Source organism: Crinia signifera, chromosome 6, assembly GCF_055691185.1.
Source record: "Crinia signifera chromosome 6, ASM5569118v1, whole genome shotgun sequence".
In the NCBI taxonomy this organism is placed as follows: domain Eukaryota; kingdom Metazoa; phylum Chordata; class Amphibia; order Anura; family Myobatrachidae; genus Crinia; species Crinia signifera.
The window spans coordinates 41,997,068-42,062,544 of record NC_139222.1 but is presented as its reverse complement, the minus strand read 5'-3'; the positions used below and the strand labels follow the sequence as shown (position 1 = coordinate 42,062,544).

The 65,477-nt window shown below is 48.9% G+C and overlaps 1 protein-coding gene across 8 annotated transcripts; it reads right to left on the bottom strand.

Moving 5' to 3' along the window:
- Window positions 1-4,767: 4,767 nt before the first annotated feature.
- Window positions 4,768-39,289, bottom strand: LOC146007591 (uncharacterized). Of its 8 annotated transcripts, XM_083146064.1 has the most exons (13): window positions 37,293-38,044; window positions 25,424-25,471; window positions 24,648-24,764; window positions 18,589-18,636; window positions 17,813-17,929; window positions 16,720-16,905; window positions 14,509-14,767; window positions 13,229-13,450; window positions 12,143-12,319; window positions 11,606-11,750; window positions 11,282-11,450; window positions 10,724-10,839; window positions 4,768-5,180 (listed from the first exon to the last, which is right to left on the bottom strand). In XM_083146064.1, exons 1-6 carry the CDS (start codon window positions 37,564-37,566, stop codon window positions 16,805-16,807), a joined length of 705 nt encoding a protein of 234 aa, XP_083002190.1. In that variant the 5' UTR covers window positions 37,567-38,044; the 3' UTR covers window positions 4,768-5,180; window positions 10,724-10,839; window positions 11,282-11,450; window positions 11,606-11,750; window positions 12,143-12,319; window positions 13,229-13,450; window positions 14,509-14,767; window positions 16,720-16,804. The 8 variants fall into 8 exon arrangements, 7 of the variants coding, with proteins under 7 accessions (XP_083002190.1, XP_083002195.1, XP_083002189.1 ...); XM_083146069.1 differs by lacking the exon at window positions 37,293-38,044 and adding an exon at window positions 38,886-39,289 and having other exon boundaries at window positions 14,509-16,905; XM_083146063.1 differs by having other exon boundaries at window positions 14,509-16,905.
- Window positions 39,290-65,477: the final 26,188 nt, after the last annotated feature.

Here is a 65,477-nt window from a genome sequence, read left to right as displayed (position 1 = left end):
AAGGCTGTGTGATGCACATCACTGTTTATGTGCTGATTACGGCAGCGTGGTGACATGTGGACGTAGGTGCAGTTGCGCTGTGATGGTGCAACGCTCAGATGACGCTGGTAACGCTGTGTGCTTGATATGTATAAATATGTTCAATATTGTACTGTTTTTTTTATGTCCTGATGAAGAAGCTAATAAATGTTGCCTTTCAAAATAGCTGGGTGCACGCATAGGTTATATGACTAGCTACAGCGGCGCCTGGCAGCTCCTTCTTCTGCTGTGCCCAGGGACAATGGGTGAGGGTGATCCAGCACATTTTACCAGGCAGCACGGCATGGGTCTGGATGGCTGCTGGCTGTACACACTGAACTCAGTGACCACAAACAAGTAACTTGCTGGGATGCCAGCGACCCCCTCCCCCCCAGTCAAGTGTCAGCCTGCAGGCCCTTCCTTGTCCCTGCAGGGGACAGCCTGTCTGCCCACCCAGCCTGACATCTGCTCCCTCCTGTGACTGCGGACCCCTCCCCCATAGCCCTGCAGGTGACAGCCTGCTCCCTCCTGTACCACCCCCTCCTTGAAGGTGACATCATGCCCCATACTTCCTCCTCTGCCTGCGAACCCCCCCACCCTTTACAGGTGACAGCACCCCCCCCCCCCCTTTGCCCCTGCAGGTGACCGCATGCTCGCTCCTATATACAACAAATGGTGTCTGTAAATGGCGCTGCAGTCCCTCCTTCAAGAGATGATAAGTTTCTATCACGAAAAGGAAACAATCCACCAATCTTCCGTCCAGTCGTATAATAAGGATATAGGACTGACCTGGGAAAAGTTCCCTATGTGCATGTAGCAGTTTCTTTATACTTCTCCCGACCTCTGCATACACAATATTCAGACAAAATCCCACCAACAGGAAACCCTTAGAGATGTGCACTCACCAGGATCAAGTGCCCTATGTGCACTGAAAGGTTTCTTTATGGGCGACCCTTCCTCTCACGGGACACAGGGGGACAGCTGACTTCCAAAGTGCTTGTAAAAATCCAAATTTATTTCCAAAAAACAATAGATAAAAACAGGTAAAAAAAGTGGGAAGGGAATCCCAGGGTAAGTGGTGGTCTGGGTACCTTCCAATCCGGATAGAAGGCCACCCAGTTGCTGAAGATCACACACAGCACCTACCAACAAACCTTTTGGGATATTCACTTACTCCTCCAACCACCAACGCGTTTCGGGCTCTTTTGAATAAGCCCTTTTTCAAGGTGTGGAGGACACAACCACCTAGCCGGTATATATACCGGTTACAAGTATCACATGTACAGGGCTGTTACCAAAACATGGAAAAACAATAAAATTTGACAAAGTTAAAATCATTTAACAATCCAATCAAAAAACATATACCTTACATATACATATAATAAGGTTATACATCCAGCGGAAAGACAGATAAAACACAGACTTACAGGTTCCCCAAACACTGATATTACATATGTAATATGATCACAGTCCATTTGCGGTTTTACCGCTAGCTCAAAGGGTCACAGCTGACTCGTTTACTAGTACGCTGTTACCCGCGCTTCCGGGTATGTGAGACGCATATCGCGTCATAATGCGTCACTTCCGGTGACGTTTGGAACGCATCGCGCTGTTGTAAGATGCTTCCTGGTTGATAATACGTATCTCACGCTGGATGGGGATGATTGGTGGGCTTCATGGAACGCACAGGGCTTTCAGGTCGGAAGTGAGAGCTTCCTTTGTGCTCATCTCTGAAGCATATTTTACTGCCAACTTGGTTCCGCTCAATTTTCATCGTGCATATGTATAATACAAGACGTACAAACAAATAGATAAAAAACAGTTTTAGTATTATGCCCATTTCATATTAGTTGGTATCAACAAGTTTTTAAGCATGAAACCATCATGATTACACGAAGATTAAAAAATTGATATATATAAAAAACATTGAATATATGTGATAAAACTGTGTGGATAAAAACAAATTATTTCATAACGAAACATATCATGAGGCAATGGAAATAATGAATTAATATGGGGAAGAATTCATAAGAAGCATTTTAGTTCGAATCCCACATTTAAACCATCTGGTTCTATGGTTTTTAATGCATATATGGTGCGCATTTCTTCTTGTGACAATTTTTTATCTCTATCATTGACTCTCCAATGATCTGACACAAGTTTGATGCCACAAAAATTCACCAGATGTTTAATGTCACTGCCATGTACCTTCTTAAAATGCAGAGACACATTGTGGGACTCAACCCCCTTGGCAATATTCCGAACATGCTCGGCCCATCTTACTTTTAATTGCCGTGTGGTCTTACCAATATATACCTTTTTACATGAGCATTCTAACAGGTAAACGCAGAACTTGGTGTTGCATGTAATGAAATCTACAATGTCGTGCATCTTGTTAGTGTGCGGTGCACGATATTGTTGAACAGCCTTTATTGTACCTTTACATGCACGACACATGCTGCACGTACCGCAGCGGAAAAAACCCTTAGTCTTAATATAATTAAGTGGGGTAGGGGTATTAATTGCACTCCTCACCAACTTATTCTTGAGGTTCTGTGCCTTACGATAAATAAAGGTTGGTCTTTCTTTAACCACTTTTTTGAGAATGGGGTCATTTCTCAAAATCCCCCAATGTTTTCTGAAAATTTGTTCAATTTGTCTGGACTGACTGGTGAACTTGGTGATGAAGCATACTCCTAAATCCTTTTGTTTCTTAGTAGGAGCCATAATAGTTGCATCACCCCTTTGTAGAATGGCTTCCGAACCTTTAATCATGGCCTCTTCAACCATATCATTACGGTAACCCTTTTGTTTAAATTGATGGCTAAGTTTTTTTGCATGTACCTGATAGATTTCCAAATCAGTGCAATTTCTACTGATACGGTTGAATTGGCCATTCGGAATGCTTCGTAACCAGTTACCATGATGGTTGCTACTAAAGTCTATGTAGGAATTACTATCTGTTGGTTTTTCGTAATTCCTGGTTTTCAAACAACCGTTATCTACATAGATCAGGAGGTCCAAAAAACTCATGCTCGCTCCTGTTCCTGCAACACCTCCCCCATTGCCCACCAGCCACTGCAGGTGACAGCCCTATACTGCCTCTTAAGGGGCATTGTAGTGACAACAGTGTGTGTGTGTGTGTGTGTGTGTGTGTGTGTGGGGGGGCCCTATGGAGATTTTGCTGTGGGGCCCACAAGGTTCGAGTTACGCCCCTGCCTAAAACCTTTTCGATCTACTTCTGAACAAGTGCTAATTTTACTGATTTAATGCTTTGAAAATGCAATGAAATTGCCTCGTGTAGGCCCCTTAAAGACCTGTACACACAATGCAATTTCAGCCTTTATCGCAGAAGCTATGGTCGCTGTCAAGCAGCTTCCCCCGGCAATCGGCTCTTTCCCCGTGAGACTTCCCCTGGCAGTGTTTTCTTTCATCAGTGACCATCTCTGGTCGCTGATGAAATCAGGACACTGAGCAATATATTGCTCACTAATATATTGCTCCGTGTGTACAATCTGTACAAACCCCATGATGTTAGACAAACCCCATGATTGCAGTTATGAGTGGCTTCATGGGGAAGGGGTGTGGCCACAAAATACCAATTTATATTATGGAGCACAATTGTCTCCAATATTCAAATTACGGCAACAGAGTTCCACATGCATAAAATGCCCCCACAGTGCAGGTACTCTGCGGACAGAATACACTCTTCCCGGCATACTGTTTCCTACGTGGCAGGTACGGCGATGTGGGTGCTGCAGCCGCAAATTAGCAAGTTAATATGGCGGCCCAGCAGCGGGACTCAGGCCCGTGGGTGCTCATCATTTTCCGTGGCTGCTCGGGCCCTTGTGCACCCACAGAATCGGCACCTACAGTATGCACCTGAGCAGCATTTAATTGCAAAGCATGGCCTGTTACTAATCCAAATTTAACCTTTGATTTAAAGAAAAAGAACTTAAGCACACAAAAATAAATCCATTTTGCAAGTTTGCTTAACACTTAATGTTTAAGATATTTGTAAAAAAATGTTTTGAATATATTTGAATAGCAATATCACAGCAAAAGTACATATGAAGTACTACTTTGACAAACTATGACAAATCACATATATCAATATAGAGCTATTACATAATTATAAACGTTTTTATTGAATATGCCTCAATATGTGTATGATTAAGGTACAGATGGAGCCGGTCGCAGCTTTGCAGGGTATGGCGGAAGAATTGCCAGCCGCCAGCCGATCTGCGAAAGGGGATGCGCGCGCGTCCTCTTCCGACGGCGCTTCCCCCGGTATAGCTAGTTTCAACTATACATTCTACAGTATATAAGACAAAATGGTGTATTCAATGTGCAGACACACGGGCGGAGAGGATGGAATTTTTTGGCGAGGAAATGCCATCCTCACGTCCAGCCACCTCACCGCTTTCTACGTTCCAGGAATCTTCGCCGTCAGAGGACGGCGAGGCTTCCCCTAAATGGTGAGGTTCGCTGCAAATGCAGTGAGCCCACCGCATTTTGTGGCAAACCTCACTGTTTTGACAGCCACACTCGCCATTTCCACCTCATCTCAAGGAACAGGCAAGGTGGAGACGGTGAGTGAGGGGGAAGCGTTAAATACTGATGGCAGGCTATCAGCGCTGCTCACCGTATAGCTCCCCCTCTCCCGTATTGAGTACACCCCTTAGTTTCCAGCTAAGAAACTGTTGGAGTTGTAACTAGGTAATAAAAAAAGAGACAACGTACACAATGTGTAGCTATGTAAAGCTTTAATAACTGTCGTTAGCATAACACTTATGGGAGCTATTGAAATGTCTGTATTCCACTTCCTCTTGCATTAATACTCAGTCTAAATAAAGGCTCAGTGGGATTGCGTTGACCTGGCTGGGGATGAGGGTGTTATACCATAGGATGGATATTTCCTCTGTTGGGAAGTAGTATTCATTTGTAGGTATTGAAGAATGCAAATACACTTCAACAGGTGCGATTGCATGTATAGAAGAATCTGTCCTAGGATCAGGAATTTCTAATCTCTGGTTTCCGAGATTTTCAACTTGAGTCGGCCTTCCACTATCCAAAATTTGTCCAAGACTGTAGGTTTTGACAGCAAAGCATGTACAGTATGATGTCACACAGTGACTTTTTATGATTTTTCATTTTTGTTCCTGTAAATGAAACAAAAACATTGTGATTAAAAAGTACTCCAATTATCTAATAATATTGGGGTTGATTATATTCTTCGCGCTGTGTATACTGCCGGGAGAGAGGTCACAGAGCTATTCTAATCAGCGTAATGCTATATTGGAGAATGCCGGTACTCGTGTGTTTGATCGCTTAAAAGTGCATCGCCACTCTAGTTTTGTCATATTTCTGCTCACAAACTGGGAGGAGTGCAAGCAGAAATCTACTTGTCATCATTGGCAGTCCCCTGGAGACTAACCCCCCCCCACAGCAAACCAAAGCCCGACCCTCCACCACCAACGCCCCACCGGACTCACCCCATGCCACATCACACCCACACCCCTACCGTCACCCACGCACACCCCCAACTCCTACACCCCCTGCACACACACACACCTAAACCACCATTGCACCCATCCCTCCATCACCAAAACAAGAGCACACACACAGCCCCCCCCCCCCCCCGCACCTCTACTACCTGCAGCACACCCACACCTGCCCCTCACACACCACCACCAAACACTCTCCCCCACCTGCCGCAACCCCACACCTGCCAATAACCCCCACCCATGGGTACTATTGGTCCCTCCCACGGCAACCCCCCAACCCAGACCTCCACAACATGCAGTACCCCTGCACCCAGCCGCACCAACACCGCACACCCCCATTCCCCACGTGCAGTACCCATGCATCCATTCCTCCCCCATACACACCTCCCCCGCTCCCACAGCACACCCCCTCTCAGTCCACCCGTGCACCCCTGCTCCTAACCAACCCACATGGCCCACCCCTGCACCTGCTATTCCACACACAGTATCCCCACACCACCCCCCAAGCACTCTTGCACCCGACCCTCACCCACCGCACCCCCACAGACACCACCACACCTACCCCTCTGCCACCCGCAGCACCCCCATATCCACCACAGGCAACATCGCACCCGCCCCCCTCTCCATCCTGCAGTACACCCACCCCTACATAAAGGGGCTCACAGGTTAAGGGGGCGCAGCCCCTTACGATGGTGTGAAGAGCGCCCGTAGCCAGAGCCGTCTTAACAGCAGTGTGGGCCCCTGGGCAAAGCAATGCACTGGGGCCCTTACCCATTCTCCCCTCCTAGGAGTGGGGGTGCTATCAGCAGCAGCTTTAATGTCCCACGGGTGGCATGGGCTATCTTCCACTCAACATGTAGGACCAGGAGCAGTAACTTCTGCTAATTACTCCTTTACTGTACAGGTGGTGGGGAGGGTGAACACTAACGTGTGGAAGGGGGCACTGAGCTGAATGAAGGGTCCCTTGTAAATGACTTCCAGGGGAGGTAGGGGGTGTTTTATACACAGGGGAGGGTTGGATAATGGAGTGGGCTTAATATTCGTCATTTTCCGGTGGAAGGGCAGCTTGCTTGACTGCAGATATCACCATTATCTGGAAATAGATTTCTTAGCCTTCAATAGTATAAAAACCTAGAGTCCCAACTTTCAGGAGGTGCTGGGAACTGGGGATCAGAGATCAGAAGCCAGAGCAATCCATTGACAAAAATATAAAACTGTACACCAGACGTTTGGAGCTGGAGCAGGGTCCGGCTGCTGGAAGGCTGATATCTCTGGTTCCGGGTATGAGACAAGCCATTAGTGTTTGACAGAAAGGGGAGAGTCCCAGCTTTTGGAATATATTCTCAGAAAAACTCTAAATCAGAGAGAACCTGAGAAATATGACTGGGAAGTGCAATTAACAGGTCGGATGTGGACTGCTGCTTTGAAGTTGGATATCTCCACTTCCCCAGGGCCGATTTTCAAAATTCTGGTATCCCTGGAAAAAGGGGATTCTCAGCTATCAGTATAGGGCCCCTATACACCTGGGGCCCCTGGGCAAGTGCCCATTAAGCCCATATGAAAAGACGGCCCTGCCCGTAGCGCGCGATGAATCACCTAGTATATAATATTCACCTTGTGCATTTTTTAAACACACAAATGACAGAAGGTCGATACAAGCCTAAGGTTGACATGGGCGTGGTTCGACAAGTTATTCAGGTAAGACCAAATGCAAGATTTGTAGAGGGGCGTTTCCAGGATAGATTATATATTACAATACTAGGTGATTCATCGCAACCTACGGGCGCTCTTCACACCGTCGTAAGGGGCTGCGCCCCCTTAATTTGTGAACATTTTTTTATGAGAAAGATGGTTAGAATTGTATGAAAGATGGCCTGTATTGCAACTTGAGTTATAGGTGAAATGTGTTAAATAGAGAGCATATGATGTGGAAGGGGGTGTGTATTGTTTTGTTTAATTAAAAAGCGGTTACAGAGTAAGATGTACATTGATAGTGTGGATGTTACAGTGACATTTGTGGGTGTGTGGGGGGGCTGTGTGTGCATGTTGTTTAGGTGTGTGTGTGCAATAGTATAATAGGGTGTTTCTGAGTCAGCGGCTCCCCACTGGCGGAGGTCCACGACACAGGAAAACAGGAGGCTGGGTAGTGATAGGGGAGTGTGGGCATAAGGGGGACTAAAGAGGAGGGTGGGAGATACTGTGCAGCTTCTGCCAGTGGGTGAGGGTACAGCATGGCAGTACAGGAGTACAGGATGGTGGCCCTTAGTCAGTGTCTCCTCCTACTGGGTGGGAGTTTGGTGCATGAGAGCAGGAGGCTGGGCTATGAGGCATGATAGGGGCATGTGGGCAAAACAGCATCAGCGACTCCCCAGTGGTGGAAGTTACGGTTCAGGAGATCAGGAAGCTGGGTAGTGATAGGGGTGTGTTAGTATACGGGGTACTAAAGAGGGGCTTAGGGGTGCCGTGAATTGTGGGAGGGGCGCTGGGGTGCTGTGAATCGCGGGAGAGGGTCCGCAAAGCGTGGGAGGGGGCGTGAATTGCGCGAGGGGGGGTTCGAATCGAGGGAGGGGGGTGCGCGGGGGTACGTGAATTGCAGGAGGGGGGGCACGGGGCGCGATGAATCACCTAGTTGGTTATATATTCTTGTAGAAGGATGGTAGGATGTTGCTGTCATTCAGAATGCGGGAGGAGGGGCGCGGAGGGTTGCAGTGAATCGCGGGAGGGTGGGTCGCGGGGGCGGGGGGTTGCCGCAATGACAGGAGGGGGGTCAGGGGTGGGGAATCGCGTAGGGGGGTCGTGGGGGGCACCGTGAACCGCGGGAGGGGGGGCCCGGGGGGTTGGCGCGAATCGTGGGAGGGGGGGTCGCGGGGTGCCGCGAATCGCAGGAGGGGTGGTGTCACGGGGTGGGGCCGCGAATTGCGGGAGGTGTGCTGCAAATCGCGGGAGGGGGGTCGCGGGGGGTGCCGCGAATCGCCACAAGAAAAAATCAACACAGAACGTTCACACATGTAAATGTTGACATAAGTGTGGCACTTCATCGGTGTCCATGTCGACACATGAGAATGAATATGAAAATATTCAAAAAAAGAAAAATAAATCTCAAAAACTCATGTCAACCTTTTTCATTGTCGACCATAGCCGTGCCAGTGTTTTGCATGTGCCATTTAATCCTGGGGTTGCCGTGAATCGCGCGTGGGGGTTGGGGGGGGGGGGAGGGAGGAGGTGAGGGGTGTCCACGAATCACGGGAGGAGGAGGGGTCGTGGGTGGGGGGGTGTCACGGGGTGGGGCCGCGAATCGCAGGAGTCACCGGGGTGCCGCGAATTGCGGGGGGTGTGCTGCAAATCGCGGGAGGGGGGTCGCGGGGGTGCCGCGAATCGCCACAAGAAAAATCAACACAGAAAGGTCAACACATGTAAATGTTGACATAAGTGTGGCACTTCATTGGTGTCCAGGTCGACACATGAGAATGAATATGAAAACATTGAAAAAGTGAAAAATAAATCTTGTCAACCTTTTTCATTGTCGACCATAGCCATGTCAGTGTTTTGCATGTGCCATTTAATCGTGGGGATGCCGTGAATGGGGGGGGGGGGGGGGGGGGGAGCATACCTCCCAACATGACCCTCTCCAGGAGGGACACATTGCTCTGTTTCTGGACTTTCTTCTTAATTTATGGATTACCATCACCTGTGCTTAAACACCTTTCTTATCAATTACCCTGTTTAAAACAGGTGATGACAATCATAAATTAAGATGGAAGTCCACAACCCAGCGTTACAGCTCCAGACACACTTTGAGTGACAGATGTAGCCAAATATATAAGAGATGGGTGGGGGTAGATCCCTTAATAGGGAGAACGCTCACCACACAGCACTCCATGGTCTTTCAGAGTCAGTGATGACGTTTTGGAGCACACATATACACACATATGGGGGTATGGTAAATGTTGGCTATGGTGCTACAGAGAATGAGCCAAAATTCACATTATGCGACAGTAAGAATGAAGGGACAGCGATTATGACAGCGAGGATGCAGGGACAGAGATCATGACATCAGGGGACACAGGGTCAGAGAGCTTGACAGTGGGGATGCAAGGCAGAGAAAATGCACTATAGGGCAGAAAAGAAGCACTATAGCAGGCTATTTACTTTGCCAGCCTACCATGGGTCCAGCAGCGGTGGGGATAAAAGCCGGGCATAGCCTACATGGGTGAGGGTGTCATTCAGAGATACGGAGAGAGACAGGGAGAAAGAATTATAGAGAGAGAATGTCAGGGGAGAGAAGGGGTATCAGGGAGAGACATGGAGTAAGAGGGTGTCAGGTAGATAAAAGGGGAGAAACGGAGTAAGAGAGGGTGTCAGGGAAAGAGATGGAGAAAGAAAGAGAGAGAATGATAGGGTGTCAGAAAAGAGAAAGGGGGAGAGAGAATAAGTGAGAGATAGAGAGAATCAGGGAGAGACAGGGAGTAAGACAGAGAGAGTGTGTTTCAGGGTGAAAGACAACGTCAGGTAGAGACTGAGAGAAAGGAGAAATGTGGGGAAGGTGGTGGGGTGGAGAGCTTTAAAGGGGAAGAGAGAGCAGGGGAGAGGGAGAGAGGGGGAGAGCGGAGGAGGGGAAGCAGAGGAGAGGAGGAATAAAGGGGAGCAGAAGAGGGAGAGCGGAGGAGAGGAGGGGGTAGCGGTGGAGGATAGTAGGAAGGGGAGCAGATGAGAGGATAAAGCAGACATAGGAAAGCAGGAGAGGGGGTGAGGAGGGGAAGTGAAGGAGTGGAGGAGAGGTAGTGAACAGAGGAGAGGAGAAGGGAAAGCAGTGGAGGGGTTGAGGAGTAGCGGGGGAGGAGAGGAAGCAGAGGATAGGTGGTGGGAAAGGAGAGGAGGAGGGGGAGCGGAGACGGTGGTGGGGGAGCTGAGGAGCGTTGGAGAACGGAGAGTAGGAGCAGACAAGAGGAGGAGGAGGAGAGGAGGCGTGGAGGATGAGTGAAGAATGGAGAGAAGGGGAGGGGGTGCGGAGGAGAGGAGGTAAGCAGGAGGGAAGCAAAGGAGAGGGGGAGTGGAGGTGTTGGGGGAGCTGAGGAGGAGGGGAGAATGGAGAGCAGGAGCAGACAAGAGGAGCAGAGGGGGAGAGGAGTAGATAGGGGAAGGAGGAGGTGTGGAGGAGGAGTGAGGAAGGGAGCGCAGTGCAAGCCAGCGCTGTGTACCTCCTCTCAGGATCAGCAGCGATGGTAGCGATGGTTTTTCTGCCCCTGCTCCCAGGTCTGCAGCACTCTCTCTCCTCGGTGCTAGTCATCTCCTCCTGGACAAGGTCACCGGCAGTCTGAGAGAGAGAAGTGTGGGGAAATTGGTGAGGAGGAGAAAGATAGAGGGGAAAGAGAGAGCAGGGGAGAGGAGGATGGGAAGTGGAAGAAAGAGTGGGATAAGTGAAGAAGGAGCAGAAGAGTGGAGGCAGAGGACAAGGAGCAGAATAGAGGAAACGTACGAGGAGGGGAAGGAGAGGAGGGAGCGGAGGATGGAGAGTAAATGAGGAGGAGGTGGGGGAGATGAGGGAAGGAGAAGGAGGAGTGGAAGGGAAGGAGAGGAGAAGGGAGAGCAAGAACGGAGGAGGGAAAGTGAAGGAGAGGAGGAGGGGAGCATAGGAGAGGGGGAGAGGTGAAGCAGAGAAGGTAGAGCAGGAGAGGTGGTGAGGAGAAGGGGGAGGGGGTGAGGAGGTGTGGAGAAAGAGTGGAGAAGGGAGAGCAGTATACGCAGGCGCAGTGTACCTCTTGTCATCGGCGCTGAATGCTACATGATCAGCAATGGAATGCCGGGTTTTCTACCCCTGCTCATGGGTCTGCTGCATTCTCTTTCCCAAGTGCTAGTCATCTCATGCTTCATCTTCCCGGCGCTGGGTCTTCTTTTCCTGCACCCCACAGCTGGGTCCCTGGCAGTCTGAGAGAGAGAGGAAAGTGGTGGGGAGGAGAGAGAGAGAAGAGGGAGAGGAGGGGGAGAGGGGGAGGGGGAGAGAGAGAGGGGTTGAGAAGGAGAGGGAGAGGCAGGGGAGAGGCAGGGGAGAAGGGAGTGCAGTGCAAGCTGGCACTGTGTACCTCTTGTCACTATCAGCAGCAATGGTAGCAGGTATTTTTCTGCCCCTGCTCCCGGGTCTGCTGCATGCTCTCTCCTGTGGTGCTAGTCATCTCTTCCTGCTCCATCTCCCCGTCGCTGGGTCTTCTTTTCCTTCACCCCAGCAGTCTAAGAGAGAGAGCAGTGTGGGGAAATTGGTGAGGAGGAGATAGAGGGGAAAGAGAGAGCAGGGGAATAAGGGAAGAAGGAGCGGAGGAGTGGAAGAGGAGAGGGGGCAGAGGAGCGGAAGAGGAGAGGGAGCAGAATAGAGGAAGCGGAGGAGGAGGGGAAGCAGAGGAGAGGAGGGGGGATCGGAGGATGGAGAGAAGATGAGAAGATGGTGGGGGAGCTGAGGAAAGGAGGAGAGGGAAAGGAGGAGAGAAGAAGGGAGAGCAGGAGCAGAGGAGGGAAAGTGAAGGAGAGGAGGAGGGGGAGCAGAGGAGAGGGGGTGAGGAGGATGGGAAGTGGAGGTGTGGAGAAGGAGCGGAGAAGGGAGAGCAGTATACACAGGTGCTATGTACCTCTTGTCATCGATGCTTCATTCTACATGATCAGCAGTGATGGAAACACCATGTTTTCGGCCCCTGCTCATGGGTCTTCTGCACTCTTTTTTCCCCAGTGCTAGTCATCTCCTCCTGCTCCAACTCCATGGCGCCGAGTCTTCTCTTCCTGCACCCCAGCACGGGGTCACCGGCAGTCTGAAAGAGAGATAGAGAAGTGTGGGGAAATCGTGAGGAGGAGAGAGATAGAGGGGAAAGAGAGAGCAGGGGAGAGGAAGATAGGGGTTGTGGAGGAGGGGGAAGTGGAGGAGAGGAGGGGGATCAGAGAAGAAGGAGGTGAGGAGGAGGGGGGGCAGAGGAGGATGGGGAGCAGAGTAGAGGAAGAGTTAGAAGGGAGAGCAGAAGAGCAGTGGAGGGGGAGAGGGGGTGCGGAGGAGGGAAGCATAGGAAAGGAGGAGGGGAAGCAGAGGAGGGGAATCAGAAGAGAAGGAGGTGGTAAGGGAGCGAGGATTCAGTATGAAATCCCGGCGGTCGGGATCCCGGCGTTCAAAATCCCGACGCCGGAATCCCGACCGCCAAAATCCCGACAAGGGGGGGACGTGGATCGCTTGCCACGGTGGTGAGGGAGCGAATATATACACACATATACATATATACACACACACACACAGATGGCGCCATCAATTTTATTTTAAACAAACAAAATAACAGAAGGGGGGACATTATGGTGTTACCGTGTACCTAAAACATATTTAAAAGGTATGCCTTAACCCAGTGGTGTCAAAGTCACGGCCCTCCAGCTGTTGTGGAAGTACACATCCCTAGATGCCCTGCCACAGATTTTATATAATGGATCGCTAAAATCTGTGGCAGGGCATGCTGGGAAGTGTAGTTCCACAACAGCTGGAGGGCCATGAGTTTGACACCACTGCTAAACCCCTTAATGCCCATTACATGTAATCACAACCCACCACCTAGCATCATGCCACACCTCTTCCCTTAGCCCAAAGCAGATTAATCTTGCACCTCCTCTCCCCTCCCTCGCCCCCCCCCCCCCCCCCCCCCAAGACATACTCTTCGCCAGTCGTGACCGAAGAGTGCACTCACATAGAATCGGTCGCAGGTGGGGGTACTGCAGCATCTGTCGGATAGGGCACCTCTCCTCCTCAGCGTCGTTCCCAGCAGCGTTGGGCTGTGTTCTCTGCCGCAGCGCCCTGGGGGCGGAGTTGGGGCAGCTGTCTCCCCGCCTGTATCCTTCCCGTCTATGTTGGGCGGTGTCCTGAGCAACGTCCTGGGGGTCCTCAGTGGCAGCAAGGTTTTAGTAGCATCCTGAAGGGGAGGGAAGAGGAGGAAAACATCCATATTTAAAAAAAAAAAAAAAATGCTGGTCTACAACAGTATGTAAAAATAGCGGCATAGTGAGTTTAGGAGAATCCTGTTCAAAAACTTGCAAAGAGATGGTGCCAGTGTGCACGCTCAGAGAGCAAATAAAGGGCGGGAATGGGATTAAAAATAGGTCCTGGCATTTAAAGTACACAGGCCCACCTTGGTGTCAATAGTGTCAACACATTTGTGCGAGAGCGCTCAGGAAAAGAGGGTGTGGACACTCAAAATTGGCCTTGTGTAGTGTTCCACACCATATACCACTTCTACACATTCTGCAACAAAATAATAGACCCCATTATACTTGCCCCTTACACATTATGCCAAACGTATTGAGCCAAAATTCACATAATGCCACGCGGATTGAGCCAAAATTCACATAATGCCACGCGGATTATTCTTTATTCCCAGCGGTGGCAGGCGGCATTTCAAGGAAAAAAAACCTAACCCCATTGCACCTACCCCACACTGTCCCCCATCGCAGCAGCCCCACACTGTCCCCCATCGCACCAGCCCCACACTGTCCCCCATCGCACCAGCCCCACACTGTCCCCATCGCACCAGCCCCACACTGTAGTCTCCCATCACACCAGCCCCACACTGTAGTCTCCCATCACACCAGCCCCACACTGTAGTCTCCCATCACACCAGCCCCACACTGTCCCCATCACACCAGCCCCACACTGTAGTCTCCCCATTGCACCTGCTCCACACTGTAGTCTCCCCATTGCTCCAGCCCGCACTGTAGTCTCCCCATTGAAACAGCCCCACACTGTCACCATCGCACCAGCCCCACACTGTCTTTCATCACAACAGCCCCTTAAATTGTAAGCCATCAAAATGTCACCCTTATACTGTATGTAGAAATGGAGGAGGGCGGCTGGTGCAGCAGTAAACGGGAGGCCGAGGCAGCAGCGTGGGAGGGTGGAGGAAGGAGACGCAGTCAGGACATGGTGGCAGCGGGGGTAGCCGGCGACATCATGCAGCAGTCTGACTGTACTCACCACCAGACGGTCCACACCAGGGCAGCGCTGCAGGGCTGACCAGTCTCCTCCTGTGGTCCAGGCGGCGCAGCTCCCAGAAGTACGCGTCCACTGTCCTGTGATCTGGAAGACGGGGCAGCTGGGAGGCGGCACACGCGTATCGGCTCCTCTGTCAATCACAGGTCATGTGTACATGTGTCCAATCCTCACAGACAAGGGCGGGCATACAGCTTATCTAGCAGGCAGCCCAGCCCTATTAGTATATACAGTGTCCGGGCCTCTTAAAAAATAAATAAATAAAACGCAATCGTCATATTCAGCTCGTTATTGGGGGGATTTTTACAAGCTACATATACGTTTCTCTCTCTCTCAGCTTGTCATATTCATACTTAGCCAACTCGTTATACACCATATCCAGCTCGTCATACATTATATCCAACTCGTTATATGTCATACTCAGCTCGTTATATGTCATATTCAGCTCGCCATACACTATATTCAGCTCGCCATACACTATATTCAGATCGTGATATGTCATAGTCAGGAAGTTGTAATTTTGACTTGAACGGCCCCTCATAGCCTAGTCTCTTCCTCCAGCTCTTGGCGCCTGATATCTGCAGCAGCAACGCGGGGTCCCCAGCTCCCTCTCTCCAGTGGCGGGTCTGCCCCTCTTCCTCTGCGGGTACCTGGTCTCTTCCGCCTGCTCATGGCTCCGGATCTGTGCTGCTGCAGCAGCGCAGGGTCCCAGCTCCCGCTGTCCAGTCTGCTCCTCGATCTACCTGCGTGCCTGGTCTCCACCACCTCCAGTTTGCATGGCCCCTCACAGTCACCCTCATGGTTCCCGCAATATGGCACACATTATTAACAATAAAAAAAATATATTCTAAACGACCCCCCCCCCTAAAACCAGCCACAGGCTCTGCTTATACCTCTGACCCTATGGAGACAGCAGGCCGGGGGCGAGATGCGGTGGTGTCCTCGGCTCCTGCAGCAGGAGGTGCTGGGTCGTCCTCTGCTCCGCCTGTCGTGCTGTTCTGGGTCGGCCTCTGCTTCCACCCCCGGCTTCTATCAGGCTGGGGATCTTCCTCTATCCTCTCCTCCGCTGGGCTGTCACCTGTCCTCTGCGCAGCTCCTGTCCTTGATGTTACATCGTGTTCTTAACTTACTTTCGGGCAGGCATCTCTAGGGGCAGCTCCGCACCACTGAGGGGGCTTCTACAGGTCTCCAGCTAGGGGTCCTTTGCATGTCCTCCAGTCCTGGTTCCTCGAGAGCGGGTGTCCTCCGCGGTGCCTGCGCACCTTGGTCTCCACTTGCTGCATCCTCTATCTTCTTCGGAGCATTTTCAGGAGAATCCTCCGGCTGGGTGTGCTCCCAGGTAATTTACCCCCTCAGCACCTTCTTCCATGAGGTTCTAGTCTTCACCCTCTCGGCTCCTCCACGTGCAGGCACTATGTAGGACACCTCGGCAGCACACATCATTCTGTTCTCTCTGGCTCCTCCTGTGGTTGGCAGCTAGTGGGGGCAGCGCGGTTCCCTTCCCTCTGGCAGGTGGCAGCAGTAGGGGACTTGGAGGAGCCTGGCTCTCCTGGCGCCATTCCTGGTCACACAGCTGCGCAGCCCCCGCTCCTTACAGGTCAGCAGCTCACAGCACTGCACAGGTCCTTGTCCTCTCCAGGGATCACCCTTCCCGGTGCCGGCTCTCTCTGCTGTGGGTTATGCATCGCTGCAGGACCGCCTCTGCTCCCCCTGCCCTACCTCTCTATAGTCCCTGTCACTGGCTCACCCGCCATATCCTGTACTGGCTGTATCATATATTTTTATATTTCTTTATACTCAAAGGCTATACAGTATATCCCCCTTCCCACACAGATTTAAGTTGCGACTATTTGACACAGTGGCTGCCTTGATAAAGGTACCAGCGGGGACCGAAACGTCAGAAGATCTCACTTGCAGAAAATAAACTTTGGATTACCTCCTGGTTGTACCTCCATTGAACTACAGACTGGTGAGTGCTGTTTATTCCCCCAGTGGGCGTTCTTTCTGGTATCTATCTATCTATCTATCTATCTATCTAAGGAATTATCCAAGCAGGCAGCGGCACTCCGTGGGCTTAACAATGTGTTTATTGGAGGTGACCGACGTTTCGGGGACTGGATACCCCTTCGTCAAGGTGTACAACGCGTGCGGGTGACACAGCAAACATTTAAATACATACAGCATGTGCATACTCACCATTCCCGTACGTGGAGCGTCCCGGTTGCGTCCAGTGCGGCTTCCGGTGCAGGCGGATGTCAGTGGGCGGAGCCTCACTGCATCATCACGCTCCCCTCTGTTGTAGATGGGTTGCTATGATGACCCCACCGTATCGCTCACTTCTGTATGACAACCTCCGCTCCAGGATCCGGGTTTGGCTTCTGCCTATAACAACACATAAATGGCACGTAAATAACCTACATTAAAACAGTAAAACAATGTTAAAAAATGGTGCAAGTTTGAAGTGTAAATTTCAGATGCCACGGGACTACTGCCCGAGCAATGTTTAAGAAGTGATGTGAAGAGATGTCACCGCATCTAGCGTGACAATTGTATGGTGTTGACACAGGGATCTGGACGGGTGTGTTACATATGGATCTCTGTATACAATAATAACATGGTCAAACTGATCGCTAATGATCATGTTTGTAAATCGGAGATGTCAGGCTCTAACACATGGGGGAGATGTGCTGTGGGATCTCTATGAATGTGAGAATTACAGGGGCGTGTTGTACCATAAATATCGGCTCCACAAGTGATATATATGCTTCATGTTGTCTTTGAGAACAGAACAGCAGTATAGCGTGTATATATATACTATGTATACATCGGGGGAAATGTACCAAAATGGATTCGTAAAAAATAGGTGTATTCATAGGCAGAAATACACCTATTTTTTACACATTTGTATTTTCGGGATTTATGTGACATCCTGCTATAGTCACAGTTATGTTATTAGAAAGCCATAGTGATGTTATTAGAAATAAGAGACATTTAAGGGAAGGGGAATTTATGCACTGGTTATAAAGTACTGTGTCTAGACTGGAGAACAATAAGCGAATTGGTACTGCTCCTAGCTACATAACAATTCAGTGGAGTGTTCATCACGGCGCAGAGCTAATAAAGTTGATTTGAGTGTGATGCAGGGGCTGAACGGCAGTTTGGCACAGGGGCAAGGAGTTGAGAGCTGGCCGTTAACAGCTGTGGGCAGTTCGTTTGGAGCAGTGTTACAGAGCAGAGCTGCGCATTAGACAGACGGAGTGGCAGCTAAAGTACAGGGTGCCGTACTTACCCAAAAGTCCTGGTGCAAGTGACGGAGCAGAGACACCGGTGTTTGCGGAGCCATCTGTTAGAGCTGCAGCAACAAAGAGTCCGGTGGCTTCCTCGGGTGTGGAGGAAGATGAGAGACCTGAAAGAGACATAAGCACTGCGTCATGGTGGAGGCCGGATCCGGCAGCATCGCTGACATATGAAACGCCCTGGGGAGTGGTGAGTGTAAATCCCGCCCCGGACAGTCAGTGTTCCCTGATATCGTTCCCCAATATCCCTGGCACTCATAGTGACTGCGCTAGGGGAAGGGCGAAACCCGACCAATCGGGTCAGGGGAGGCCTTAGGGGAGGTATCATACAAGTTGCAGTGTAAACGCTGTCGTAGCTTTGGAAAGGCAGAAAATCCAGTCAGAAGCAAAGGGCTAAACCCGATGGGAAATGTCAGGGGACGCCCACAAAGTGTCAGTACCAAATCCAAGGAGCTGCTAGATATATAAATACACCAAGCAGGAGCCTCACTAGTGGCTCAGTGAAGAAGGAGAAGAGGGTTAAACCCGGCTCAGAGCCAGGGGAAGCCTATAGCAATCTATCCTTCACTACAGAGTCAATGGCCCAAAGTGTAGCCAAGGAAACGGATCTGGAGAACATTGAACTTAGCTGGGAATTACTATATCAGTGACTGCTAGAAAGGATTATATATTCAGGGACAGAGCCACTAACGCTAAGCAGAGTTACATTGACCAGCGGGGCTGAAAGGTATATCGTGATAGACTCTGTGGTTACATTGTGTATACTTACTATGCCAAGTTCTGTAGTTACAGTACATGTGTAGATTATAGAAGGAATCTGTAATAGGATTAGACATAGAGTTTAGTTATTAGTAAGAATTTATATACATTATTGCGCAATAATATTGTAGCAGTTTTAAGTAACAGTAGTGAAAGGCCTATCACTTATTTATAACATTTAGTTAAGCAAATGTATTGTTCAGGTTTGTTTGTAAACAACTGAGGTAAGGTTAAGAGCTGGTGAATCCTGATCGGCTGGGAGACAGCGGAGGCTTGGAGAAGCAGATCATCCAGTATAATAAAATTTTGTTAGTCTTTGTGTGCACATTTGATGTAGAGATACTATTGTTCATGGAGTATCATTGTTATGCCTAAATTTATTGTTATTCCACTGTTATATTCTGGTTAAATAAAACTTACAAAGAACGAATCCTGTGTGGATATCTGAAAGAAAGAAAACCTGAATACTTACCGGTTTGGAGAGGGTGACATTTGGCGTCAATTGAACAGGATCAGAACAACATTGGAACATGTCGTCGGACGAGCAAAATGATGTGCTGGGGAACCAGGGGAATGGTGTGTCGTCCAGCGTGCAGACTGAGCCCATGAATATGGGCACTAATCCAATTACGCTGCCTTATTATTTCGGGGCCCCATGGCTGCCCATGTATTCCGGAGAAGAAACGGATGGCGATGGAAGTGTATTCAAAGCATTCCAAAAAAGGATTAGGTCTATGTTTAAGTTGTATCGGCCAGGAGAGGATCAGCAGATAGAGATACTGTTGGGTCAGCTGAAAGGGGCAGCCGCAAGAGAGGTGGCCTCATGGCCGTCGAGCCAGAAACGGACGGCAGAGCAAATATTGAAAAAATTGGCGAAAACCTTCGATACCAGCACGATGCCGGAGCGTAAGAGTCGTTTTTACAGTAGAAAACAGAAGTCGGGAGAAACCCTTAGAGACTTTGCGCTGGGGTTACAAGAGGCCCTACGTGATGTAAAAGGAGAAAGTCATGTGGAAGGGAATGAAGAAGATGACGAGACACTGATTACCCAGTTTATTGAAGGAGTCAATAACGAGGGAATTAAAATACAATTAAAGATGTTGAGGTTGCAGAACAGCTTGAAAACCTTCGAAGAGTTCAAGGGAACTGCTATAAAGGTGATGGGAACGGTAGTAGTAGTAGTAGTAGTACGTTTATTTATATGGCGCCGCAAAGTGTCCGCAGCGCCGTACATAGCAAACAAAAAAAAAATGACGAGGTAACGTACAGGGTGTGTTGAAAAATACAGTATAAATGGGGGTATAGCTGGTAGAACTAAAATCAGCATCAGTTCAGAAGTAGGTGTCGAAATTGTCAAGGAGACTAAAGATGAAGTAGAGGAAGGGAAGAACAGGACAGGAGCACAGGTGAGGTAAAGAGGTAGGGTGAGTACGTGAGGAAGGAGGGCCCTACTCATAAGAGTTAACATACTAAAAATAGGTGGGTGGACGAACGAAAAACAATAGGATAAGTAGGAACGGAGGGGAACGGAGGCAGGATAAGAGGATCAAAAGAGGTTAGGAGGAGGGATAGGCTAGTCGAAAAAAGTGGGTTTTGAGGGAGCGCTTGAAGGAGGTAAGGGAATCAGAAAGCCTGATGGGTGGCGGGAGGTTGTTCCAGTGCAGGGGGGCAGCGCGAGAGAAGTCTTGGACACGGGAGTGGGAGGAGGTGATTAGGTGAGAGGTCAGTCGGCGGTCAGTGATGGAGCGAAGAGGACGGGAGGGAGTGTGGATAGAGATCAGTGAAGAGAGGTAAGGAGCGGTGGAGGAGGAGAGAGCTTTGTAGGTGGTGGTGAGGAGTTTAAAGAGAACTCGGAAAGGAATGGGGAGCCAGTGAAGAGATAGACAGAGGGGGGAGGCGGAGGTAGAGCGGCGGGAGAGGAAGATGAGCCTAGCAGCAGCGTTAAGAATGGATTGGAGAGGTGCGAGGCGGGTGAGAGGTAGCCCGGAGAGAAGGATGTTGCAGTAGTCAAGGCGGGAGATGACAAGAGAGTGAATGAGAATTTTGGTCGCGTCAGTGGAGAGGAATGGTCTGATGCGTGAGATGTTGCGTAGGTGAAAGCGGCAAGACTGTGAGAGAGCACGAATGTGGGGGGTGAAAGAGAGGGAGGAGTCAATGATGACACCAAGGCAGCGCGTTTGGTCGGTGGAGGTGATCTCGGTTTCACCAATACTGATGGAGATAGTGGGAGAAGAGGGGATGTTCGGGGGATGGAAGATTAGAAGTTCAGTTTTAGCCATGTTTAGCTTCAGGAAGCGTTGGGTCATCCAGGCTGAGATGGCTGTGAGGCATTCAGAGACCTTGGACAGGAGTGATGGGGATAGATCGGGGGAAGAGAGATAGATTAGGGTATCATCAGCATAAAGGTGGTAATGAAAACCATAGGAGCTGATGAGAGTGCCCAGAGAGGTGGTGTAGAGAGAGAAGAGGAGAGGGCCAAGGACAGACCCTTGGGGAACACCGACTGGCTGCGGGGTAGTAGGAGAGGAGGAGCTCGGAGTGGAGACGGAGAAGGAGCGATCGGAGAGGTATGAGGTGAACCAGGAGAATACCGTGCCAGTGATGCCAAAGGAGCGGAGTGTGTTGAGCAGGAGAGGGTGGTCAACAGTGTCAAAGGCAGCTGACAGATCAAGCTGGATGAGGATAGAGAAGAGGCCTTTGGATTTAGCCGATATTAGATCGTTAGTGACTTTGGTCAGGGCAGTTTCAGTGGAATGTAAAGGGCGGAACCCGGATTGGAGGGGGTCGAGAATGGAGTTAGCAGTAAGGTGGTTTAGGAGACGATTATAGGTCAGACGTTCTAGGAGTTTGGAGGCAAAAGGGAGGAGGGAGATGGGCCTGTAGTTGGATGGGGAGTTGGGGTCCAGATTTGTTTTTTTGAGAATTGGGGAGACAAGAGCGTGTTTGAAGGAGGAAGGGAAGATCCCAGAGGATAGGGAAAGATTAAACAGGTGAGCCAGGTGAGAGCAGACTGACGGACTGAGACGACGGATAATATTGGAGGGGATAGGATCAAGCGGGCAGGTGGAGGGAGAAGCGGATTGAAGGATAGAGTGGACTTCAGCAGCAGTGGTGGGGTAAAATGAGGACAGGGGTTGGAAGGAGGGGAGTGGGGATGTAGGAGGGGAGGAGGGAGAGGGTGGGGTCATGGCAGCAGTGATGGCAGTCCTGAGAGAGGAGATTTTGGTTGAAAAGTAGGTAGCAAAATCAGCGGCTACGATGGAGGACGGAAGAGCTGGAGGAGGGGGGGAGAGCAAGGAGTTGAAGGTGCGACCGAAAGAGGTGGACTTCCCCGAACTGCCAGGATTTCAGGAAGGGGTGAGTGAAGATGGTACCGTGGTAGTGGTGGAGGAAGTGAGGAACAGACCTGCTTTATCACAGAATGTGCAAGCTCCCACAACGGATCTGGCATTCACGCTAAAAGGACAGGTAGAAGATTTAACAGCGGAAATAAATGAAATCCAAAGAGAAGTACAAAAGTTAGCCCAAGTACACAATCCCCCGTTCACTGAAACTGGGTGGTGCCCAAATGATAGACAAGGTCTGAACGAGTGGCGAGAATTCATGCCCACAAGAGGACGTCGGGCAACTGATCGCTTTGACTCTCAGGGTCGCCCTATTTGTCGGAGGTGTGGGCAGTGTGGCCATATAGAGAGAATGTGCAGGAGTGAGAAAGCGTTAAACCAGCAACCCTCGCGGAAGGAGACCGATCCTCGGGGGAACTAGCAGCTCAAGGTCTATCTTCGGAGGAGTGGTGTTCCCAATATATTGGACATTGCCCTGTGATACCTATCAAAATTGAAGGAAAGGAAGTGCTCGCTCTTTTGGATACAGGATCACCGGTTACTACTATACAACAGGGATTCTTTAACCGGCATTGGGAATTGACAGAGACTTTACCCTCGCCCCCGTCCTGGTTGAGGTTGTTGGCTAGCAACGGTCAGTACATCTCTTGTGGGGGATACTGTGAAGTAAATATACAAATAGGACAAGCTGTTATGTCCAATCAAGGATGCTTGATCACAAACGTAAATGACCCGTTGGTTCCTGCCATCATCGTGGGCATGAATGTCTTAAGAAATTGCCCTGCGGAACTAACCTCAATACTGACACAGAAATTGTACAGCCAACCTCAGATTCTGACCCAAATTATACAGCACTCTATCTATGGCCGGAGAAGCCCGGCAGGGAAGAGAGTGCTGGCTACTCAGGTGCAAGGAACTGTTACGTGGTTTAATGTCCGCAAGAGGTATGGTTTCATCAACCGGAATGACACTAAAGCTGATGTCTTCGTTCATCAGACGGCTATAACAAGAAATAACCCCCGGAAGTTGCTGCGCAGTGTCGGAGATGGCGAGGTGGTGGAGTTTGATGTGGTAGAAGGAGAGAAGGGTGCTGAGGCAGCCAATGTGACTGGCCCTGGCGGTCTACCGGTTAAAGGAAGCCGATTTGCTCCCAACAGGCGCCGGTACCGCCGGCGGTCTTACCTGCCAAAAGTAGAGGATGCTGCAGAAGCTAGAGAAGAAGGAATCAGCCTGTACCAAGCGAGAGGAGAGGAAAGAGTGGAAGAAACATTCCCTCCGCAGAGACCTGTTCAATGTGAAAGTCCACCACCATTCCTCCACCGACGATGTTTTGTCAAAAGAAACCGATCCGCGAGACAGAAACTTAACACCATTCCCGAGGGGACCGAAGTTATACAGCCTGACGGGGTGAACGAACATGAGCATCGGCTTAAACTGGCTGAGAATGTAGTGAAAGAAAAGACGGAGACAGCCCACCCTCAATCTCAATCAGGGCTTGATTATGGTCCAGCTACAAATGTTGCATCAGACCAAGGCCCTTATTCTAATCGGATCGGTACGGCCCGCGTGCGGCCGTACCGCCGATGTTTTTACTCTGCACATGCGCAGAGGTCAATCTGCGCATGTGCAGCCCCCTTCGCCGCAGACGGATTTCGTCCGCCGCAAAGGGGGCGTATAGGGGCGTGAGAGGCATCATGCCCTCATTTCCCTATGTGTACGCCCCGCGTTTCATGGGCGTTCCCATGCAAACGCGGGGCGTACGCATGGTAATGAGGCCATGACGCAACTCATGGGGGCGGAAAGCTGACGTCGCCGGATGTCAGCTTTCAGCCCCCATACAAGCTACCACACGGACGATTGTCCGTGTGGTCTCAGCTTGCGGGAGCTGCCGCGGCGTGCGGACCTGCCTTCGATGGTCGACGACCATCGAATGCAGGGGGCAGCTCCCACCATGGTGGAGGCGTAGCCTCCACCATTTTTATGCGGATCGCCAGCCGTCCGTGTACGGACGGCCGTGGCGATCCGTAGGGTGGGCGGGGATTCGTCTGGTGCGGTCGCAGCCGCATATGCGGCTCGACCGCACCAACCAGAATAAGGGCCCAAGTTTGGAAGATGGATGGTCAACGGAGTAATGAGTTAGCTCCCTTCCGGGAATCGGAATCAGGTGCGATTGTCCATCTTCCAGCTACAGCCACTGGGGTGTATGGAATAAAAAGGGATGTGGATAACCACCAAGTTCTTAGAATGGTAATTAGTACCTATGTTCTGTGTATTTAATTTGTGATGTTTATTACTGCTGTAATCCAGGGATGGTTTTAAGATGCATGAGGACATGCAATTAATTAGAGGGGTAGAATGTGACATCCTGCTATAGTCACAGTTATGTTATTAGAAAGCCATAGTGATGTTATTAGAAATAAGAGACATTTAAGGGAAGGGGAATTTATGCACTGGTTATAAAGTACTGTGTCTAGACTGGAGAACAATAAGCGAATTGGTACTGCTCCTAGCTACATAACAATTCAGTGGAGTGTTCATCACGGCGCAGAGCTAATAAAGTTGATTTGAGTGTGATGCAGGGGCTGAACGGCAGTTTGGCACAGGGGCAAGGAGTTGAGAGCTGGCCGTTAACAGCTGTGGGCAGTTCGTTTGGAGCAGTGTTACAGAGCAGAGCTGCGCATTAGACAGACGGAGTGGCAGCTAAAGTACAGGGTGCCGTACTTACCCAAAAGTCCTGGTGCAAGTGACGGAGCAGAGACACCGGTGTTTGCGGAGCCATCTGTTAGAGCTGCAGCAACAAAGAGTCCGGTGGCTTCCTCGGGTGTGGAGGAAGATGAGAGACCTGAAAGAGACATAAGCACTGCGTCATGGTGGAGGCCGGATCCGGCAGCATCGCTGACATATGAAACGCCCTGGGGAGTGGTGAGTGTAAATCCCGCCCCGGACAGTCAGTGTTCCCTGATATCGTTCCCCAATATCCCTGGCACTCATAGTGACTGCGCTAGGGGAAGGGCGAAACCCGACCAATCGGGTCAGGGGAGGCCTTAGGGGAGGTATCATACAAGTTGCAGTGTAAACGCTGTCGTAGCTTTGGAAAGGCAGAAAATCCAGTCAGAAGCAAAGGGCTAAACCCGATGGGAAATGTCAGGGGACGCCCACAAAGTGTCAGTACCAAATCCAAGGAGCTGCTAGATATATAAATACACCAAGCAGGAGCCTCACTAGTGGCTCAGTGAAGAAGGAGAAGAGGGTTAAACCCGGCTCAGAGCCAGGGGAAGCCTATAGCAATCTATCCTTCACTACAGAGTCAATGGCCCAAAGTGTAGCCAAGGAAACGGATCTGGAGAACATTGAACTTAGCTGGGAATTACTATATCAGTGACTGCTAGAAAGGATTATATATTCAGGGACAGAGCCACTAACTCTAAGCAGAGTTACATTGACCAGCGGGGCTGAAAGGTATATCGTGATAGACTCTGTGGTTACATTGTGTATACTTACTATGCCAAGTTCTGTAGTTACAGTACATGTGTAGATTATAGAAGGAATCTGTAATAGGATTAGACATAGAGTTTAGTTATTAGTAAGAATTTATATACATTATTGCGCAATAATATTGTAGCAGTTTTAAGTAACAGTAGTGAAAGGCCTATCACTTATTTATAACATTTAGTTAAGCAAATGTATTGTTCAGGTTTGTTTGTAAACAACTGAGGTAAGGTTAAGAGCTGGTGAATCCTGATCGGCTGGGAGACAGCGGAGGCTTGGAGAAGCAGATCATCCAGTATAATAAAATTTTGTTAGTCTTTGTGTGCACATTTGATGTAGAGATACTATTGTTCATGGAGTATCATTGTTATGCCTACATTTATTGTTATTCCACTGTTATATTCTGGTTAAATAAAACTTACAAAGAACGAATCCTGTGTGGATATCTGAAAGAAAGAAAACCTGAATACTTACCGGTTTGGAGAGGGTGACATTTACACACACCTCTTCGTATGTCAAACCGACAGATCGCAATACTATACTTAGACACAACAGCTCGCACCCACGCAACACGGTGGAGAGTCTCCCATACTGTTTTTGAGAGTATGCAGGATCACTGATACCGACTCTGAAACCCATCACCAACTGGACATCATGCAGCAGAAGTTCGAGGACAGAGGCTACGCCAGACAGGGCCTACTTAAAGCCAAGGCCAGGGCTCTGGCGTGTGAGTGCACCACTCTTATCACAGGTGCAACACCTAAAGTCAGAAAGCCATGTATTCCATGGGTTAATGACTTTAGCTCTGCCAGCCGAGAAACCACCAGCAGAGTAAAAAACTGGTGGGAAATTGTGCGTTCGGATCCCGAGCTACCGGTGTTCAAAGACACCAAGCTGATGCCGAGCTACAAGCGCGGCCCAAACTTGAAGGACCTATTGGTCAAGACAGAGATTACAAATGTTGACACCCCTTCTAGACAAATCAGACCCACCAGAATGGGCTGTTACCGGTGCCTAGGCTGCACAACATGCAGCTTCATGACAGCTTGCACCGAAGTTGCACATCCCTATACGGGTAAAAAATTTAAAATCAGATGGCCCCTCACGTGCACGACTATATTTGTTATCTACGTCATTTATTGTCCATGTGGATTACATTACATCGGCAAGACCGATTGTGCCTTCAAGGTACGTATGGCACAGCATCGCTGTGCCATACGGGCAGCCCTTCAATCTGGCTCAGGGGAGCAACCAGTGGCCAGGCATTTTGCCAAGGCCAAACATAACATGGCAATGATCAAATATAAGATCATAGACCACGTGCCGGCACACATACGTGGTGGCAACCGTTCCAAACAGCTTTTGCAGCTTGGGTCCAAGTGGATTTACAAAATGGACACACTACACCCTAAAGGCCTTAATGAAACACTTGGCCTACATAATTTTTTGTAACCATTTTGGTCCACTAACACACAATCATGTCTTCCTTCTTCCTTTTCTCTCCCCCTTGTTAAAGGTACTTGTCATCCCACTGTGTGACACCAGTCCCCCAGCCTTATCGGTGTCCAGGTGACACACCAGGATAACATATAATATACAAGATGCTGGCATTCTGTTGTTGCAATTTCTGGCTTCTGGTGCTATGCGCATACAGTGATGCTGGCTGCATCACCCCACACAGGGCTGTTTTTGCTTATTATAGATACCCAGCAGGGACTCAGTATTTCTCCCTGCATTTAAACCACTCACGCCATAGGGTTTGCACCTCACCCAGCATATGCACTTTGACTTTTGCCCAGTACGGCTCCAATTCGGGGCCGCACGCAGTTATCTTTTTATACGTATACCCTTTTTAAATGTTTGTTTTTTATTATATATGTCTTCTCATTTTTAGCCACTAGATGTCACTATGTAGTCATAATATGGTCATGTCCATTTGTTTTTTTGCATTTTTTATTCACTTGCATCCTCTGAAGTTTTGTGTCTGTATGGATGCCTTTGTTGCTTTATGACTTCTGTAGCACGATACTTGTATTTATGCTAATGTGAGCTGCGATCTCTTTCCCAGCCCAGCCACGTCACCGCGGGATGACGGCCGTGATGACGCGCGGTCAGCTGGACGCCGCCGAACGTGGTGACGTCACTGCTGTGCGCAGGACTCCGGAAACCGGCCCGTGGATGCTCGTGGGGGACGGCTACAGGGAGGGGGTAAGTTAGCGCCTATTTGTTAACATGTCTTATAAATACCCATGCACTTGCACTTTATTCTGTACTTCACCCTGTCTGCATTTTGTCCTGACGACGGGGGTCCGGCCCCCGAAACGTTGACGCCTGTAAGACCACTTATGGAATAAACACAGTCTTTTGATTTCACCAGCATTTGTGAGTCCTCGAGTGCCCATTCATTTTGTCATTGTATTCTGTGGGCAGTTCATTGTGGCTGCCCTCTGCAAGCTGACACCGGGGCAAGCTACACATCTCAGCTCACTTCAGTCCAGAGTGACGGCCCTTCCGGATATATATATATATATATATATATATATATATATATATATATATATATATATATATATATATATATATATATATATATATATATATATATATATATATATATATATATATATATAACAACTCCAAGTCTGCCGGCACTCAATGTGAATTTGCAGGTACAGCGGGCCCCGGTGCCCAATAGTAAAATAATACAATGTCCAAAATCAATGGCACTCCGGAGGCAGGTATAAGCAAAAGAAAAGCGTGTATTAGGAAACAAGCTTTCGGGGTTTGATCCCCTTCATCAGCTGTAGTGTATCCTGATGAAGGGGATCAAACCCCGAAAGCTTGTTTCCTAATACACGCTTTTCTTTTGCTTATACCTGCCTCCGGAGTGCCATTGATTTTGGACATTATATATATATATATATATGGAACAAAGAGTGGGGCACCCTTTCAATGCGCTAGATAAAGTAGATTGGGCAGCACTCTGTCAGTCCCCCCTGTTAGCGGGGGAAGTGGGGAATAGAAGAAAAAAGATAGAAGACAGAGCGCGCCACTATTTTATGGAGATCCACCACTAGAAGGATCAAGAAAATATATCGACAGGTCACTGTACAACAGTATTTAATACAATTAATTTAAAAACAAAGTAAAAACATTTTTGCTTGTATGCAGTCAGTTGGTCGAATCGATATAATCAGGAAAAAACACCCAACGCGTTTCGTCAAAAAAAAATGACTTCCTCAGGGGTAACTTTCTAGGTCAGTGGTTCCCAACCTGGGGTACTAGTACCCCTGGGGGTACTCTGCAGACCAGTTGGGGGTACTTGAAAATAATATTGGTAATGGCGGAAAATGAAAAAGTCTTTCGATGGCAGAAGACCCATTGCCATGGAGAAGAACCATGTTGCGTCACTTACGGTTCTGTCTTCAGCGTCATTAGCATCTCCTTCTGCTTTTGCCTGCCCAGCAATCCACTGGTAGCTTCCCATGCTGCCCTCAGACATCAGCAATCATCCACCTTGCGCTGACACAGGTGGAGGAAGCAGCTGTATTAATCCTACAGGTGTTAGTGGAAACCCCGGAGACATTACACAACCAGCAGCCAGACAGGGAAGGGCACAATTCCTGGCCGCATACTACTCCTCCGCTACTCATTAATATAAGGACTTGCATAAGAATACGCATACCACTCACTTCCACTCCACTCATAAATACTGTCTATATTTCAAATTGAGAGGGTACTCATCATTGAAAAGCATAATCAAGGGGTACAGGAGAGAGAAAAGGTTGGGAACCACTGTTCTAGGTGGTGGAGAAAGGCCATATTACTAATTTAGTATATACACAATTAAGTAGTTACTTTTTCAATACTGAGAATGTACATACCCTTAGGTAAATGGATAGTGAATGTAAGTTTTCACTCCGGATAGCGGTCTTACTGACAAACTGTACAAAAGTGTGCAAATGGATCCCTTGGAGATCTTAATGCTGGTATCCAGCTGCAACTATAGCATACTGTATTATTATGCTATAGTTGCAGCTGGATAAACCGCCAATGCATCTACCTGGCTACCCCGCTAGTGGGGAGCCAGGGTATACGTATCCCTGACATGCTTGTGGCTGAAGGAAGTCCGCGAGGCACGCTGCATGCAGCGGCGACCGGATTCTCTGGGACAGTGGTCCCCTTGCAGGCAGGTAGGGCAGGGTGCTACCTGCCTGTCTGACCGCGCTGTACTCTCACAGAACTGAGCCGCGCTGTACTCTCAAAGTACTGAGACGCGCTTTTAGAGCAATCCCACCTGGTTCCCTGCTAACAGGGACCCGGGGGCATACTTACCCCTGTCTTGTAGCTGCTGTACGCGCCGAGGCTTGCGGTCCGCGAGGCGCGCTGCATGCAGTGGCGACGGGGACCCCGAAACGGTGGTTCTGTCAGCCAGGTTCCGGAGGCAAGCTGCAAGCAGCTGCAACCGGTCCCTCAACAGCGCCCTCGTCGCAGGCAGATAGGGACAGGGACTATCTGCCTGTGTAGATCTTAAAAATCCGAAAAAATTAGAAAAGCCCAAGAGTGAGCTAACAATGCGCCCAGCTCCCGCAGGGCACATGCTAAGACTGCCTAGGAGAGGAAGTAGAAGGGGAGGAGTTAGTCACTGTTAATTTATTCTAAAGTGCCCAAGCTCCCTGTGGTCGCCCTTCTATTCCCCACTGTAACTCTCCAGTGTCACCTAGTGGAGGAAAGAGAAATAATGATGCAGCTGATAAACCTCCCATTCTCGGGTTACATACATGAGGATAAGATTGAATTAAGCACAAAGATGATAACAAGAGCCGGATGCCCCCCGACAGTCACTATACCGACATTGGAATCCCGACTGCTAAATGCCCGATGAGCCACCGAACCTGCACGGGGCTTCTTTGCGCTCGCTCCCTTGTCGGAGTACCGGTAGTCAGTAAATGTTAGGTAAAACCACAATTAGAAGCCAAATTACAGTATAAGTTGGCTGGGGGCGGGGTCTAATGTTGAGTCTGTTCCGCCACACCCCCTGAAAGCGGCCTGCGGTTGCTTCTCCCAGAGAGGATATTGACACAGATCCAACCAATCATCTCCCGGCATTATGCTAGCGCAGCTGTAAAACAACAGAAACTGCTCTAAATGCTTCTTAATCTTCTTCTTTTATCTCTGTCCAAGACGATGGATCCCTAGATCATGCACATGACATTCTAGGGCAGTGGTTCCCAACCGTGGTCCTCAAGTACCCCCAACAGTGCACGTTTTCCAGGTCACCCAGCAGGTGCACTCATTATTCAGACACATTTTAAAAGATCCACAGGTGGAGCTAATTATATCACTTGTGATTCTGTGTGGAGACCTGGAAAATGTGCACTGTTGGGAGTACTTAAGGACCAGGGTTGGGAACCACTGTTCTAGGGCAGTCATGTCCAGGGCCGGACTGGGACCAAAAATAGGCCCTGGCATTTTGAGCACACAGGCCCACCAGACGTGGGCGGGACCTTGCGCGGCTTAGCCGCGCCGCAGAAAGGGGGCATGGCCTCATGAAAAGGGGGAGTGGCATCACAAAAAGGAGGCATTACACATTATTGAACACACCGTAATGCCCATCATACATTGCCAGATACACATGCCCCACAGTGCCAGATACACATGCCCAACAGTGCCAGATACACATGCCCAACAGTGCCAGATACATATGCCCCACAGTGCCAGGTACATATGTCCCACAGTGCCAGATACATATGCCCCACAGTGCCAGATACATATGCCCCACAGTGCCAGATACATATGCCCCACAGTGCCAGATACATATGCCCCACAGTGCCAGATACATATGCCCCACAGTGCCAGGTAAATATGCCCCACAGTGCCAGGTAAATATGCCCCACATTGCCAGGTAAATATGCCCCACAGTGCCAGATACACACAGTATGCCCCACAGTGCCAGGTAAATATGCCCCACAGTGCCAGGTAAATATGCCCCACAGTGCCAGATACATATGCCCCACAGTGCCAGATACATATGCCCCACAGTGCCAGGTACATATGCCCCACAGTGCCAGGTACATATGCCCCACAGTGCCAGATACATATGCCCCACAGTGCCAGATACATATGCCCCACAGTGCCAGGTAAATATGCCCCACAGTGCCAGGTAAATATGCCCCACATTGCCAGGTAAATATGCCCCACAGTGCCAGATACATACAGTATGCCCCACAGTGCCAGATACATATGTCCCACAGTGCCAGATACATATGCCCCACAGTGCCAGATACATATGCCCCACAGTGCCAGATACATATGCCCCACAGTGCCAGATACATATGCCCCACAGTGCCAGATACATTTGCCCCACAGTGCCAGGTAAATATGCCCCACAGTGCCAGGTAAATATGCCCCACATTGCCAGGTAAATATGCCCCACAGTGCCAGATACACACAGTATGCCCCACAGTGCCAGGTAAATATGCCCCACAGTGCCAGATACATATGCCCCACAGTGCCAGATACATATGCCCCACAGTGCCAGGTACATATGCCCCACAGTGCCAGGTAAATATGCCCCACAGTGCCAGATACATATGCCCCACAGTGCCAGGTACATATGCCCCACAGTGCCAGGTAAATATGCCCCACAGTGCCAGATACATATGCCCCACAGTGCCAGATACATATGCCCCACAGTGCCAGATACATATGCCCCACAGTGCCAGGTAAATATGCCCCACAGTGCCAGGTAAATATGCCCCACATTGCCAGGTAAATATGCCCCACAGTGCCAGATACATACAGTATGCCCCACAGTGCCAGATACATATGTCCCACAGTGCCAGATACATATGCCCCACAGTGCCAAGGAAAGGGAATAGTTACACTGACCTGGGAGCTGATCACCACTGGGGGGGTACTGCAGTAGTGCTCCCCCTGCACCAAGTGACTGCCTGCTGAGGGAGACTGCCTGGAGAGGGTGCCGGGAACACATGCTGTATGCAGGCGGCTTCCTGCTTGTATCTGCCGCCGGTGCGTCGGCAGCTGACGTCATGACGCTGCAGCGTCACATGACGTGAATATGCTAATGACGCCGGGGGTGGGGGACGCGGCGGTGCAGTGCACAATGAAGGCATCAGCGGTGCTACTGCACCGCTGCAGTCTTTACAAGAAATCGGCCCACAAGGCATTTGCCAGAAGTGCCAGATGGCCAGTCCGGCCCTGGTCATGTCCAACCTGCGGCCCTCCGGCTGTTGCGAAACTACAAGTCCCATCATGCCTTGCCATAGTTTTGCTATTAGCGAGTGCTAAAACTATGGCAAGGCATGCTGGGATGTGTAGTTTCACAGGAGCTAGAAGGCCGCAGGTTGTACATGCCTGCTCTAGAGCGTAAGCCAGTTTTGGCAGTCACATACAGTAGCTGGGGTCTAATGAACGATACGACCATATTGCTAACACTATCAGTTCTTATACTACTACTCCCAGCATCCGCCGCCATACACTACTTTACTATATACAGTTTCCCAGAGTGTTTGTGCCACAATAAATATAACAAAAGGCATTGTAACCCCTACGCATCATCTCAGCCGAGTCGGGTGCGGTCCGAAAGGGCCACCCCGAGGGGGGGCGCGGTGCAGTGTCCGCAGGGGGGGGGGGCACAGACAGCCTGCGCTGCTGTCTGCTACACCCTGCAGACAGCAGTAGCAGAGGAGGTGAATGGATGCCTGTGAGCGGCATCCATTCACCTCCCGGACAAGGGGTGGACGGGGGCTGGGGGCAGCCCAGCAGATTACCTTAGTGCTGGGCTTGCCCCCAGCGCAGCATTCCGGGTCCTGGCGGCGGCGATCGGAGATGACATAATCTCCAAGCGGCAGGGGGGATGAAGCAGGGATCAAAAACCTGGATGCGACCTAAATGTAGAGGGTGATTCAGACCTGCTTGATTGGCTGCAAGTAACTTTTTCGGTACATCTTTCTAGTATGGTGTAGGACAGTGGTTCCCAAACTTTTTTTTAAATCCCAACACCCAAGAGCAGTGGTTCTCAACCTCGGTCCTCAGGACCCCCCAACAGTGTACATTTTCCAGGCCTCCATGCAGGATCACAGGTGAAATACTTTGCTCCACCTGTGATCTTTTAAAATGTGTCAGTGAATAATGAGTGCACCTGCCGGGTGACCTGGAAAACGCAGACTGTTGGGGGGTCCTGAGGACCGAGGTTGGGACCCACAGACCTAGAGAGAGTATCAGAATTTTTTTCACAGCAGCGCTAGGCTAAAAGTTTCTTTATTGAAAAATGCCAAAAAAATATATATTTAGTTGATTGTTTATATCGTACTTAAAAGTAATTATGTGGTGAGGCAAGTGATTCACTTCTGTTATCACATATTTTACGATTGGCAGCCACCAGCACTGATTTTGCCTATTATTTTGACCATAATTATAATTACATGACCAGATTAATGTTTTATTCTCAAGACACTTATAAATACTCGCAGAGGTTTTTTAAATGCCACAAATCCTTTTCCAGGATGAGCTGAATTAAAACAGTAATAAAACCCACAATAAATATGACTGTTTGTTTTAGAGCAGTATTGGAGTTTAGGGGATTTACTAGTATCAGGGTAGAACAGAAAGCAGTTTATTAACCCCTGGGGTCAGTGTGATACTGACAGGTGTCACAACTGAAGATGTACTGTAACAAGAGACTGTTTAGAATTGGTAACGGTGAGCTGCGGTTATACAGTAGTGAAGAGTTTTCATAAAAGTGTAGAAAGAGGTGTTTATATATAAAGAAGGGGCAACATGCATGGGTAGAAATATTTGTGAACTGAACGTAGCAGCTGCCAGGTGAGTTGGCGGCAGTGGCGTAACTCCCGGAGGCAATGGAGACATTTGCCGCCGGGCGTTAGCCATCAGGGGGGGGCACAGAGAGCAGCTGCAGGCACAAGCAAGACACCCCAGCCACTGACCCATACTTGCCAATGCTCCCGCATTCTGCGCCTCCCGTAAAGCCAGTATGTGTCCCGCTGCCCACTTAATCCCCTGGAATCCCCAGCCATGTCTGCGAATCCTACGCACCGCAGGCAGCATAGCTGCACAACAGAGGCAGCAAGCGGTGATCTCCCGCCCACGAGTGCAGGGCAGGCAGGAGAGGAGACCACAGCATCAGAGGCAGCAAGCGGTGATCTCCAGGCTACGAGTGCAGGGCAGGCAGGAGAGGAGACCACAGCATCAGAGGCAGCAAGCGGCGATCTCCCACCCACGAGTGCAGGGCAGGCAGGAGAGGAGACCACAGCATCAGAGGCAGCAAGCGGCGATCTCTCGCCCACGAGTGCAGGGCAGGCAGGAGAGGAGACCACAGCATCAGAGGCAGCAAGCGGCGATCTCCCGCCCACGAGTGCAGGGCAGGAAGGAGAGGAGAAAAAGAGGGGGGGGGGGTAGCCGCGCTGGTTAAAATGAAAATATTAATAATAAATTATAATAGCATAAAAATGATGCAGATTGGACTGATTGTACAGTTAAAAGGAAATACAATTTATTATGATAAGACCAAATTGGGCTGATAAAACACAGGGAATAATCCTGGGGGGGTAAATCACACTGAGGGACTGTCCGTTCCTATTTCGCCTGGAATTAAAAAGTCATATGATGCAAAGTTGCAATGAGTAAAATGGGGTTACCGTCCACCTGTAGACATGCTGGAGGGGTGTGATGAATCTCTCCCTGGGACTCAAGGCCCGAATGGTGATGAGGGCCGAGTCACCGTCCAGAGTAGGGGAGACACCCAAGATGGAAACTCCCAGAGATGGTATTGGGGTCTTTCAAGATCCAGTTGGATGTCCACGGTTAGGTATTTCCCAAATGAGGTCCACGGCTGGTCCGGAACAGTCCAATAAAAAGTGGGGGGGGGGGGTTTGAAGAACACCTGACGCGTTTCGCCGTCTCAACGGCTTTATCAAAGGAGACCACAGCATCAGAGGCAGCAAGCGGCGATCTCCCGCCCACGAGTGCAGGGCAGGCAGGAGAGGAGACCACAGCATCAGAGGCAGCAAGCGGTGACCTCCAGGCTACGAGTGCAGGGCAGGCAGGAGAGGAGACCACAACATCAGAGGCAGCAAGCGGTGATCTCCAGGCTACGAGTGCAGGGCAGGCAGGAGAGGAGACCACAACATCAGAGGCAGCAAGCGGTGATCTCCAGGCTACGAGTGCAGGGCAGGCAGAAGAGGAGACCACAGCATCAGAGGCAGCAAGCGGCGATCTCCCGCCCACGAGTGCAGGGCAGGCAGGAGAGGAGACCACAACATCAGAGGCAGCAAGCGGTGATCTCCAGGCTACGAGTGCAGGGCAGGCAGGAGAGGAGACCACAGCATCAGAGGCAGCAAGCGGTGCTCTCCAGGCTACGAGTGCAGGGCAGGCAGGAGAGGAGACCACAGCATCAGACGCAGCAGCGGATCCCTCCTGCTGTCAGATCCGCACTGACACTCAGGGGCGGATTGGCCATTATATTTACCGGGAAGTTTCCCGGGAGGCCGATGTCAGTGAGGCCGAATAACAGTAACAGATACAGTGACTCCTAGAATAGAAGGGGACTTATTTATGTATAAGCACTTCACATTGAAATCATTACCCCCACACACATACCGGAAACAGAGACAGTGCGCGGCGAAGGCGCACTGCAAAAATTTACACTGTAATGTCCATTACACATAACGCCACACATAGTAATGCCCATCACACAAAATGCCATGCACCATGGGGCTCACACAGGAGGCCATATTTAGACATATTCTGGGGCTGGTGCAAGTTTCAATTGGTCAGCTGAAATTGTGTCTATAGATGCACCAATTAGTACTTCAGCTCCTGTAGTCAATGCAAGTGGGTGTCTCAGCCCTTACATATAAACATACAGGTACAGTATGTATGTGTGTGTGTGTGTGTGATATCTATCTATAGATCACACACACACACATTGATAAGTCAACACACTCTCTTCACTGTAATTGCTGCAGCGTACACCATATATTGTATACAGAAACACAAACTTATGGTACTCAGCGGACTGTCACTAATGAATCAAAGCACAACTTGCTGCGTGTAGACATGCATATCTATAAGCAGCATGTTGTGATTTGATTCATTTGTGACAGTATGCTGGGTGCCACACGTTTGTCATATATATCCCATATAAACACACATGGGTACTTATGAGTTATCCGGGCGTCCGATTTTTAAATCGGGTCGGATCGGGCACATCGCATCGCATCGCATGCGACCATCGGATGCGATGCGATGCGATGACCCGATTTTTCCATAGGAATCAATGTTAAAATGGACTGAGTCCATTTTAACATGGAATTCAATGGGAAAAAGGGGTCCTTTTCATACCCCTACTATCCAAGTGGGCATGGAGTTGGATATAAACCTGTGGCGAGCGTAGCGAGCCACCGTGCCCGAAGCGTGGCGAGCGTAGCGAGCCCCGCGAGGGGACACGGAATACCGTTCGCTCGCCACGCTTCGGGCTCGGTGGCTCGCTACGCTCGCCACAGGTTTATGTCCAACTCCATGCCCACTTGGATAGTAGGGGTATGAAAAGGACCCCTTTTTCCCATTGAATTCCATGTTAAAATGGACTCAGTCCATTTTAACATTGATTCCTATGGAAAAATCGGGTCATCGCATCCGATGGTCGCATGCGATGCGATGCGATATCGCATCGCATCGCATCTGATTGTATGCCTTAACTTAAGGCATACAATCAAAAAATCGGCAGCCCAGATAACTCACAAGTACCCACACATGTTTTGTTTACAAACCTTTAAAATCTCGACATTTGACAAACTGCCTATACAGTATATATAAAAAATACTTTTTAAAATCTTACATTGGAGTTCGTGCCTCTGCTGCTCTTTAGTAGGGGAAGAGCTTGTCTGGCTCTGCACTGAGCTGCTGTGAGAGGGCATGCCCAGCAACCCCCTTCTGCCAGATTTGTTAATTCTCTGAACAAGTGGCAGCCAGGGGTGAAAGGAGATCTCCGTCCATTGGAGGCAGGCTATAGAGGGTGCAGGGGGAGTTGCGGCCCCAAATTTACCAGCCTGCGGGGCAGCTGACAGTCTGGCCCCCTGCCCTGCCCGCCACTGCTCTGAACCCTTCCTCATACTTGCCTACTTTTGAAAAGTAGTTTCAGGGAGATTATAGATCACACTGTAAGGCATCGTATGGAGTGCCGTTGAGGGGGGAGTATCACATTTTACCCAAAGGGTGTGTCTATCTCCACCCATGGGCGTGTCTACTGTCACTCAGGGGTGTGCCCTGCAGTGGCAGGTAAAAAGTAAAGTACAAAGTGCAGTACTGGCTACACACACTGATATCTCAGCTACATTTTGACAGACATGGTGCTTGGGCTGGGGCCACATGCTGTGTCCCTTCCCACAGTACTACCAGCCTTCTTTTTGTGCATGCACAGTCCGGATTGTGAAAGGAGGCGGCTTAGGGTATTTCTGGAGCTGCGCTTCAATTTGCAGGCCACCGGGGTACTCAGCCACACATCATAGTACATTATACACAGCACCCCCCTCCCATATTACACCCTGTACACATAATATATAACACTCTACAAAACACCATAATATATCACATGCAGCTTCCCCCCATATTACACCCATTACATATACACAGCACCCCCCTCCCCCATATTCACCCTGTACAAAGCACATTGCACAAAACACTATAGTATATTACATGCAGATTCCCCCATATTACCATATGCACAGCACCCCCTCCCCCATATTACACCCTGTACAATACATAAAGCACATTGCACAAAACACTATAGTATATTACATGCAGATTCCCCCATATTACCATATACACAGCACCCCCTCCCCCATATTACACCCTGCACAGTACACACAGCACATTGCACAAAACACTATAGTATATTACATGCAGATTCCCCCATATTACACATATTTACATATACACAGCACCCCCCTCCCCCATATTACACCCTGTACAGTACACACAGCACATTGCACAAAACACTATAGTATATTACATGCAGATTCCCCCATATTACACATATTTACATATACACAGCACCCCCCTCCCCCATATTACACCCTGTACAGTACACACAGCACATTGCACAAAACACTATAGTATTTTACATGCAGATTCCCCCCCCCATATTACCATATATACAGCACCCCCTCCCCCATATTACACCCTGCACAGTACACACAGCACATTGTACAAAACACTATAGTATATTACATGCAGATTCCCCCCCATATTACACGTATTTACATATACACAGCACCCCCTCCCCCATATTACACCATAATACATCACACACAGCTAATACATGCAGCACGTTGCACACAACATATTCAATTATACATAGCTGCCCCATATTACACGCAGCACACACACATGATACACCAGCCCCCATTTCCTCAGTGCACACAGCACTCACCTCCTGGCTGAGGGCTCATGTCAGGGACTTGCAGGAGGGAACCAGCCATGTGGTGAGGGAGGGAGGCGGAGAGGCAGGAAGAGCTGCTGGTCTGTGTAACACGGAGCTGAGTGTGGGGGCGGGCCCAGCCTCAGGGAAGCCCCGACTGCAGTGCCAGATGAATGCTGCCTCGGCTAGGATCGTGGGAGGAAGGGTGACTGACTACCTATGCGCTCTGCACTGCTGGCTGCTCCTGATCTCAACTCAGGCAAGCAGAGCTGGCTCTGCCTGGCTGTAATAGTGCGGGGGGTGCCCGTAATTAGGAGGTGCCTGTGCACCCCCGGCACCCCCTGTGCGCACGCCTATGCTCCCTTCAGTGTAAACACAATGACAGTGACACCTGACCTCTCTGGCTTCCTGAACAGGAAGTCACATGGTGTGCAATGGAGGAGCCCAGCAGACTCAGAGCAGCAGCCACACTACACGGAGCACAGACGCGGACAACAGGGGCTCAGGCAAGTCCTGGTGAAGATGGAGGAGGGTGCCAATAATGTTTGCTGGGAGGGGGTGGGGGTGTCATTAATGTTTTGCTTGGGGTGACAGCAATGTTTACTGGGGGGGTCATATTTGATGGGAGGGGGGTTTCAGTAAATGATGTTTGCTGGGTGTATGTCATTCATGTTTTGCTGGGGGTGTCAGTAATGTATCATGGGAGGGCGGGGGTTGTCAGTAAATGATGTTTGCTGAGGGGGGGTTGTCTTTAATGCTTTGCTGGGGGTGTCAGTAATGTTTACTGTTTGACTGTGTGTGTTTAAAATAAATATGGGTCACTAAGCATTGTGTAATGTAAACATGGGGCACTACATGCTGTGTAATATTAATATGGGTCAGTATGTGCTGTGTAATGTATCTGTTGAAGACTGCGCTGTGTAATGTTAGTATGGGTAACTATGGGCTGTGTCATGTGACTGTGGCACACTGCGCTGTGTAATTTGACTATGGGTCACTACATGCTGTATAATTTGACTATGGGTCACTATGCGCTGTGTAATGTGAGTATGTGTAACTACTGGCTGTGTCATGTGACTGTGGGACACTATGCGCTGTGTCATGTGACTGTGGGACACTGCGCTTTGTAATTTGACTATGGGCCACTACCTGCTGTGTAATTTGACTATGGGTCACTACGCGCTGTGTAATCTGACTGTGGGACACTATGTGCTGTGTAATTTGACTATGGGTCACTACGCGCTGTGTAATCTGACTGTGGGACACTGCGCTGTGTAATTTCACTATGGGTCACTACATGCTGTGTAATTTGACTATGGGTCACTACACGCTGTGTAATGTGACTGTGGGACACTATGCGCTGTGTAATGTGAGTATGGGTAACTACGGGCTGTGTCATGTGACCGTGGGACACTATGCGCTGTGTCATGTGACTGTGGGTCACTACATGCTGTATAAATTGACTATGGTTCACTACGCGCTGTGTACTCTGACTGTGGGACACTATGTGCTGTGTAATGTGAGTATGGGTAACTACGGGCTGTGTCATGTGACTGTGGGACACTGCGCTGTGTAATTTGACTATGGATCACTACATGCTGTGTAATTTGACTATGGCTCACTGCGCGCTGTGTAATGTTACTGTGGCACACTATGCAGTGTGCAATGTGAGTATGGGTAACTACTGGCTGTGTCATGTGACTGTGGGACACTGCGCTGTGTAATTTGACTATGGGTCACTACGCGCTGTGTACTCTGACTGTGGGACACTATGTGCTGTGTAATGTGAGTATGGGTAACTACGGGCTGTGTCATGTGACTGTGGGACACTGCGCTGTGTAATTTGACTATGGGTCACTTCGTGCTGTGTAATTTGACTATGGGTCACTACGCACTGTGTAATGTGACTGTGGGACACTATGCACTGTGTAATGTGAGTATGGGTAACTAGTCATGGGTTCATTTCCCACCATGGCTCTAACTGCGTGAAGTTTGTATATTCTCCCCGTACTTGCGTGGGTTTCCTCTGGGTACTCAGGTTTCCTCCCACAATCCAAAAAAATACTTGTAGGTTAATTGGCTCCCAACAAATGAACCCCAGAATGTCTGTGTGCGTGTACATGTGGTAGGGGATATAGATTGTAAGCTCCACTGGGGCAGGGGAAAGAAAATGTAAAGAAGGAAGCGCCTTTTGCTACAATGAATAACCCAAATACAATGAAATAAGATAGTATTTATATAAAAAACACATTAATACATTTATACATGCAATAAATATCGCAGATTAAAACTGATTGGAATGCTAACTCCTGAAGAGAAGTGGAGTAGGGGTTTTAGGGATTTATAAATGAAATAGCAGGTAAGTGCACATTACCAAGGACTGAATATATGGTCACTGTCCGTGAAAAGTAATACAGGTCCTCTCTATTCACACGGTCTCCTGATGTTATGCCGCTGGAGGAATCTGCATATGGGTCCAGATGTTTGCTCACCTAGTGTCCCAAGGTCCTCTCTGGTGGTGCGGTGCCGCCGACAAGCTGCTGGAGGAAAGCACAGTGGGACAACTGGATGGTGGGTGGTGGCTTTGAATAGAATATTTCCCGATGGTATTGGTAGATCATGACCCGAGGGCTCCAAATAGCAGATGGTAACGGTAGTTGGTGACCCGGGGGTTTCAAATAGCAGATGGAGGGTCAAGAATTGCTGTAGGGCCTGTGGTTGGTTCCCACACTTAAGGCACTGGTTGGAGCGACCCAAATTATGTAAAGGCAGTCCAAGGTAACCAAATAGTCTCTCCAGGAGTGAGGAAACCACTGACGCGTTTCACTACTGTCTGTAGCTTTATCAAATCACCTTTAATAAATCTACCTCTCTCACCCCCACTCACTTACTCACTCCTCTCATGTCACGCTCTACATTCTCTGTCTTCTCTCTTTCCCCACTATTTTCATATCTCCTACTTACTCTCACCCCCTCTCTTTGTCTCTCACTCACACCCTCCCTGTCCCCTCTCTCCCTGCCCATCACTCTTCCCATCATTATCCCCCTGTCTCTTCCACTGTCACCCCCCTCTATTACACTCTCCTCTCTCTCTCTGTGCTTCACTGACTCACTCCCCTACATCTCACCCACCTACTCTCTCCCGTCCCTCTGTACACCTTCCCTAGATACATCTGTCTCTCCCAATCACCCCCTGCTTCACCATCTACCTCTCCCCTGTGGCACTATCTCCCCATTTTTCTCTCTCTCTGTCACTCAGGCTTTCCAAGACATCAACCTACAGTATGCCTCTCTTGATCACCTGTTCGCTGTTACCCACTGCCTCTCCTCGTCATTCCCTTTGAGGCTATGCTCTTGTTTTGAGGCTTGTCAACTGTTTTGGGAACATGCACAACCCCCCCCCCCCACACACACACACACACACACCCCTCCATGTTATGGTACCCCTGTAATTTTGTTCTGGATCCACCCTTGCCAGGCCATGTAAAGCAGCAGCAACACTGCACAGTGCCCTGCTGCTGGATGCGGCCCCACCATCTCCTGCCCGCTGTACTCCACTCTCCCCACTGCTGGCTGCTTCCCCGCCTCCTCCCGCCTCATATCCTACTCCCCATACCCTGCAGTAAATATAAGTCCCATTGCTGCTGGATGCGGCTCCACCTACTGTTATGCTGGCTCCGCCCATTAATGGTTTGCTGCCGCCCACATGAGGCAACTTCCAGAAATTTTCCAGGGCCACTTTCAGTCCCCAATCCGCCCCTGCTGACACTGTAGCTGCTGGAAGACGGGAGAGGGGAGATTGATGGGGGAACTGACCCAGCCGTTAGAGTGGAGAAGGTCAGAGAAAGTCTTGCAGACATCCGTCAGTTTGACAATCTCTACTTGCTGAAAACATTCCAATGTATTTTATGCTACAAATGATGTTTTCAAGTCATTAGCTGCTTGGGATAAGTTGTAGGTTACTAATAAAATAGCTCCTGTAAAGATATGCACTACACCACATGCCACTAACCCTATATATATGTAGCTATATTGAGAATACTATATTTTTTGTAAATATAGTGTAATATTATGGACTAAATGCATTATTATATTCCCCGAGCTCTGTGTAGTCCATATAAACTATATATATGTGTGTGTGTGTGTATATATATATATTTTGGAGGGTGTGGGGGGGGGCTCCACTATCTATACCGCCTCCGGGCGACTCGTATGAACTTACGCCACTGGTTGGCGGGGTACCACAGGCGATTCCCCACCCTAGCAGATGGGGGCCTTAAGAGCTGCAGAGTTATTCAAGTTGGGTCAAAATCTGCGCTAGTCCTCTTGTTGCGAACCACGGTGAAGGCAGATACATCTGACCATATCACCCTCCTCCTGTCATCCGTAGGACACAGAAATTAGTGTTCCTGCCCTTTTTGTGTCTGGGACTTTGCGCCCCTCCGCTGCCCCCCTGGTGCGCTGACACCCCGTTGCAAACTTTCTCATCCGCCCCCCTGCATGCACTGAAACGCTGATGAGCTCTCTGCTGAAAGCTGTGTGTCTGTTGTTACAGACACACCGTCCCCCATGCTGTTACCACTGCTGAAGTGAGAAGTGAGCGGCATGGCAGCTCTTCAAAGTGACAAATCCCCCCCCCCCACCCGCCACAATGCTAAGCTGCTCTCTGCTAGCAGTGGCTGTCAGCTCTTCCTGCCGGCTAAGCCCTCCCTCCACAGACAGGAGGGCTTGCTGGGGTTGCTTTTCCCATTCTGGGTAACAAGGATATAATACCTCCTGGGCAACGAGCATGAAACCTTCTTGGCAACTAAGCATAAAACCTTTGGCATTGAGTAAGAAACCCCTGGCAATGAGCATGTAGGTAAGAGGCTCTTATGTGCCATCATATGTAGTCGCTGTTAAGGTGTGCGATGGGTATTACAGTGTGGGTCATCGTGTGTGATGGGCATTACAGTGTGGGTCATCGTGTGTGATGGGTATTACAGTGTGGGTCATCGTGTGTGATGGGCATTACAGTGTGGGTCATCGTGTGTGATGGGCATTACAGTGTGGGACATCATGTGTGATGGGCATTACAGTGTGGGCTATCATGTGTGATGGGCATTACAGTGTGGGCTATCATGTGTGATGGGCATTACGGTGTGGGACATCATGTGCGATAGGCATTACGGTGTGGGACATCATGTGTGATGGGCATTACAGTGTGGGCCATCATGTGCGATAGGCATTACGGTGTGGGACATCATGTGTGATGGGCATTACAGTGTGGGCTATCATGTGTGATGGGCATTACAGTGTGGGCTATCATGTGTGATAGGCATTACAGTGTGGGACATCATGTGCGATAGGCATTACGGTGTGGACAACCATCATGTGTGATGGGCATTACAGTGTGGGCCATCATGTGTGATGGGCATTACAGTGTGGGCCATCGTGTGTGATGGGCATTACAGTGTGGGCTATCGTGTGTGATGGGCATTACAGTGTGGGCCATCATGTGTGATGGGCATTACGGTGGGGGTCACCATGTGTGATGGACATTACAGTGTGGGCCACCATGTGTGATGGACATTACAGTGTGGGCCATCATGTGTGATGGGCATTACGGTGGGGGCCACCATTGTGTGTGATGGGGCCAAACAAACATATCAAATAAAAGAGATGCTCCGAACAATGGGCGTTTCCGCCAGACTCACATCCCCCAACGAGGCTCAGTGCCATCTTCCCGACCTTGGGTTCTCCAGAGAATTGCATCCCACAGAATTCGGTGCGACTGCGGCTCTGCGCCATTATATTGGATGGAAGCCTGCGCTTTGCATGCTCCGCTGTGCACTCTGCTGTAATTGTTTTTTTTTTTTCTACTGGATTCCTGTGCATACTGTGACTACTGGCCATACTCCACTGTGTATATATTACTGTGACTGCTGGCCATACCCCACTGTGTATATATTACTGTGACTGCTGCTCGTAACCCCATTGTGTTTACATTACTGTGACTGCTGGCTTTAACCCCACTGTGTATGCGATACTGTAACTGCTGGCCATACCCCTCTGTGTATACGTTACTGTGACTGCTGGCTTTAACCCTACTGTGTATATGATACTGTAACTGCTGGCTATACCCCTCTGTGTATATGTTACTGTGACTGCTGGCCATACCCCACCTGCCACCTGTCGACCCAACGGTGTCGACCTAATGACTGTCGACCTAAGTGGGGATTCAGTATTGAATCCCGGCGGTCGGGATCCCGGCGTTCAGAATCCCGACGCCGGAATCCCGACAGCCGAAATGCCGACAAGGGGGGGACGTGGATATAAATGACAACTCACACAATAAAATACCCATTACACATTATACCACACACCATAATGCCCATTACACATTATACCACACACCGTAATACCCATTACACATTGGCATGCTGTGCTATGTCCATTCCATTTTCTGTCATAATGACAACTACACATTATGGCATACACTGTAATACCTCTTATACATTATAGCACACACCCTAATACCCATTACACATTGTCATACTGAGCTATGTCCATTACATATTATGACCTAATGACATCACACATTATGGCACACACTGTAATGACTCTTACACATTACACCACACACCATAAAGCCTCTTACACATTATGGCATATACTGTAATGCCTCTTATACATTATACCACACAATGTAATACCCATTACACATTATACCATGCACCACAATGGCCATTACACATTATACCACACACCGTAATACCCATTACACATGATGGCACACACCGAAAGTTCTCAGTGGCACGTCAACGCGGTGGGGGGCAGCGCAAGGGCGCAGAGTGCCACACACAAAAAGGGCTGGGAGCATTTTGAGGTTTTAAAAACGGGCAGGGTGCAGCACCCTGTAAAAGAAGCTTAGAAGGAACACTAGTGATATTATGCTGGGTACACATCGGGTAGCTGGAAATGGGGAACGTGCATCATTATTATAGAACAATGTTTATTCATAATCTTTCTGTGGCTGATATACCAGACATAGCCAAGCGATGTTCATAAAACATTCAGTGATTTGACTCTTTCCTTTATGGTGAAATGCCATTGGTAATCAAGATGTATATCCAATACAGATCAATCCCTGTATTTAATGTGTCCATTATGTGCTTGGTTGCATTACAGAGGAACATATTAGGCCCATGAGTACGTTACCTCAGGGCAGAAATATCCCATTTTTCTTTTGTTAGGATGTTGAGCTACCACATTAGTCAGCCTTACTAATATAGTTATATACTCATGTGTTTGTGTATGTCTCCTGGATAGGGAGCTGAACAGTATGGGCATCTGGTACCGAATGGGAAGGGTTCCAAGAGCCCCAGAATCTCCGCAGCCCTCAACACCTTCCTCCCCATCTGCTGTGGTGATGTCGGCATCTGCTCCAAACCTCCCGAGGTAGGTACTTGTGTAGACGTTTTGTTTGAGCCAAGTGTTACTATTCGGCCCAAATGTCAACTGCAATAAAGATACGTTACTTTCCTCCTTATACTACACACTTGCCGGTCCTTTCTCACAGAACCACGGGCTGCTAAGAGGCCCAGATATCACTGGGAAGGGACAGCGAGTGCGGGACTGTAATATTACCAGGTCTTTATTACTCTACAGAGAATGCTTCATTCATTAGGACAGGCATGTCCAAACTATGGCCCTCCAGCTGTTGTGAAACTACACATCCCAGCATGCCTTGCAATAGTTTAACATTCCCTAAAAGCTAAACTGAGGCAAGGCATGATGGGACTTGTAGTTTCACAACAGCTGGAGGGCCATAGTTTGGACATGCTTGCATTAGGACCTTCTCCCTGTTCACTTCCCTATCGTCGACCTAATGCTTGTGTTGAACCTATGACCCATACCCGTCTTATGCTGGGCATACACTATGCAATGTCTGTCAGACCAGCAGATATACGCTATGAGATAGTAGTGTATGGCCACATGATCCGGGTTCCTTCCCTGTAGAGGGAACATTTCCCCATGCCTCCCCTGTGACAGAACAGGTGAAAGGATGGGCGCTCAGTTTGGAATGTTGGAAAATGTCTCTTGCCCGACAGGCCGATCATCGCTGATTGGTTGCAGCTACCCACTATGCACTCATTGGCCGGATCCACTGATAATCAGCCAGTCAGGACAATGATTGCATAATGTATCTATATGTATTACAGGAACTTTTCTTGTATGAAGTAAAGGGACGCTGTTTGTAACCATATGTTCTTGTAATCACATTACACTCTTGTTACAGTACATGTTTGTTACAGCCTTGACCCATGTTGGATGAAGTGTGTAAACTCTTACAATCACGGGACACACTGTCTGTATTATGGATGTTTCTGAGTAGTGCCTGGGTGCACCATGCGATGCCCGGAACTGCTCCGTACTGTGGATGCGTCTGCCGGCTTCTTCCTTCATAGTAGCTTTCAGATGGAAACTGATTCAGACGTATCTTCTGTACCCAGCATGAAGTGGTTCCGAGCCCAGATACTAATGATGACTGCAGTGGGCGGGACAGGCTTTCACGTGTGGATTGTTAGTGTACACGGGATACTCTCGCATTGCCAAATGGAATTCAGCAATGGCGCGGATGAGTCAGATTTACACCCTCTCCCGGTGACAATATACATATTATTCAGTTATTTAATAGACCAAATTTTCAGTTGTTTTTTCCCTTCTTGCTATCTCTCTATGTGACTGCTACAGTAAGTACAGGACACGCTGAGCAGCTTTATGTGACTGCTACAGTAAGTACAGCACACGCTGAGCAGCTTTATGTGACTGCTACAGTAAGTACAGGACATGCTGAGCAGCTTTATGTGACTGCTACAGTAAGTACAGCACATGCTGAGCAGATTTATGAGACTGCTACAGTAAGTACAGCACATGCTGAGCAGCTTTATGTGACTGCTACAGTAAGTACAGCACATGCTGAGCAGCTTTATGTGACTGCTACAGTAAGTACAGCACACGCTGAGCAGCTTTATGTGACTGCTACAGTAAGTACAGCACATGCTGAGCAGCTTTATGTGACTGCTACCTAAGTACAGTACACGCTTAGCAGCTTTATGTGACTGCTACAGTAAGTACAGTACATGCTGAGCAGCTTTGTGACTGCTACAGTAAGTACAGTACATGCTGAGAAGCTTTATGTGACTGCTACAGTAAGTACAGCACACGCTGAGCAGCTTTATGTGACTGCTACAGTAAGTACAGGACATGCTGAGAAGCTTTATGTGACTGCTACAGTAAGTACAGTACAGGCTGAGCAGCTTTATGTGACTGCTACAGTAAGTACAGCACATGCTGAGCAGCTTTATGTGACTGCTACAGTAAGTACAGCATATGCTGAGCAGATTTATGTGATTGCTACAGTAAGTACAGTACACGCTGAGCAGCTTTATGTGACTGCTACAGTAAGTACAGCACATGCTGAGCAGCTTTATGTGACTGCTACAGTAAGTACAGGACATGCTGAGCAGCTTTATGTGACTGCTACAGTAAGTACAGCACATGCTGAGCAGCTTTATGTGACTGCTACAGTAAGTACAGCACATGCTGAGCAGCTTTATGTGACTGCTACAGTAAGTACAGGACATGCTGAGCAGCTTTATGTGACTGCTATAGTAAGTACAGCACATGCTGAGCAGATTTATGTGACTGCTACAGTAAGTACAGCACATGCTGAGCAGCTTTATGTGACTTCTACAGTAAGTACAGTACACGCTGAGCAGCTTTATGTGACTGCTACAGTAAGTACAGCACACGCTGAGCAGCTTTATGTGACTGCTACAGTAAGTACAGGACATGCTGAGAAGCTTTATGTGACTGCTACAGTAAGTACAGTACAGGCTGAGCAGCTTTATGTGACTGCTACAGTAAGTACAGCACATGCTGAGCAGCTTTATGTGACTGCTACAGTAAGTACAGGACACGCTGAGCAGCTTTATGTGACTGCTACAGTAAGTACAGCACACGCTGAGCAGCTTTATGTGACTGCTACAGTAAGTACAGCACATGCTGAGCAGCTTTATGTGACTGCTACAGTAAGTACAGCACATGCTGAGCAGCTTTATGTGACTGCTACAGTAAGTACAGTACATGCTAAGCAGCTTTATGTGACTGCTACTTAAGTACAGTACACGCTGAGCAGCTTTATGTGACTGCTACAGTAAGTATAGTACATGCTGAGCAGCTTTGTGACTGCTACAGTAAGTACAGTACATGCTGAGAAGCTTTATGTGACTGCTACAGTAAGTACAGGACATGCTGAGGAGATTTATGTGATTGTTACAGTAAGTACAGTACATGCTGAGCAGCTTTATGTGACTGCTACAGTAAGTACAGTACAGGCTGAGCAGCTTTATGTGACTGCTACAGTAAGTACAGCACATGCTGAGCATCTTTATGTGACTGCTACAGTAAGTACAGTACATGCTGAGCAGCTTTATGTGACGGCTACAGTAAGTACAGCACATGCTGAGCAGCTTTATGTGACTGCTACAGTAAGTACAGCACATGCTGAGCAGATTTATGTGATTGCTACAGTAAGTAAAGTACACGCTGAGCAGCTTTATGTGACTGCTACAGTAAGTACAGTACATGCTGAGCAGATTTATGTGACTGCTACAGTAAGTACAGCACATGCTGAGCAGCTTTATGTGACTGCTATAGTAAGTACAGGACACGCTGAGCAGCTTTATGTGACTGCTACAGTAAGTACAGCACATGCTGAGCAGCTTTATGTGATTGCTACAGTAAGTACAGTACATGCTGAGCAGCTTTATGTGACTGCTACAGTAAGTACAGCACATGCTGAGCAGCTTTATGTGACTGCTACAGTAAGTACAGGACATGCTGAGCAGCTTTATGTGACTGCTACAGTAAGTACAGCACATGCTGAGCAGCTTTATGTGACTGCTACAGTAAGTACAGCACATGCTGAGCAGCTTTATGTGACTGCTACAGTAAGTACAGGACATGCTGAGCAGCTTTATGTGACTGCTATAGTAAGTACAGCACATGCTGAGCAGATTTATGTGACTTCTACAGTAAGTACAGTACACGCTGAGCAGCTTTATGTGACTGCTACAGTAAGTACAGTACACGCTGAGCAGCTTTATGTGACTGCTACAGTAAGTACAGGACACGCTGAGCAGCTTTATGTGACTGCTACAGTAAGTACAGGACACGCTGAGAAGCTTTATGTGACTGCTACAGTAAGTACAGCACATGCTGAGCAGCTTTATGTGACTTCTACAGTAAGTACAGTACACGCTGAGCAGCTTTATGTGACTGCTACAGTAAGTACAGTACACGCTGAGCAGCTTTATGTGACTGCTACAGTAAGTACAGGACACGCTGAGCAGCTTTATGTGACTGCTACAGTAAGTACAGGACACGCTGAGAAGCTTTATGTGACTGCTACAGTAAGTACAGGACAGGCTGAGCAGATTTATGTGACTTCTACAGTAAGTACAGTACATGCTGAGCAGATTTATGTGACTTCTACAGTAAGTACAGGACAGGCTGAGCAGCTTTATGTGACTGCTACAGTAAGTACAGTACATGCTGAGCAGATTTATGTGACTTCTACAGTAAGTACAGGACAGGCTGAGCAGATTTATGTGACTTCTACAGTAAGTACAGGACAGGCTGAGCAGCTTTATGTGACTGCTACAGTAAGTACAGTACATGCTGAGCAGATTTATGTGACTTCTACAGTAAGTACAGGACAGGCTGAGCAGATTTATGTGACTGCTACAGTAAGTACAGCACATGCTGAGCAGATTTATGTGACTTCTACAGTAAGTACAGGACAGGCTGAGCAGATTTATGTGACTTCTACAGTAAGTACAGTACATGCTGAGCAGATTTATGTGACTTCTACAGTAAGTACAGGACAGGCTGAGCAGATTTATGTGACTGCTACAGTAAGTACAGTACATGCTGAGCAGATTTATGTGACTTCTACAGTAAGTACAGGACAGGCTGAGCAGATTTATGTGACTGCTACAGTAAGTACAGTACACGCTGAGCAGATTTATGTGACTTCTACAGTAAGTACAGTACATGCTGAGCAGATTTATGTGACTTCTACAGTAAGTACAGGACAGGCTGAGCAGATTTATGTGACTTCTACAGTAAGTACAGGACAGGCTGAGCAGATTTATGTGATTGCTACAGTAAGTACAGGACACGCTGAGCAGCTTTATGTGACTGCTACAGTAAGTACAGCACATGCTGAGCAGCTTTATGTGACTGCTACAATAAGTACAGGACAGGCTGAGCAGCTTTATGTGACTGCTACAGTAAGTACAGCATATGCTGAGCATCTTTATGTGACTTCTACAGTAAGTACAGGACAGGCTGAGCAGCTTTATGTGACTGCTACAGTAAGTACAGGACACGCTGAGCAGATTTATGTGACTTCTACAGTAAGTACAGGACAGGCTGAGCAGATTTATGTGACTTCTACAGTAAGTACAGGACAGGCTGAGCAGCTTTATGTGACTGCTACAGTAAGTACAGTACATGCTGAGCAGATTTATGTGACTTCTACAGTAAGTACAGGACAGGCTGAGCAGATTTATGTGACTGCTACAGTAAGTACAGCACATGCTGAGCAGATTTATGTGACTTCTACAGTAAGTACAGGACAGGCTGAGCAGATTTATGTGACTTCTACAGTAAGTACAGTACATGCTGAGCAGATTTATGTGACTTCTACAGTAAGTACAGGACAGGCTGAGCAGATTTATGTGACTGCTACAGTAAGTACAGTACACGCTGAGCAGATTTATGTGACTTCTACAGTAAGTACAGTACATGCTGAGCAGATTTATGTGACTTCTACAGTAAGTACAGGACAGGCTGAGCAGATTTATGTGACTTCTACAGTAAGTACAGCACATGCTGAGCAGCTTTATGTGACTGCTACAATAAGTACAGGACAGGCTGAGCAGCTTTATGTGACTGCTACAGTAAGTACAGCATATGCTGAGCATCTTTATGTGACTGCTACAGTAAGTACAGGACACACTGAGCAGCTTTATGTGACTGCTACAGTAAGTACAGGACAGGCTGAGCAGCTTTATGTAGTGTTCCCGTTAGGCTTCTTTTGCAGGGCGCTGCGCCCTGCCCCTTTAAAACTTGCTCAATTGCGCCCTGCCCTTATTGTCCCGCCCTGCGCCCTGCATAATAATATGTGCCGCATGTAAAATGTCTCTCCCCGGCCGCCCGCCCTGCGCCCTGCATAATGATACACGCAGCTTGAGCTGCGTGTACTGGCCGCTCCGCCCGCCCGCCCTGTGCCCTGCATAATGATACACGCAGCTTAAGCTGCGTGTACTGTCTCTCCCTGGCCGCTCCGCCCTGTGCCCTGCATAATGATACACGCAGCTTAAGCTGCGTGTACTGTCTCCCCCCTGTCGCGCCGACACGCCGCTCACCTCTTGCTACGTGAGCAGCAGTCAGCTCTTACAATCAGCATGCCTCCTGCTGAGCTGACATGCCGCTCACGGAGCAAGAGGTGAGTGGCGTGTCAGGGCTATTACAAGCAGCATGCCGCCTCCCCCCTGCCTGTCCACCCCACCTCCTTGGCTTTACTCTTGCTAGGCAGTGTGTGCCCATGGCTATCCTCTATGGACCTGGGGCACTTCAAGTATTTAATCACCCTGTAGGTAATTTTTGGGGGCATATTACTGGGTTGTTTTTTTTTATGTGGGGGGGGGGGTCGGGTCCTGCGCTATCACAATGCCTTCTTATTGGTGTGTGGGGGGGGTGGTGTCCTGCGCATTGTGATAGCGCAGGACACCCTCACCCCACCAATAACAGGCATTGTGATGGTGGGGTGGGGGGGTTGTGCGCTATCACAATGCCTGTTATTGGTGGGGTGGGGGTGTCCTGCGCTATCACAATGCCTTCTTATTGGTGGGTGTGGGGGGTGGTGTCCTGCGCATTGTGATAGCGCAGGACACCCCCACCCCACCAATATCACAATGCCTATTATTGGTGGGGTGGGGGTGTCCTGCGCTATCACAATGCCTTCTTATTGGTGTGGGGGGGGGGGGTCCTGCGCATTGTGATATTGGTGGGGTGGGGAGGTCCTGCGCTATCACAATGCGCAGGACTTCCCCCCCCCCCCACACACCAATAAGAAGGCATTGTGATAGCGCAGGACCCCCCCACCCCACCAATATCACAATGCCTGTTATTGGTGGGGTGGGGGGTCCTGCGCATTGTGATAGCGCTGGAAACCCCCCCACCCCACCAATAACAGGCATTGTGATAGCGCAGGACCCCCCCACCCCACCAATATCACAATGCCGGTACTTATGAGTTATCCGGGCGTCCGATTTCTAAATCGGGTCGGATCGGGCACATCGCATCGCATCGCATGCGACCATCGGATGCGATGCGATGCGATGACCCGATTTTTCCATAGGAATCAATGTTAAAATGGACTGAGTCCATTTTAACATGGAATTCAATGGGAAAAAGGGGTCCTTTTCATACCCCTACTATCCAAGTGGGCATGGAGTTGGATATAAACCTGTAGCGAGCCACTGAGCCCGAAGCGTGGCGAGCGTAGCGAGCCCCGCGAGGGGACACGGAATACCGTCCCCTCGCGGGGCTCGCTTCGCTCGCCACGCTTCGGGCTCGGTGGCTCGCTATGCTCGCCACAGGTTTATATCCAACTCCATGCCCACTTGGATAGTAGGGGTATGAAAAGGACCCCTTTTTCCCATTGAATTCCATGTTAAAATGGACTCAGTCCATTTTAACATTGATTCCTATGGAAAAATCGGGTCATCGCATCCGATGGTCGCATGCGATGCGATGCGATATCGCATCGCATCTGATTGTATGCCTTAACTTAAGGCATACAATCAAAAAATCGGCAGCCCAGATAACTCACAAGTACCCAATGCCTGTTATTGGTGGGGTGGGGGGGTCCTGCGCTATTACAATGCCTGTTATTGATGGGGTGGGGGGGTCCTGCGCATTGTGATAGTGCAGGACCCCCCCACCCCACCAATATCAAAATGCCTGTTAGTGCAGGACCCCCCCCCCAATAACAGGCATTTTGATATTGGTGGGGTGGGGGGGTCCTGCACTATCACAATGCGCAGGACCCCCCCACCCCATCAATAACAGGCATTGTAATAGCGCAGGACCCCCCCACCCCCCCCAATATCACAATGCCTGTTTCATTGTTTTGGAGTGATTTATTGAGTGTTTAATTTAATTATTTGCTATGATTTAAAAAAATGTCATTTTTATAAATGACATGCAGGCACTGGGTCGACATGCACTGGGTCGACATGGTGTTTTTCACAGTTTTTTGAGCCGACACGTGCTGACAAGTGGTATTTCATGCCCTACCATCCACTAGGGCGTGGACGCGGTACTACCCCCACCCTCCCCTCCTCCATGTCCATTTCGACACTGCTGACATTCGTATTAAAAAAATGTGAAAAACCCCATGTTGACCTTTTACTGTCGATCTACTTTAATATGTTGTGCTAATGATTGTGTCGACCGTAATGTCATATTCACCTTGACCCATGTCGACCTTCCTTCATGTCAATCTAACAACTGTCAACCTACTTGGTGTCCACTGATCCATACATTACATAAATGACTTTGCAGAGTGATGGTTTGACGCTCAGGTGTCACAGGATGGGTTATATAGCATAAATGTGCTGATGGTGTGACGCTCAGGTGTCACAAGATGGTTATATAGCATAAATGTGCTGATGGTGTGACGCTCCGGTGTCACAAGATGGCTATATAGCATAAATGTGCTGATGGTGTGACGCTCAGGTGTCACAAGATGGGTTATATAGCATAAATGTGCTGATGGTGTGACGCTCCGGTGTCACAAGATGGCTATATAGCATAAATGTGCTGATGGTGTGACGCTCAGGTGTCACAAGATGGGTTATATAGCATAAATGTGCTGATGGTGTGACGCTCAGGTGTCACAAGATGGGTTATATAGCATAAATGTGCTGATGGTGTGACGCTCAGGTGTCACAAGATGGTTATATAGCATAAATGTGCTGATGGTGTGACGCTCAGGTGTCACAGGATGGATTATATAGCTTAAATGTGCTGATGGTGTGACGCTCCGGTGTCACAAGATGGGTTATATAGCATAAATGTGCTGATGGTGTGACGCTCCGGTGTCACAAGATGGTTATATAGCATAAATGTGCCGATGGTGTGACGCTTAGGTGTCACAAGATGGGTTATATAGCATAAATGTGCTGACGGTGTGACGCTCAGGTGTCACAGGATGGGTTATATAGCATAAATGTGCCGATGGTGTGATGCTTAGGTGTCACAAGATGGGTTATATAGCATAAATGTGCTGATGGTGTGACGCTCAGGTGTCACAGGATGGATTATATAGCATAAATGTGCTGATGGTGTGACGCTCAGGTGTCACAAGATGATTATATAGCATAAATGTGCCGATGGTGTGACGCTCAGGTGTCACAGGATGGTTATATAGCATAAATGTGCTGATGGTGTGATGCTCCGGTGTCACAAGGTGGATTATATAGCATAAATGTGCTGATGGTGTGACGCTCAGGTGTCACAAGATGGTTATATAGCATAAATGTGCTGATGGTGGGACGCTCAGGTGTCACAAGATGGTTATATAGCATAAATGTGCTGATGGTGTGATGCTCCGGTGTCACAAGGTGGATTATATAGCATAAATGTGCTGATGGTGTGACGCTCAGGTGTCACAAGATGGTTATATAGCCTAAATGTGCTGATGGTGTGATGCTCTCAGGTGTCACAAGGTGGATTATATAGCATAAATGTGCTGATGATGTGACGCTCTCAGGTGTCACAAGATGTATTATATAGCATAAATGTGCCGATGGTGTGACGCGCTCAGGTGTCACAAGGTGGATTATATAGCATAAATGTGCTGATGGTGTGACGCTCAGGTGTCACAAGATGGTTATATAGCCTAAATGTGCTGATGGTGTGACGCTCTCAGGTGTCACAAGGTGGATTATATACTGTAGCATAAACGTGCTGATTGTTTGTAGCTCAGGTGTCACCATTTTGACCTTTTAAATTAAAATGTGCCCTTTGCGAGTGAAAAATGTGCCCTCGCGATTGAAAAATGTGCCCTTCCTGTGGTCAGCACCCTGCCCTAAAAAATTTCTAGAGTGAACACTATTATGTGATTGCTATGAGGCATGGAAGTATAGCTACTAGACGATAACACAAGTCAGTATATAGCTGTATACGCACTGGATGATGTCTGTACCCAGCGGCATCCTCCGAGATGGGACCCGGTGGGGTGCTGGCATCAGCTAGTGCATACACACTTGCCAATGCTGGCTGCATTAAGTTGGCTACCCCTGCATTAGACTAGATCAGGCATTCCCAACCACGGTCCTTAAGGCACACCAACAGTGCAGGTTTTAGAGATATCCAGGCTTCAGCACACATGGTTTAATCAGAATCCCTCAGATATTAATTAAGTCACCTGTGCTGAAGCCTGGATATCTACAAAACCTGCACTGTTGGTGTGCCTTGAGGACCGTGGTTGGGAATGCCTGGACTAGATTTTGGTTCTGTTATTCCGACCCATCGTATCCTGCTAAAGTATTTAAAATGTCACCTGATGCTATATATGTCACCTGATGCTATATATCTGTTAGAAACTGCTCTAGGCGGCGCGTCCCGGCTATTGCTAGGCAGCCAGGACGCCGCCGCGTCATCAGCCCCGCACTTCCGCCGGACGCAGACGCGCGCCCGGCATCTCAGGCGCAACTCCTTCCTCCCCTGCTGCAGCGGTTGCCTAGGCGACGGGGGATGCCAGGCGGCCGAGAGGAGGAAGGGGTGTGTAGCACGCCTCACACAGCTGATTAGCCGCAGCTGTAGGGGACACTTTTGGCGCCCTATTTAAGTTCCTGGGCGGGACACTCTGACGCCGGTGATAGTTCTTACTTTGCAGTCAGTGTTCCCGGTTCCAGGTCCCTGCAGTTCGGAGCCTGTCTCACCTGCGGTGTTTTCCAGTCACGCCTCCAGTGGTCCAGTTTCACCTCCTGGTTGTCTGCGTGGAGACGTCCCTCCTTGTCTGTAGCAACATCATTCAGATAAGTTGGGGTTTTCCCTATTCTCTAGCTCTTGTATTCTATTTCTTGTTGGTACATCTATTGTGTATTGTTACACCCATTTGTTGTCACGCTGCTCATAGAGGGTTCAGGATTATATTCTTACATCTGGTCATCTTCATTGTGTTTTGTTACATCTGTACACCTCTAGGCAGTTGTTGCTAGTACCATCTTTGAGTATTGTTACTCCTGTACGCCATACGTTGCTTATTACCATCATTGAGTATTGTTACTCCTGTGTTGCTGTTTCCAGTCCCCCCCTTAGCAGGGCCGGGAGGTCCTCGCCTCTGGTGGTCTAGTCAGTTTTCCCCTTGCTCTCCGTTGGCCTTGGCGGCCGCGCTGTCACTCGTAAGACCTGGTGGCATCGGGGTCGGAGCCTGACTAATGGGCTCCTTCGAACGCGGCTATTTTAGGTGAAGCCTAGCACAGCACACGTCCGTCAATTCCACTCTGTGGCAACGGAGTTAGGGCTGGCGAGGACTCCCCAGATCCTAACATTATCCGGAACTGGGTGCAATAGGCCTCCACAGTTCCTTGACCCTGCCGCAGAGCTCGAAGGTTTGCTTCGGCGGAAGCAGCCCGGTCCAAGAAAAATGGGATATTTCTGCCCTGAGGTAACGTACTCATGGGCCTAATATGTTCCTCTGTAATGCAACCAAGCACATAATGGACACATTAAATACAGGGATTGATCTGTACAGAGAATGGTTCATTCATTAGGACAGGCATGTCCAAACTATGGCCCTCCAGCTGTTGTGAAACTACACATCCCAGCATGCCTTGCAATAGTTTTACATTCCCTAAAAGCAAAACTGAGGCAAGGCATGATGGGACTTGTAATTTCACAACAGCTGTAGGGCCATAGTTTGGACATGCTTGTATTAGGACCTTCTCCCTGTTCACTTCCCTATTGTTGACCTAATGCTTGTGTCGGCTTGTTGACCCTATGACCCATACCCGTCTTATGCTGGGCATACACTATGCAATGTCTGTCAGACCAGCAGAGCTTTTATTGGACCGCCTGACACCAGCAGATATATGCTATGAGATAGTAGTGTATTGCCACATGATATCTGGGTACTTTCCCTGTAGAGGGAACATTTCCCCGTGCCTCCCCTGTGACAGAACTGGTGAAAGGATGGGCGGTCAGTTTGGAATGTTGGAAAATGTCTCTTTCCCGACAGGCCGATCATCGCTGATTGGTTGCAGCTACCCACTATGCACTCATTGGCCGGATCCACTGATAATCAGCCAGTCAGGACAATGATTGCATAATGTATCTATATGTATTACAGGAACTTTTCTTGTATGAAGTAAAGGGACGCTGTTTGTAACCATATGTTCTTGTAATCACATTACACTCTTGTTACAGTACATGTTTGTTACAGCCTTGACCCATGTTGGATGAAGTGTGTAAACTCTTACAATCACGGGACACACTGTCTGTATTATGGATGTTTCTGAGTAGTGCCTGGGTGCACCCTGCGATGCCCGGAACTGCTCCGTACTGTGGATGCGTCTGCCGGCTTCTTCCTTCATAGTAGCTTTCAGATGGAAACTGATTCAGACGTATCTTCTGTACCCAGCATGAAGTGGTTCCGAGCCCAGATACTAATGATGACTGCAGTGGGCGGGACAGGCTTTCACGTGTGGATTGTTAGTGTACACGGGATACTCTCGCATTGCCAAATGGAATTCAGCAATGGCGCGGATGAGTCAGATTTACACCCTCTCCCGGTGACAATATACATATTATTCAGTTATTTAATAGACCAAATTTTCAGTTGTTTTTTCCCTTCTTGCTATCTCTCTATGTGACTGCTACAGTAAGTACAGCACATGCTGAGCAGCTTTATGTGACTGCTACAGTAAGTACAGCACACGCTGAGCAGCTTTATGTGACTGCTACAGTAAGTACAGCACACGCTGAGCAGCTTTATGTGACTGCTACAGTAAGTACAGCACATGCTGAGCAGCTTTATGTGACTGCTACAGTAAGTACAGCACATGCTGAGCAGCTTTATGTGACTGCTACAGTAAGTACAGGACATGCTGAGCAGCTTTATGTGACTGCTACAGTAAGTACAGCACATGCTGAGCAGCTTTATGTGACTGCTACAGTAAGTACAGGACATGCTGAGCAGCTTTATGTGACTGCTATAGTAAGTACAGCACATGCTGAGCAGATTTATGTGACTGCTACAGTAAGTACAGCACATGCTGAGCAGCTTTATGTGACTTCTACAGTAAGTACAGTACACGCTGAGCAGCTTTATGTGACTGCTACAGTAAGTACAGTACACGCTGAGCAGCTTTATGTGACTGCTACAGTAAGTACAGGACACGCTGAGCAGCTTTATGTGACTGCTACAGTAAGTACAGGACAGGCTGAGCAGATTTATGTGACTTCTACAGTAAGTACAGGACAGGCTGAGCAGATTTATGTGATTGCTACAGTAAGTACAGGACAGGCTGAGCAGATTTATGTGACTTCTACAGTAAGTACAGGACAGGCTGAGCAGATTTATGTGATTGCTACAGTAAGTACAGGACAGACTGAGCAGATTTATGTGACTTCTACAGTAAGTACAGGACAGGCTGAGCAGATTTATGTGATTGCTACAGTAAGTACAGTACACGCTGAGCAGATTTATGTGACTTCTACAGTAAGTACAGGACAGGCTGAGCAGATTTATGTGATTGCTACAGTAAGTACAGGACACGCTGAGCAGATTTATGTGACTTCTACAGTAAGTACAGGACAGGCTGAGCAGAATTATGTGACTTCTACAGTAAGTACAGGACAGGCTGAGCAGATTTATGTGATTGCTACAGTAAGTACAGGACACGCTGAGCAGCTTTATGTGACTGCTACAGTAAGTACAGCACATGCTGAGCAGCTTTATGTGACTGCTACAATAAGTACAGGACAGGCTGAGCAGCTTTATGTGACTGCTACAGTAAGTACAGCATATGCTGAGCATCTTTATGTGACTGCTACAGTAAGTACAGGACACACTGAGCAGCTTTATGTGACTGCTACAGTAAGTACAGGACAGGCTGAGCAGCTTTATGTAGTGTTCCCGTTAGGCTTCTTTTGCAGGGCGCTGCGCCCTGCCCCTTTAAAACTTGCTCAATTGCGCCCTGCCCTTATTGTCCCGCCCTGCGCCCTGCATAATAATATGTGCCGCATGTAAAATGTCTCTCCCCGGCCGCCCGCCCGCCCGCCCGCCCGCCCTGCATAATGATACACGCAGCTTGAGCTGCGTGTACTGGCCACTCCGCCCGCCCGCCCGCCCTGTGCCCTGCATAATGATACACGCAGCTTAAGCTGCGTGTACTGTCTCTCCCTGGCCGCTCCGCCCTGTGCCCTGCATAATGATACACGCAGCTTAAGCTGCGTGTACTGTCTCCCCCCTGTCGCGCTGACACGCCGCTCACCTCTTGCTACGTGAGCAGCAGTCAGCTCTTACAATCAGCATGCCTCCTGCTGAGCTGACATGCCGCTCACGTAGCAAGAGGTGAGTGGCGTGTCAGGGCTATTACAAGCAGCATGCCGCCTCCCCCCTGCCTGTCCACCCCACCTCCTTGGCTTTACTCTTGCTAGGCAGTGTGTGCCCATGGCTATCCTCTATGGACCTGGGGCACTTCAAGTATTTAATCACCCTGTAGGTAATTTTTGGGGGCATATTACTGGGTTGTTTTTTTTTATGTGGGGGGGGGGGGGGGGGTCGGGTCCTGCGCTATCACAATGCCTTCTTATTGGTGTGTGGGGGGGGTGGTGTCCTGCGCATTGTGATAGCGCAGGACACCCCCACCCCACCAATATCACAATGCCTGTTATTGGTGGGGTGGGGGGGTCCTGCGCTATCACAATGCCTGTTATTGGTGGGGTGTGGGGTCCTGCGCATTGTGAAAGCGCTGGAAACCCCCCCACCCCACCAATAACAGGCATTGTGATAGCGCAGGACCCCCCCACCCCACCAATATCACAATGCCGGTACTTATGAGTTATCCGGGCGTCCGATTTCTAAATCGGGTCGGATCGGGCACATCGCATCGCATCGCATCGCATGCGACCATCGGATGCGATGCGATGCGATGACCCGATTTTTCCATAGGAATCAATGTTAAAATGGACTGAGTCCATTTTAACATGGAATTCAATGGGAAAAAGGGGTCCTTTTCATACCCCTACTATCCAAGTGGGCATGGAGTTGGATATAAACCTGTGGCGAGCGTAGCGAGGCGAGCGTAGCGAGCCCCGCGAGGGGACACGGAATACCGTCCCCTCGCGGGGCTCGCTTCGCTCGCCACGCTTCGGGCTCGGTGGCTCGCTATGCTCGCCACAGGTTTATATCCAACTCCATGCCCACTTGGATAGTAGGGGTATGAAAAGGACCCCTTTTTCCCATTGAATTCCATGTTAAAATGGACTCAGTCCATTTTAACATTGATTCCTATGGAAAAATCGGGTCATCGCATCCGATGGTCGCATGCGATGCGATGCGATGCGATATCGCATCGCATCTGATTGTATGCCTTAACTTAAGGCATACAATCAAAAAATCGGCAGCCCAGATAACTCACAAGTACCCAATGCCTGTTATTGGTGGGGTGGGGGGGTCCTGCGCTATTACAATGCCTGTTATTGATGGGGTGGGGGGGGTCCTGCGCATTGTGATAGTGCAGGACCCCCCCACCCCACCAATATCAAAATGCCTGTTAGTGCAGGACCCTCCCCCCCCCAATAACAGGCATTTTGATATTGGTGGGGTGGGGGGGTCCTGCACTATCACAATGCGCAGGACCCCCCCACCCCATCAATAACAGGCATTGTAATAGCGCAGGACCCCCCCACCCCCCCCAATATCACAATGCCTGTTTCATTGTTTTGGAGTGATTTATTGAGTGTTTAATTTAATTATTTGCTATGATTTAAAAAATGTCATTTTTATAAATGACATGCAGGCACTGGGTCGACATGCACTGGGTCGACATGGTGTTTTTCACCGTTTTTTGAGCCGACACGTGCTGACAAGTGGTATTTCATGCCCTACCATCCACTAGGGCGTGGACGCGGTACTACCCCCACCCTCCCCTCCTCCATGTCCATTTCGACACTGCTGACATTCGTATTAAAAAAATGTGAAAAACCCCATGTTGACCTTTTACTGTCGATCTACTTTAATATGTTGTGCTAATGATTGTGTCGACCGTAATGTCATATTCACCTTGACCCATGTCGACCTTCCTTCATGTCAACCTACTTGGTGTCCACTGATCCATACATTACATAAATGACTTTGCAGAGTGATGGTTTGACGCTCAGGTGTCACAGGATGGGTTATATAGCATAAATGTGCTGATGGTGTGACGCTCAGGTGTCACAAGATGGTTATATAGCATAAATGTGCTGATGGTGTGACGCTCCGGTGTCACAAGATGGCTATATAGCATAAATGTGCTGATGGTGTGACGCTCAGGTGTCACAAGATGGGTTATATAGCATAAATGTGCTGATGGTGTGACGCTCCGGTGTCACAAGATGGCTATATAGCATAAATGTGCTGATGGTGTGACGCTCAGGTGTCACAAGATGGGTTATATAGCATAAATGTGCTGATGGTGTGACGCTCAGGTGTCACAAGATGGGTTATATAGCATAAATGTGCTGATGGTGTGACGCTCAGGTGTCACAAGATGGTTATATAGCATAAATGTGCTGATGGTGTGACGCTCTCAGGTGTCACAAGATGGGTTATATAGCATAAATGTGCTGATGGTGTGACGCTCTCAGGTGTCACAAGATGGTTTATATAGCATAAATGTGCTGATGGTGTGACGCTCTCAGGTGTCACAGGATGGATTATATAGCATAAATGTGCTGATGGTGTGACGCTCAGGTGTCACAGGATGGATTATATAGCTTAAATGTGCTGATGGTGTGACGCTCCGGTGTCACAAGATGGGTTATATAGCATAAATGTGCTGATGGTGTGACGCTCCGGTGTCACAAGATGGTTATATAGCATAAATGTGCCGATGGTGTGACGCTTAGGTGTCACAAGATGGGTTATATAGCATAAATGTGCTGACGGTGTGACGCTCAGGTGTCACAGGATGGGTTATATAGCATAAATGTGCCGATGGTGTGATGCTCAGGTGTCACAAGATGGGTTATATAGCATAAATGTGCCGATGGTGTGATGCTTAGGTGTCACAAGATGGGTTATATAGCATAAATGTGCTGATGGTGTGACGCTCTCAGGTGTCACAGGATGGATTATATAGCATAAATGTGCTGATGGTGTGACGCTCAGGTGTCACAAGATGGTTTATATAGCATAAATGTGCTGATGGTGTGATGCTCAGGTGTCACAAGATGGATTATATAGCATAAATGTGCTGATGGTGTGACGCTCAGGTGTCACAAGATGGATTATATAGCATAAATGTGCTGGTGGTGTGACGCTCAGGTGTCACAGGATGGATTATATATCATAAATGTGCTGATGGTGTGACGCTCCGATGTCACAAGATGGTTATATAGCATAAATGTGCTGATGGTGTGATGCTCCGGTGTCACAAGATGGGTTATATAGCATAAATGTGCTGATGGTGTGACGATCAGGCGTCACAAGATGGGTTATATAGCATAAATGTGCTGATGGTGTGACGCTCAGGTGTCACAAGATGATTATATAGCATAAATGTGCCGATGGTGTGACGCTCAGGTGTCACAGGATGGTTATATAGCATAAATGTGCTGATGGTGTGATGCTCCGGTGTCACAAGGTGGATTATATAGCATAAATGTGCTGATGGTGTGACGCTCAGGTGTCACAAGATGGTTATATAGCCTAAATGTGCTGATGGTGTGACGCTCTCAGGTGTCACAAGGTGGATTATATAGCATAAATGTGCTGATGGTGTGACGCTCTCAGGTGTCACAAGGTGGTTATATAGCATAAATGTGCTGATGGTGTGACGCTCTCAGGTGTCATAAGATGGATTATATAGCACAAATGTGCTGATGGTGTGACGCTCTCAGGTGTCATAAGATGGATTATATAGCACAAATGTGCTGATGGTGTGACGCTCTCAGGTGTCACAAGGTGGATTATATAGCATAAATGTGCTGATGGTGTGACGCTCTCAGGTGTCATAAGATGGATTATATAGCACAAATGTGCTGATGGTGTGACGCTCTCAGGTGTCACAAGGTGGATTATATAGCATAAATGTGCTGATGATGTGACGCTCTCAGGTGTCACAAGATGTATTATATAGCATAAATGTGCCGATGGTGTGACGCGCTCAGGTGTCACAAGGTGGATTATATAGCATAAATGTGCTGATGGTGTGACGCTCAGGTGTCACAAGATGGTTATATAGCCTAAATGTGCTGATGGTGTGACGCTCTCAGGTGTCACAAGGTGGATTATATACTGTAGCATAAACGTGCTGATTGTTTGTAGCTCAGGTGTCACCATTTTGACCTTTTAAATTAAAATGTGCCCTCGCGAGTGAAAAATGTGCCCTTCCTGTGGTCAGCACCCTGCCCTAAAAAATTTCTAGAGTGAACACTATTATGTGATTGCTATGAGGCATGGAAGTATAGCTACTAGACGATAACACAAGTCAGTATATGGCTGTATACGCACTGGATGATGTCTGTACCCAGCGGCATCCTCCGAGATGGGACCCGGTGGGGTGCTGGCATCAGCTAGTGCATACACACTTGCCAATGCTGGCCGCATTAAGTTGGCTACCCCTGCATTAGACTAGATCAGGCATTCCCAACCACGGTCCTTAAGGCACACCAACAGTGCAGGTTTTAGTGATATCCAGGCTTCAGCACACATGGTTTAATCAGAATCCCTCAGATATTAATTAAGTCACCTGTGCTGAAGCCTGGATATCTACAAAACCTGCACTGTTGGTGTGCCTTGAGGACCGTGGTTGGGAATGCCTGGACTAGATTTTGGTTCTGTTATTCCGACCCATCGTATCCTGCTAAAGTATTTAAAATGTCACCTGATGCTATATATGTCACCTGATGCTATATATCTGTTAGAAACTGCTCTAGGCGGCGTGTCCCGGCTATTGCTAGGCAGCCAGGACGCCGCCGCGTCATCAGCCCCGCACTTCCGCAGGACGCAGACGCGCGCCCGGCATCTCAGGCGCAACTCCTTCCTCCCCTGCTGCAGCGGTTGCCTAGGCGACGGGGGATGCCAGGCGGCCGAGAGGAGGAAGGGGTGTGTAGCACGCCTCACACAGCTGATTAGCCGCAGCTGTAGGGGACACTTTTGGCGCCCTATTTAAGTTCCTGGGCGGGACACTCTGACGCCGGTGATAGTTCTTACTTTGCAGTCAGTGTTCCCGGTTCCAGGTCCCTGCAGTTCGGAGCCTGTCTCAC

What these genes read in the sequence shown, in the direction of transcription:
- LOC146007591 (XM_083146063.1), bottom strand. Translation starts at nt 37,566, where the DNA reads ATGAGGAAGGGTTCAGAGCAGTGGCGGGCAGGGCAGGGGGCCAGACTG. An exon ending in GCAGAGGCACGAACTCCAAT is followed by an intron (nt 25,472 to 37,292) that starts GTAAGATTTTAA and finishes ATCCTATTACAG; the next exon opens with ATTCCTTCTATAATCTACAC. An exon ending in TAACTACAGAACTTGGCATA is followed by an intron (nt 24,765 to 25,423) that starts GTAAGTATACAC and finishes TGTCTCTTTCAG; the next exon opens with GTCTCTCATCTTCCTCCACA.